Here is a 72,089-nt window from a genome sequence, read left to right on the forward strand (position 1 = left end):
TCTATTCTCTCCCTTTTCTTTTATTTTTGCATGTTATCTTAAACCACTTAGTACTCCAACCTCTACCTGTGAATAATTCTTGTATCTTTTATAATAGTGAATACAATTTTTGACAGTTTCAAATAACATTTCTCCATATAAGAATGTAAACAATTTGACCTTATTCAAGCCCTTGAAAAAAAAGGAAAAATGTCTCTACCTCTCTTTATTTACCTTTTCATATTTCTCTTGATTTTTGTATTTTGATATCAAATTTTCCTTTTACTTCTGGTCTTTTCTTTACAAATACTTGGAAATCTTCTATTTTGTTAACTGCCCATACATTCCCCTGAAACTCCGCCAAGGACAGTCCCAAGCCCGGCTGAAAAAGGAGGAGGGTTGGGCGTGGGGCTAGCAACCCCACCCAAAACCACTGGACCAAACTCCAGCAGACCTGGAAGACCACCTGCGCAGAAGTCCTGAGAAAGAGAGAGAGAAAGCGCAAGGAATGGTTAACACAAGAGACATGGGCCAAGATACAACAGAGAAGAGATTTGAAACAGAAGATCAGCCAGTGCCAAGATCAACAGGAGAAAGAAGAACTTCGAACACAGTACTGGGAAATTAACCATCAAGTCAAGAAGAGCGCAAGATATGACAAGAGATGGTTTATTCACGATATGACCGAAGAAGCAGAAACAGCAGCTGGGCAGGGGAACATGAAGAGGCTATACGAAATAACAAGAACTCTGTCGGGAAAGAATTACAACCCTAGCAAGCCAGTGAAGGACAAGACTGGCAAGACAATAACAAGCGATGCAGGGCAGAGAGCCCGACGGGCAGAGCATTTCGAAGAAATCCTGAACCGACCGCCTCACCAACTGTTCCGGACATACCACCAGCCACCAAAATACTTCAGGTGAACACTGGCCCACCTACCAAAGTTGAGATCATCAAAGCCATCAAGACCATGAAAAATGGTAAGGCTGCTGGTCCAGACGGCATCCCCACTGAGGCACTCAAGGCAGACCCAGAAATGTCAGCAGAGATGCGACAACCCCTCCTGCAGAAGATCTGGGAACAGGAACAAGTCACGACAGACTGGAAACTAGGATACCTGGTGAAGCTACCCAAGAAAAGTGACCTATCCCAATGCAGCAACTGGTGAGGAATCATGCTTCTATCTGCTCCCAGCAAAATCCTGACCAGAGTAATCTTAGAAAGACTGAAGGAGGCCTTGGACAAGAAGCTGAGAATAGAACAAGCAGGGTTTCGTCAGCACAGATTATGCACCGACCATATCGTCACTCTAAGAATCATCATCGAACAGTCCATCGAATGGCAGTCTCCCCTCTATATGACTTTCGTGGATTTCAAGAAGGCATTTGACAGCGTAGACAGGAACATCATCTAGAGATTGATGCAGCATTACAGGATTCCCCCGAAGCTCATCAACATCATCCAGCAGTTATACGAAGACTTTACCTGCCAGGTCATCCATAATGGGAAACTGACGGGTCCCTTCACAGTGAAGACCAGAGTGAAGCAAGGCTGCATGCTTTCTCCCCTTATCTTCTTGATGGTCATAGATTGGACCATGAGAAGAATTACCAAGGACAACAATACGGGCATTCAATGGACTCATACCAAATAGTTTGAGAACCTTGACTTCACGGATGACATCTCTCTCCTTTCTCACAAGCAGCAGGATGCACAAGCCAAACTTGCAAGTCTCTCTGAAGAAGTGGAGAAGACTGGTCTGAAGATCAACAAGAAGAAGACCGAGGTGATCACAGTCAATAGCAGACAGGACCTGCCAATCCAACTATAGGGAGAAAACATCAAGGAGACGGACCACTTCACCTATTTGGGTAGCATAGTCAGTAAAGACAGCAGAGCAGATGAGGACATCAGAAACCGAATCAACAAAGCCAGACAGGCATTTAACATCCTGCGGTCTGTCTGGATCTCCAAAGCACTGTCCCTCGTCACTAAGCTCCGAATCTTCAATACCAACATAAAGGCCGTCCTCCTATATGGATCAGAAAGCTGGAGAGTGACGAGCGCTAACACCAATAAACTCCAAGTCTTTGTTAATAGATGTCTACGCTACATCTTGAACATCAGATGGCCTGAAAAGATCTCCAATGCCAGACTCTGGGAAAGAACAATCCAGTATCCCATTAGTCAGGACATAAAGAAAAGTAAGTGGAGATGGATAGGACATACGCTACGAAAACCTGAAGACAATGTAGCCAGACAAGCATTGTGCTGGAACCCTTCAGGGAGGAGGAAAGTCGGAAGACCAAAACAGACCTGGCGAAGATCTGCCAAAAATGAAACAAAAACAGTCGGAATGACATGGGCCCAGGTGGGGGAAGTTGCCCAGAACAGAGTCTGCTGGCGTGAGATGGTTGCGGCCCTCTGCTCCTAAGGAGTCAACAGGAATAATAATAAATAATAATAACATTCCCCTGGATGTATATAGTCAATTTTGATGGTTAGGTGATCCTTGGTTGTAGACCCAGTTCTCTTGCCTTTCTGAATATCATATTCCAAGTCTTGCAGTCCTTTAGTATGGAGGATTCCAGATCATATGTAATCCTGATATCTTTTATATCTGACTTGTCTCTTTCTTGTTTCTTGTGATATTTTCTCCTTAGTTTTTAAGTTCGTGAATTTGGCAATTACCTACCTAGGGGTTGTCTTTTGAGGATTTATTTTAGAGGGTTATCTCTGGACTCTTTCGATGTCTATTTTGCCCTCTTGTTGAAGAACATCAGGGTAATTTTCTTGGATAATTTCTTGTAGTATGATGTCAAGGTTTCTGTTTATTTCCAGGTTTTCAAGTAGGCTTATGATCCTCAAATTGTCTTTCCTAGGCCTGTTTTCTAAGTCAACCATTTTTTCTATGAGCTATTTCATGTTTCCTTCTAATCTGTCATTCTTTTGACTTTGCTTTATTAATTCTTGCTGTCTTATGAGATCATTGGCTTCTACTTGCACAATTCTAGTTTTTAAAGACTGGTTTTCAGGTAAGATCTTTTGATTTTCCTTTTTGGTTTGGTCTGTCTTGCTTCTCATGGTTTCTTGCAGGACATTTGTGGTCTTCAGTTTGCTTTTGATTTCATTTTATTTCTGGGCTTCTTTTTCTAAGTGGGAGGTTCTGTCTTTTAAACTGTTATTTTCTTTTTAAACTATTTCCCACTCTATTTGCCAAGTTTCTTCTATATTTCTCATAATCTCAAATCTGAGTGCCCCAAAATCTTGTGACCAATTTCCATTTTTTTAAATATTTGGATGTGTTTGCTTGTTTGTCATCTTCTACTCTCTACTCTGTAATCTGGAGTTTTTTGCATAAATATTAGCTAAGGTCAAGGTTTTCTTCTTGGTTATTTTGGTATTTGTGGATTGAAGTTCTTGGGTATTGGTGGCCATTGCTTTGTTCCTTCCCAGTTAGGAGTCTGAGTGCAGAAGGAGGGCAATTTTTGTCTTGAGTTCCAGAGAGGTTTTGCCCTGATGCTATTTTTCGAGTCTCCCACGCAGTGTCTGTTGTGTGCAACCCTGCCCTTTCTCTGCACTCAGGTTCCATGTTCCTCACCTCCAGTGGTACCAAGTCTCTCTGCTCTTGGAGGTAAGTTTGTGGTGGCCTCAGCCAGTCCATCAGAACACAGAGATTACCCCTCAGAGTTCAGAGTGAAGAGTGTAGGCAAATCTTTGTATTGAGCTCCAGAGAGGTTTTTGCCTGAGTCTATTTTTGAGTCTCTGTGGTGGCATTTGCTGTGTGCAGCTCTTTCCTGTCTCTGTGCCCAAACAACATGTTCCTCAGCCTCCTGGGGTCCCAAGTCTCACTGCTCTCAGGGGTAAGTCTGTGGTGTTCTCAGCCAGCTCCCTGAGAACCTAGAGGTTGCCCCACACTTGCTCCAACTCTGGCACCATAGGTGAAGTGGGGTATGGGTGATGAACTTGGCCTTTCGTGGGAGTAATTTTGCCCCCTTTTAGCATAGAAATACCCAAACTTTGTCTACCTTCAATGCTGTGCCCTACAATGGAACCTCTTCACTCATCTGATTTTAGTTTTTACATGTTGAGGCACTTTATATTGATCAATGAAGAGGAGAGGAAGAACCTTGCTTCTACTTTGGAGCCATCTTAACCTGGAAGTCTCCTAAAAATGAGTTTCTGCTAGAAATAAATATTTCCTTCGGTGACTATATTTCTCTCATGGTGAGGATTGAATCTATTCTTTTTCTGGTTGAGGCAATTTTTAAGCACTTTTGAAATATAATCTTTTACATCAGTTGGGTTTTTTAATTAGAAAATATTATTAACCAGTGCCATCCACTCTTTTTTGAATTTATGTGGCAAGAGTCTATTTATATAGACCGTATTGTTATTGGCTTAGTTGCACTGTCTTTCTATTATCCTTTTTTTTGTTCAATTTAGATATTTTAACATATTTTAATAATCAAATCAGTGGTTTCACTATAAAGACAGCTGTTCCTTTTATTAACTGATGATATCCTGTCATTAAAATATTCTCAATTTAATTTTATAAGAATTTATTTTGTGCTTAGCACTGTTAGTCCTCCCCACCCCATCCCACCAAATTTGTTACTAAAGGAAATATTCACAATTATAAGTACAAGAAATTTGGATAGTCTACTAGTTTGTGTATGTATATATTTACCATTTCTTAATCATTTGCTCTATTTCCCCCCCCACACACACACGCACACACACACACACACACATATAGATATATAGATATAGATATAGATATATTTGTCATTCTAAATACTTGACTCTTATTGATGTTCTAATTCAATGCAGAGGGAAAGGAGTGGTTATAGATTTTTACATAAATTAACAGATATAGCAATGGAAAATTTTGCTGAATTAGTTCTTTTTTCTTCTCTTCTTAAAATGAGTTATAAAGCCTGTTGCAATAGGCAAAAGAATGGAAACAGGAGTTTAAAAAGTATCATAGTGTAAATATTAACAAATACCATCAATTTTATAAAAAAGAGAGAAAGAATAGTGACAATATGTGTCAATTAAAGGGAAAGACTGAATTATTTTAAATTATTCTATTGTTCATTGGTAACTCAAACTTTCAACCAATTTAAATTATTTGTATAGTGGTGGTAAATTTCAGTCAATAAGACAGTAGTTTTATTTATTTCTGGATCCAACAAAAAATTTTATTGGATTCATTAATCTCTAACCACTCTGCAGTCGTTGGCATATGGTTCTGATTTTCTAAGTTGCTGAGTCCATCTGGCTAATCCTTTGTTCCTCATATCAATCATTCCAATATTATGGGTAAAAGAAACATTTGAAGTACTATTTTTTTAAACCCTTGTACTTCGGTGTATTGTCTCATAGGTGGAAGAGTAGTAAGGGTGGGCAATGGGGGTCAAGTGACTTGCCCAGGGTCACACAGCTGGGAAGTGGCTGAGGCCGGGTTTGAACCTAGGACCTCCTGTCTCTAGGCCTGACTCTCACTCCACTGAGCTACCAAGCTGCCCTAACATTTGAAGTACTATTGATGAATAGCACATATGAAAAATTTCAAGAACTAGATCTTTAATAGCAACAACAGTGTTTCAAGAAGTACTTGGGGAAGAGGAAGTCGAGGAGATTTGATTAGCATTTCCAGTCAGTAAGATGGGTCCTATGACCTACCAGATGATATTCTCTTCTACCAATGACCTCTCAAAAGTCTTTCCAAAACAAAAATTATCTGCCAAAGATATAGCAACTTCAACTTTCTCCATCACATAGGACACCCAGAATCTAAGAAAAAAATTAATAACAGTAACAGCATTAACTTGTTCTTACTGAGGCCCTATCACTTAGTACCCCTTATCCACTTTCAGTGTTACTGATAGTGAGGCTGAATTAGGAATTCTAAGGGCATGATACAGGCTTACAACAAAACCAAACCCTATATCCTGGTCCTTGTTCCTTTCAAGTGGCATAGCACCAGACTGTGGAAGTTTTCTCAGGCTTCATCAGATATCTTGGTCACAGCGCATCAGAAGCAAAAGTTTTCCAGAGATTGCAACCCAGAAGCACCAGTGGGTAAAGTTCTGAAATTCTAGTGCAAGGTCAGAGAATTGAGTGACAAAGGGAGTGAATCATATCATCAGGAAAAGATACCATATATATGGAGTGTGTTGAAGGTTGTGCAACTCTGCTGAGAGAAAGAACCCAAGGGAAAGTTTGAAGGAAAGAATCCAAGATCCAGCTGGCTAGTTTTGATCACCAAACAGTTAGTTGATGCTAAGACCTAATCTGGTAGGTGTTGAATTATAACATGGAAGGCAGCTAAGACATTTTGAGAACTATCCTCAAAGTAAAACACAGGGGAAGTAGTCAAAAGTGAGTGATAAAAAAATTAAAAGAGAAGGAAGGTGGAAATTACAAAAGATTTTAGGAAGAAGAAAATTCAAGCATCTTGAAAATAAATCAACAGGAAAAAGGTATCAATATAAATAAATATGTCCTCTAGCCTTATTAAAGTTCAGAGATTTATGGATAAATATTGCAAAACAAAGGAAAATGATTCAGTATTTGATGAGGCAGAGGTTTCTATATAATTTCATGATGGTATTCTCCAAAGTTGCCCTGAGCCTTCTTGAATTCTATTTTTCACCAACTCTCACTTGGTGATATGGTTTAATTATGATTTTGTCTATGGTTATTTTGCAAGAATATATATATATATATACTGAGTGGTTTTCCACTGCCTTCTCAAGTCCATTTCAGGATTAGGTGACTTGCCATGGTCACACAGCTAGTAAGTATGCAAATATATATATATTTGCAAAATAACCATATATAGCCTCATTCTGAATCCTAAGTTTCAAGTCAGCATCACTGATTGCTCTTGGACTGGATATCTCAAATTGGATGACCTGTGGCATCTCAAAATTATTATGTTTGAAAAGAATATACTATATTTCCTCTCCCCAAACCTGTCCTTCTCTAAAACTTCTATATTTGTATCTTAGTTATCACCAGGTCACACAGGTCCATAACCTCCAAGTCATTCTTGACTCCTTGCTCTGTCACTCCACATGTAAAATCACTTGCCAGATCTTCTTACTTCTTTTTACAACATTTCCTATATCCATGCCTTACTCACTTGTACTCATACATCCAAAATCCTACTAAGGTCCTCATCTCATTCAATTCTCATGTGGATTATTGAAATAGATTCTTAATTGGCCTAATGCCTCTTGTTATGTTGTCTCTCTTCATTTCTACCTATCCTCCAAATAGCTACCAAAATGATACCTTTTTTTTTAATGAAGCTATGACCATGTCACACCTCTACATACAAAATTTCTATTTTGTGACTTCCTATTCCCTTCTAGGAAGAAATTTAACTTTTAATGCTTATCATTTAAATACTTCACAACATGGCCCCAGATTTATTGCACATTCTTCTTCACTCATTCTATGGTGCAGCCATACTGACCTTTTTGTTCTTTGACCTATACAACTCTATCTTTTATGTCAGCGCCTATGAATTGACTGTCCCAAAGGTGTAAAATGAAAACTTACCTCTCCTCTGCCTCTTAGGATCTCATCTCAAATTTATTTCAAGGCTTGGTTTAGAAACTATTTTATACTGGAACCCTTTCCTGAACTGTCTAAGTATATCACCAAAATGTGGCCTCCTTATCTCTTTGCACATAGCTATGCATAACTAGGTGGTGCAATTGATAAATTTCCAAGCTTGGAATCAGACTAATCTTCCTGAGTTCAAAACTGGTCTTAGATACTTACTAGCTGTGTGACCATGGCAAGTCACCTAATCTTGAAATGGACTTGAGAAGGCAGTGGAAAACCACTCAGTATCTTAGCTAAGTAAAGCCCCCATGGATGATGAACTATTTACAAATACGTGATCTATCCAAGCTACTCTGTAAGCTCCTGGAAGATTGGACATTTTACTTTTGCCTTTTCATACCCAGTTCCTGGCATACTGTATATACATAATAAATACTTATTGATTTATTGAAAATACTGTCCTAGGTACTTATACAAGCATTTATACTTCAGACATATTCAAACCTTAAAAGTCATGTCATGATTTATTTTTTGTTGATTCTTCATCATTTTATAATGATGGATAAAATTCTAATTATGAAAATGAGACTAAAGTATATTAAATATTCCTATTTTAATGTAGCTTATTTTTAAAAATACATGCATACCCCTGTTTGTACCTCATAGTTTTCCAACCCCCAGCTCCTCCCAGATTTGGGGAAAATGTAATCTATGGAAGAAAGAAAATAATGGTTGTAGGTAATAATTTAACTCCAACATCTCCCCACAGACACATATATATTTCACTACCGGAGTACTCATGGGACTGACCACATTCTGATTGCCTTGCTGTCCCCTGAATTTTCAACTATTTGTACTCCAGGATTAAAAAAATACTCTGAAAAGATCTGTGGATTTCTTAGAAGCAAGAGAGCACAGGGACTGAATAGAATGTAGCAAAGAGGCTTGAGGGACATGATAATACTAAAAATGATTTACTAGAGTTTAATAATAACTTTCCTCTCACTTTGTTTTAAAATTTCTCCTAATTGTATGCCACAATGAATGGATCTTTACATAATCTTTCTTAAATAAATAGGATAGCATTTGGTTCTCCCAAATGAGAAACAGGTAGCCACACTATAGTGGATAGAGCTATCATAGTGAATAGATCAAGTCCCCTCTAAAACATGCTGGCTAAATGATCCTAGGCAACTATTCTAAGCCCTCTCAGTTATTCTTGGCTAGTCTCTAAGACTATATTTTGTAGAGAAGTTATCAAAGATAATAGATAAAGTTTCCTTTGTCAAGGCAATCAAAAAAATCCCTTATCTTCTGTCTGAGCATCAATATGTTTATTGGTTCCAAGGCAGAAGAGCATTAAGGGCTAGGCAATGAGGATTAAGTGACTTGTTCAGGGTCACACAGCTGAGAAGTGTTTGAGCCCAGATTTGAATCTAGGACCTCCCATCTCTAGGTCTGGTTCTCAATCCACTGAGCCACCCAGCTGGCCCCTCAAGACAATTTTAAACACTGAATCCCATCCCAGTGTAATAGGTGTGTATCAGCAGTCCATTACCTGCAGATACTTTATACCCAGAGTCCTTCATTTATGGTATCCATTCTTGGAGTATTTGTCTCAAGTGGCATCCAGTTCTTATCATTGTTGGACTTTCTCTCCTAATATAAACTCAATTTGAAAGCATAAAGCCCTAATGGAAACTGAGCTTTAGTGCCTGAATAACTGAGGAGTGTATGTGAAAGTAATATAGACTAGAGATTCATATACTGTTCATTGAGTACTTCCCCCATTTGGGATTAGCAAGGCAGAGACTACAGAGCATATATTAGCTAGAGGCATGACCAGGTTTCCCTCCACAGCCCTAGAGACACCCCAGAGTTCCATAGTTTCTGATTTTTCCTCTTCTGACCCTCCCTTAATCAAAAACAGATGGCATCAGATCATGTGGTATGCTTGCTATGAAAGACAAAGGAGGCTAGGGTGAAACTGCTTAACTCATTTTCACCTTGAATAATCCATTTCCCATTCAGTAGCAGACCTGAGAACTCACACATCACAGACAGTTATCTGAGCCTTATTATAAGACACTTTTTCTCTCCCTGACTCAGTTGTATTCTTTGTATATTGGGTGATAGTTCTACTTCTGAGACATATTGTGATACCATTTACCTGATATGTAACACCTTTAAAAATAGAATTTTCTTTTCCACTTTATGCCCAGAATGCTGCCATATATGCAAAACATCCAGAAATTTCTCTCCTAATAATCTTCTACTCTGTGCTTCACCTCATGTACAAAGGACCTAGCCAGTTCCAGATAATAACTGTACTAAAGCATTGAGGTAGCTTGGGGTGGGGGGGATAAAGCGAATAGTCCATATATCTCAAGAATGCTAAGCTAATTGATCCCATATGAGGGTATGTCAATGGGAATGTCATTTCTAGGGAGCTGATGGAGGTATGCCAGTATTGTCATTCCCCACTCAACCCCCCTCCCTGGCCTAAGTCTTCAGCATATGTTTATGTGATCTTCTTCCTGACTTCTCCCCCCCCCCCCCATTAAGAGAAACTTTCTCTGAGCACCCAACAAGAGTCTAAATCACTTCATTTACTGGGTAACATAAACTCAGCTCCAGGTGCATACAAAATTACACTAGTGTCAAAGAAGGAGAAAAATCACTTCAAGTTTCAAAGAGAAAAATATTGCAATGGAAGTACCAATCAATGAATCAAGCAATTAGCAGAAGTCATCTACCAGTGCCAGGCTCTGTACCAGGCATCAGGTACATTCTAATTATAAATAAGTGAAACAACCCCTTCTTTTAAAGAGTTTCTATTCTCACAGGGGAGACAGCAAAGGCATATAGAGTATATATAGAATAAATATAAAAAGGATAAATTCAAACGAGTTAAATATGAAGTACATTGAGAAGGATGCTACAAATAGTTAAAGGAATCAGTAGGGGCTTCACATAGAAGGTGGTGCTTTAACTGCATATTGAAGGAAGAAAGAAATTCTATGTGTGTGCATGTGTGTGTATATGTATATGTATATACATATATATCTATATCTATATCTATATCTATATATATATATAATTCACACACAGGATGTTTACTTTGATATGATATAATTTCCTTTGGATCAGGAACTACGTATTTATATTTTATTTTATTTTTCATTTTATCCTCACACTCTAGGACAGTGCTTGGTATGTAAAATATTCCTAATAAATAACTATTGATTTACTGATTAATACTGTTAAATTAAATTTACTGTTAACAGTTTAAATACTGTTAAATTAAAAAAAACAATTAAAGAGAATAGGAGTTTCTAGGTTAAGATGGTGGCAGAGTAAAAAGCAGCGCTTAACCTCTCCTGACCGAAACACACAGAACTCCTCAAGGGGATATAAAAACAAGTCCAGACGAATGGAGGGACCCCACTATAGGGTACAGCGTGGAAGGTACGTGGGATCGGGGCATTTCCATGCTATAAAGGGGTGAAACAGCTCTCACTAAATCACGGGCTGAGCAACTAACCCCCCCCCCCCGACCCCTCCACACACACCACCTATAGTGCCAAAGCCAGCTAAAAAGAAATAGAGCAGGGGGCAGCTGAATGGCTCAGTGGATTGAGAGCCAGGCCTAGAGACAGGAGGTCCTAGGTTCAAATCTGGCCTCAGACACTTCCTAGTTGTGTGACCCTGGGCAAGTCACTTAACCCTCATTGCCTGGCCCTGTAACAAATAAAATTAATATAGAAGGATATATATAAAAAATATTAGGGTTTAAAAAAAAGAGAATCTTACAGAAGCAATTTCTTTCTTTAAAAAAAAAGAAATAGAGCAATTTCGGGGCACCCATTGAGTCATTGGCAGATCCAGGGCCTGTTCCTGAGAGCAGCAATACTTAGGATCCCAAAAAGCTAAACAACGCGCACGGACGTTGAGTGCAGACACAGAGCGCAGGCGCGGGCGGAAGGGAGACACAGGCATGAGTGAAGGCTCTGAAACCCTGAGTGGGGAAAAAGTGCAGACGAGTATATGACTGTGAAAGCAGCGCCCTGAGACTTGCAAAGGAACCTCCAGCAGAGGATCAAGCAAGGGGGTCCACCAGGGGGCTTGACCTTGAGAAAAACCAGACCTCAGACCTCAGGACCCAAAAGACCGCAGACAGACCCTGAGCGTGAGGATAAAGCTGAGAAGCTGCTGGGCTAACAATGGCCACCCAGAATCAGAAAGTTAAGAAGAGAAAGATTAATAACAAGAAAAAGAAATCTTTAACACTCGACAACTTTTACACAGAGAAAATTCAGGTAACCAAGCAAACAGAGGAGGAGAACAAACAAGCATCCGGACCCTTCCAAAATAAGGAAAACTGGTCACAAGCTCTTGAAGAGTTCAAAAATGAGATGACGAGAAAGTTGGAAAAGATTTGGTTAGAGAAATGGGAAATAGCTCAAAAGGAAATTAGGCAAGAAAATAACAGTTTAAAAGGCAGAATTTTGCAATTGGAAAGTGAGGCTCAGAAATCAAATGAACTGATAAGCAAATTGAACACCAGAAATGACCAGATTGAAAAGGAAAACCAAAAGATCATAGCTGAAAACCAAAAGATTATAGCCGAAAACCAGTCCCTTAAGGCTAGAATTGACCAATTAGAAGCTAATGGTCTCTCAAGACAGCAAAAACAAATAAAACAAAGTCAAAAGACTGAAAAAATAGAAGGAAACATGAAATATTTCAATGAGAAAGTGACAGAACAAGAAAACCAGTCTAGAAGAGACAATTTGAGAATCATTGGTCTTCCAGAAAAACCAGAAATTAATAGAAACCTGGACTCCATACTAAAAGAAATTATTCAGCAAAATTACCCTGAAGTCCTACAACAAGAGGGCAATATAGACATTGAAAGGATCCATAGATCACCCTCGATATTCGACCCCGAAAACTCAACCCCCAGGAATATAATAACGAAATTCAAGAGCTTCCAAGTAAAAGAAAAAAATCTTACAAGAAGCCAGAAAGAGACAATTCAAATATCAAGGAGCACCAATCAGGATCACACAGGATCTGGCAGCCTCCACTCTAAAAGACCGCAAGGCTTAGAATATGATATTCAGAAAGGCAAGAGAGCTGGGCCTGAAACCATGGATCAACTACACACCAAAAATTGACTTTCAAGGGAAAAGTATGGGCATTCAACAAAATTGAAGATTTCCAAGTATTTGCACAGAAAAGACCAGGGCTAAATGGAAAGTTTGATATCCAACCACAAAAATCGAGAGAAACATGAAAAGGTAAATAAGAAACAGAGGGGAAAGAAAGAAAACTCATAATTTTTAAATTTGCATTTTTAAGGGCCTCAGTAAGATCTAATTACCTGTATTCCTATGTGGAGAAATGCTATGTATAATTCTCTGTAGTAAACTCTATTCACTATTATAATATTCACTATTATAGTAATCAGAAGAATAATTCACAGGGAGAGGGTGGAATACTAAATGGTCTAAGATGATATGGAGGGTGGGAAAGAGTGGGGTGAATAGTAGGGGACACCAAGAGAAACTTGAGTGATATGATATGATATTACACACAAAGGGGGCATGGGAAGGAGAGGGGACAAATACTATTATAAGAAGGAGAGGAAGAGAGCCTTAAGAGGTAATACTTAATCCTTACTCTCAGTGTAATCAACCCAGAGAGGGAAGAGAAGCTATACTATACTTTGGGATCAGAAGGGATAAACCAAGGAGAGCAGGGGACTGGGGAGATCAAAAAAGAGAGGGAAGAAGAAGGGGGAGCGAATTCATTATGCCTTTAAAAACAAAAAGAGGGGAATAATAAGGGAGGGGTTAAAAAGGGAAGTTAATCAAGGGAGGGGATAAGGGATACTGGCTTAAATGCAAACCACTGGTTTAAAAAGGAATAGTTTAAGGAGAAGGGGTAGGAATAGGGGAGGATACAAAAATGTCAGCAAATGCACAACTTATAATTATAACTCTGAATGTGAATGGGATGAACTCGCTCATAAAACAGAAGCAAATAGCAGAGTGGATTAGAAACCAAAATCCTGCCATATGTTGTCTACAAGAAACACACATGAGGCAAGTGGACATAAACAAGTTTAAGGTTCAGGGCTTGAGCAAAATCTTTTGGGCATCAAATGAGAAAAAGAAGACAGGAGTGACTATTATGATCTCTGACAAAGCCAAAGTAAAAATAGATATGATTAAAAAAGACAGGGAAGTTCATTACATCCTGATTAAAGGCAGTATAAACAATGAGGAAATAACACTGCTCAATATGTATGCACCAAGTGGCATAGCATCCAAATTCATAAAGGAAAAACTGGCAGAGCTCAAGAAGGAAATAGATAGTAAAATCATACTAGTGGGAGATCTAAATATTCCTCTTTCAGATCTAGATAAATCAAACCAAAAAATAAATAAGAAAAAGGTAAGAGAGGTGAATGAAGTCCTAGAAAAATTAGATTTAATGGATATGTGAAGAAAAATAAATAGGGACAAAAAGGAATACACTTTCTTTTCAGCTGCACATGGCACATTCTCAAAGACTGACCATGTAATAGGACATAGAAATATTGCAAACAAAGGCAAAAGAGCAGAAATAATAAATGTAACCTTCTCAGATCATAATGCAATAAAGATAATAATTAATAAGGGCACCCGGACAGGAAAATCAAAAACTAATTGGAAATTAAATAATATGATTCTCCTAAAGCAATTAGTAAAAGAAGAAATCATAGAAACAATTAACAGTTTCATTGAAGAGAATGACAATATTGAGACATCCTACGAAACTCTGTGGGATACAGCCAAGGCAGTACTCAGGGGGAAATTTATATTCTTGAGTGCATATATTAACAAACTAAGGAGGGCAGAGATTGATGAATTGGGCATGCAACAAAAAAAATTAGAAATCTTGCAAATTAAAAATCCCCAGATGAAAACTAAATTAGAAATACTAAAAATCACAGGAGAAATTAATAAAATCTAAAGTAAAAGAACTATTGAATTAATAAATAAGACTAGAATATTTTGAAAGAACAGACAAAATAGACAAAGTACTGGTCAATCTAATAAAAAAAGGAAAGAAGAAAACCAAATTGACAGTATCAAAGATGAAATGGTAGACCTTACCTCTAATGAAGGGGAATTAAGGCAATCATTAAGAACTATTTCACCCAATTATATGGCAACAAATATAACAATTTAGGAGAAATGGATGAATATCTACGAAAATATAAATTGCCTAGATTAACAGCAGAAGAAATAGAATACCTAAATAATCCCATATCAGAAAAAGAAATTGAACAAGCCATCAAAGAACTCCCTAAGAAAAAATCGCCAGGGCCTGATGGATTCACAAGTGAATTCTATCAGACATTCAAAGAGCAACTAATCCCAATACTATATAAATTATTTGATATAATAAGCAAAGAAGGAGTCCTACCAAATTCCTTTTATGGCACAAATATGGTACTGATTCCAAAGCCAGGGAGATCAAAAATAGAGAAAGAAAACTACAGATGAATCTCCCTAATGAATATAGATGCAAAAATCTTAAATAGAATATTAGCAAAGAGACTCCAGCAAGTAATTAAGAAGATCATCCACCATGATCAGGTGGGATTTATACCAGGAATGCAAGGATGGTTCAACATTAGGAAAACCATCCACATTATTGACCATATCAACAGTCTAACAAACAAAAATCACATTAGATGCAGAAAAAGCCTTTGACAAAATACAGCATGCATTCCTATTGAAAACACTGAAAAGTAAAGGAATAGAAGGAACTTTCCTAAAAATAATAAACAGTATATACCTAAAACTATCAACAAACATCATATGCAAGGGGCAACATCTCATACCATACACCAAGATAAATTCAGAATGGGTGAATGACTTGAGTATAAAGAGGGAAACTATAAATAAGTTAAGTGAACACAGAATAGTATATTAGTCAGATCTCTAGGAAAGGAAAGACTTTAGAACCAAGCAAGAGTTAGAGAAAATTACAAAATGTAAATTAAATGGTTTTGATTATATTAAACTAAAAAGCTTTTGTACAAACAAAAACAATGTAGTCAAAATCAGAAGGGAAACAACAAATTGGGAAAAAATCTTTATAACAAAAAACTCTGACAGGGGTCTAATTACTCAAATATATACGGAGTTAAAGCAATTGTATAAAAAATCAAGCCAATCCCCAGTTGAAAAATGGGCAAGAGACATGAATAGGCAATTTTCAGGTAAAGAAATCAAAAGTATCAATAAGCACATGAGAAAGTGTTGTAAATCTCTAATAATTAAAGAAATGCAAATCAAAGCATCTCTGAGGTATCACCTCACAACGAGCAGATTGGCTAAAATGAAAGAAGGGGAGAGTAATGAATGTTGGAGGGGATGTGGCAAAATTGGGACCTTGATGCATTGCTGGTGGAGTTGTGAACTGAGCCAACCATTCTGGTTGGCAATTCGGAATCATGCTCAACGGGCTATAAAAAAATGCCTTTGATCCAGCCATACCATTGTTGGGTTTGTACCCCAAAGAAATCATAGATAAACAGACTTGTATGAAAATATTTATAGCTGTGCTTTTTGTGGTGGCAAAAAACTGGAAAAGGAAGGTATGTCCTTCATTTGGGGAATGGCTGAACAAACTGTGGTATATGCTGGTGTTGGAATACTATTGTGCTAAAAGGAATAATAAACTATAGGAGTTCCAGGTGAACTGGAAAGACCTCCAGGAACTGATACAGAGTGAAAGGAGCAGAGCCAGAAGAACATTGTACACAGAGACTGATATACTATGGTAAAATCGAATGTAATGGACTTCTGTATCAGCAGCAATACCATGACACAAGACAGCTCTGAGGGATTTATGGTAAAGACGCTACCCACATTCAGAGGAAGGACTGCAAGAGAGGAAACATATAAGAAAAACAACTGCTTGAATGCATGGGTTGGGGTGGACATGATTGGGGAGCCTCGAAACTACCACACCAATGCAACTATCAACAATTTGAAAATAGGTCTTGATGAAGGACACATGACAAAACCAGTGGAAATGTGCATTGGCCATGGGTGGGGGGAGTGAGGCGGATGAAGGGGAAAGTAGGAGCATGAATCATGTAACTATGTTAAAAATGAATATTAATAAATGTTTAAATTTTAAAAAAAGTAAAAAAAAACAATTAAAGAAGAGATAAATCAGTACTTTCAAGTCTTGAGAGGCTGGAAGGTCAAAGTAGGCTGTCAGTAGCAAAGAATTAATTTTCTAGGTTTTGGTAGAGGTTGGACAAGAAACAGCCATCCCAGTAAAGCTAACTTAAGAGATGTACTTAACTAGGTTAAGGGTAATGAACAGGCTTCAGAACTGTCAGGGATTTAGGGAGATGTCTACCTAAAGAATACAATGCTTTCTCCCAGTGGGATGGGTAGATGAAAACAGTTGGTCCCAAAGATCATGACAGCAGCTGAAGCAGGTGCTGTGGAGTGCTTAGAACTTGGTCAGACATAGAAGACTCTAAGGTCATCCAATACATAAAAGACTATCAATAGTCATTCTGACTTTTGCCTTGCTACTGGACTTTGATGACTCTGGAAAAGAGAGTGAGGTTAATGACTGTGCAACTCTGCCTCAATTCAATTCAATTCATGCACAAGTCAAGACATCACCCCATGACATCATTGTTCCTTTTCAAAAAATGAAAGACAAACAACAAGCAAACCTCAGGCAGTTGGATATTTGAAAGCCTGAGATGAGAAGATAAGCATGTTTTAGGAACATTAAGATTTCCTATGAAAAGTATAAGGAAATATGAGGCCAGCAAGACCTATTTCAAAAGAGAGGAAGTGCTTTCATCTACCTTCTAAAATAAATAAAAAGATAAGAAACAACATGTTTAAGGTCAATAAGCATTTATTAGCTGCTTGCTGTGTGCCATTCACCATCTTAAGTGTTGAGGATAAAATGAAAGGCAAGACAGTCCCTGTGCAGAAGCTTTCAATCTAATGGAAGGAGACAACAGCCACACAAATATATCCAAAGTGAATTATATGTTTAAAGAGAGACAGATCTTTGATTAAAAGGGTTTCAGAAAGGCTTCCCCCAAAAGAATGGATTTTAGGTGAGATTTGAAGCAAGTCCAAGAAGCCATGAAGTGGAGATGAGGAATGAAAGCATTTGAGACCTGGGAGACAGTCATTGAAAATATTCAAAAGGTGGCTCAGTGGATTGAGAGCCAGGCCTAAAGAGAGGAGGTCCTAGGTTCAAATCTGGCTTCAGATACTTTCTAGCTCTGTGACATTGAGCAAGTCACTTAACCCCCATTGCCTAGACCTGACCACTCCTTCTGCCTTCAAACAAATACACAGTATTGATTCAAAGATGGAAAGCAAGAATTTTTAAAAAAAGAAAGTATTTAGAACTTGTTGAAGAAACAGAAAAGAAGCCAGTATGATTCAATAGCAGAGGGAGCAGAGAAATATAAAGTGTAATGAGACTGGAAAGATGTAGTGTGGTGGGTTATAAAGAGCTTTGAATGCCAAATAGAGGATTTTGTATTTGATATTGAGGTAAGAGGGATAGAAGGACCGACAGGGGATGGAAATCCATATGTACAGCAAATAGAAGAGGCATTCTGCCTCAAGATGGATTTTACATGGCAAAACCTGAAATTTTGAAGGCTGTATGCAAAGGCACCTTCTAGTGATACAGGCCATCCATCATCATGACTATAATTTGGAACAGGACTTCCCAAATCAGAGGTTTCTCCCTCCTTGTCTTACTCAAAGGTTTAATATTTCAGGTAAATGTGAAGAAACGTGAGTGACATCTAACAACTTCTGCTTTTAAAAAAAGGCTGAATAACAACATTGGAATCTATAGTACCTCCCTGAAGGCTGGTGTTTATGAGAAATGTCCAGAGGACAAAAATGTGGTGAGGAATTGGACAATCCCTGTTGGTAACTTACTTTCTGAAACAAGAGATTTGATTACCCTTATCATTATCTGAGCTTGCTGAGCATAGCTCCCAAAGCTATTAGTGGTCGTAAAATTGCCCAGCTGGTTTTAAAATCCTACCATAGTATTTGACTCAGTGACCTCTTCGGTCAATGAATTTCACAGGTTCCTATACATATGCATAAGGCATTATTTACCTCAATTTGTTCTGAAATTACTGCCCTTCATGTTTATAAAGTATCTTCTTGTCCTTATCCTATTATGGGACAAGGTTAAAAAAATAGATTGGCCAGATTTGACTGTGTCCTTTGTAATACTTAAAGTCTCAATCAAGGACTCTTCTAAAGAACTGTAGCTTTAACATCTTTTCTTGAGGAAAACACAATACTAACGGGATTTTATCTAAAGTCCAGTTTTTGATTCTCATCAGAATTATTAAGGGAAATGTAGATGAGGATACATTCTCTTCAACTTAATATTATAACTCAGTGTATTCCAATTTAAATGCATCTAATTATTATATATCTTTAATATCTTAAAGAGCTATTATCAGCCAATAAGGATAATTCAAGTTCATAACCATTCATTCATTCATTGAACATATATGTTAAAACCCTTGTTTAAAGGCACTGTGAAAACATAGATGACCCCTATCCCCACCCCAACAAAGCATCTCTTCACTTAAGGAGTCTACATTTAACATAGGATAAGATTTACATTTTTCCCTAATCAATGGCTTTAATTAAAATACTTTGGCACTTCCAGAGGAGAGATCACCATATTAAAAATTGCTATATTGGAAACAATGCATTCACCTGAAGGGATAGGTTCAGGTTTATTCAAACAAACTAGTCTTGTGTCCATTTCAGTTCAATGCCTCAGAAAAATGAGGTTTTTTTTCTGCTGGATTGGTCTAGGATGACTTAGTCCCTCCAAAGGCAGAAGAAGGGAATTGATGACCTTCTGGTGTTTTACTTTTTTTCTGTTTGGCCTTGGACTCTATTAGAAAAGAGATTAACTCCTCATGTACTCAACAAACCTTATTGTGTGTTTATGCATTCACACACACACATGTATGAGCTCTACCTTCTGTCACTTTCCTCTAACTATCCACATCTTAGGTAGCAGTTAAATTCTGTATAGGAATGGACATTTTATTCCATATTTTCAAAGTATTGGTTTGATTCATAAGTAGACATATTAGATCAATATATATATATATATATGTGTGTGTGTGTGTGTGTGTGTGTGTGTGTGTGTGTGTTGTGTGTGTATTTTTTTAATTTGTAGAGAACAAATTCATTGAATAGTATGTCTTACTACTCCTATATTCAGAGACTCTAGATGGCCAGAATAACTTTCAGCTAACTACTGGATAGCTCCACCTGGATATTCCACCAGCATTTTACAATCAATATGTCAAAAGCCAGTCAACTGGAGCAGCTAGGGTGGCTCAGTGCATAGAGAGTCAGGCATAGAAATGGAAGGTCATGTATTCAAATCTGGTTCCAGATACTTCTTAGCTTTGTGACCCTGGGCAAGTCATGACCCCAGTTGCCTAGCCTTTACCACTCTTTTGCTTTGGAACCAATATTTAGCATAATTATAAGTCAGAAAGTAAAGGTTTAAAAAAAGCCAGTCATCTTTCTTTCAACCTCTGTTCCTCTTCTTGCTGCTTTTTTTTGGTTGTTAATGACCAGACCATGATTCTCCCAGAAATCAAGTCCAAAGTATTAGTATCCTTAGTTCAGTTCAACATTTATTAAGCATTTGTTATAATGGAAGTTAAAAAAATAGTGTGTCAAAATGTAAATGAAATTGGCCTTAACAGGTAGAAGACTTGGGTTCATGTTCTTCAAATATGTGGTCATATGCAAGGAAACTAATTATAAGTTGCAGAACAGTCACTGATATATTTTGGCAGAGGGAATGACATTGTCCAGAATTATCAACACTGAGGAAATCATAGATATGGACTGAACAAATTAATAATAGCACCTTAGAAGACATTGAGGGTAAAGAAACACAAAAATAAAAACAAATTCTATCCTTAGAAAGCAAACATTCTACTTGTAAGAAATTGTAGACACAGATGACCTCTGAGATTCCTTCTAGTTCTAAAGTAATAATCCTGTGGGAAGTAAACCCAAAGTATATAATAAACAATATAGCAAAGGGAGCATCACCATTTGGGAAGATGGAGGAATGCTTTGTGGAATATGTGGCATCTGAGCTCAGCCACGAAGGAACATAAAGATTCTATGGAGGGAAGATTTTGTGGCATTCTCTCCATCATGCCTTTTTCAGGCATTAGCAAGGAGATAAAAATCTTCTAGATGTCTAGAATTGTCTAGAGGCATCTTCACTCAGTTCTGGAAGGGAGCACAGTCCCAGTTCCAAAGTTAAAACATGCTCAGATCTTGAGTTGCAAGGCACCATTATTTCTCAGGACTTCCCCTGCCCACTTGGCTTGCTGTGGGCAGGGGAAGCCCTTAGAAATAATGGTGTCTTGCAACTCTACATACAACTCTAGGTCCAGGATCCCCTAGGCTGTAACCTCAAGTAAGGTGAGTATGGTCACCGGCAGCAGAAACTGAGGACAAAGGGAAACAGAACAAGACACATGACACACAACACTCTCAGACACACCAATGAGGAAGTGGTCTAAAAAGAAGAGTAAGCAGAGAGATGTATCTCACTCCTTTTTATCTACAGCTTCAGCTCATGACTATCTCTTTTTCTTGGTGTGGTCTGGGATTGAAGATTTCTTTCAACCCATGTAATACCAAGGAAAAGAAATCAAGTAAACATATCTTAAGAGATAAAATTTGTTAGGTTAAGATTCTTCTTTGATTTGTCAGCAGCAAAGTAACCACAACATAGTGATTATGTCTCTGAAATCTAGGCTGTATTCATATCCCACATCCATTGTTGAGTGACATCTCAAAATGGGAGCAATGAACCACAATCATAAAATGACTTTTACATCAGGAAATAGACTAATAATCTTAGTCTAAGTCTTCAGAAGCAAAGCCCTACCTTCTTCTAAACTCCATGATATCTCCACTTGTCTTGGATGAAGAGAGGTAATATGATGTGGTGAGAAGAGGCCTAGATTTGGAGATCAAATTTTGGTGGTTTGGCTTTTTACCTGTCATTAGTTACTTACATAATTTGGGTCACTGAACCACTCTGAGCTTGGTGTTCTCACTTGTATAGTTAATGAAGGAATGATATTAAAAGTGCTGTCCAGGTATAAAATTATTCATTTTTATCCACATTTGGCAGGAGAACAACATGTAGATAAGAGGAATAATGAGAAATATGGCTGAAAAGTTATACAGAGACCTGACTTTAGAGGTATTTCATTATCAGCCAAGTGATTTGAGACTCAATTTAACAGGTGATAGGGAGATGTGGAAGACTTCTGAGTGTGAGTAGAATGTAGAAAAAGCTGTCTTCCTGACACCAACCTAATAGCTATGAGCAGAATGATTTAGAGAAGCATCAACTTGTTCTTGAGGAACAACTAGGAGAGTCTGCAATAATCTAGACAACAGATTAATAAAACAAATGGGAAGCAAGGAACAGATAGGAAACATTGTAAAAGAAGATTCAAAAGAGTTTGACCTCTGAATGTTAGCTAGGGGTATGTGATAGAAAGGAAGGGACAAGAAGTTCCAGATAACCCTAGGTTCTCTGCCATCAAAAGTTGAGACATTTGTGATGATACTGCTAGATAAAGGGAATCAAAAGGAAAAATTCATCTTGGAGATGGGAGGTAACAAATAGGCTAATAAGACATGTCCCATATCTTCAGTTGTGTCAAGAGAGGTCAATTTTCATTTAGTACAAGTCAATGTAGCAAGAAAACATAAAGAGAGAGGGAGTGGGAAATTCCATTTAGGGTGATTGTTGTAATTTAAAGTCTGATATGTTTTGGAAAGAAGCCAGAGTTTCACTGAGATAACCCAAATGTCAGTGCTAGAGAGGCTGTCTAGATTTCTGGAATAAAAAAAATGGTTCAATTTCAGTGTAACAGGAGGTCTCCAGTAGAGTATCCCAGGAATTTTTCCTTGATTATGAGGTTTATTATTTTTAATCAGTGACTTAGTCAGAGACAGATATACTAGATTCATCAAATTTTCAGGTGACAAACATTGGAGAGAAAACTAGCACACTGGATGACATACAGGACAAAACATTATTGGGCTGTCTCAAGATGAAATCAAATCAGAAAGCATGTAAAGAAAGCACTTGGAAACAAAATTTCTCATAAACATAATATATAGGAGTCACACATAGAAACCAATTCTGAAAAAGAAAGTTCGGGTGTGACCATATTGCTCTTTTATTCAACAAACTGTATTGGTTCCCTACGGTCATTAGGAAATGATGTATAAATATTTCTGTTTAGTATTCAAAGCCAATCATTCCCTACCCACTCCTACCTCTGTAGTGTTCTTAAACCATGGGAAGAGTCCTCAAATCTAATGCTATCCTGGACTGAATTAGGAGGTTCGTAGCTTCTAGAAAAAGGGGGATGTCAATGTTCTTTGCTATTTCAGAACAAATCTGAAGCACTGGGTTCAGTTCCACTCAATACAGTTCAGCAAGAATATTAAAAAGGTAGCGTTCAGAGATGGGCAAATTGTTCTATGAATATCCTTTGAAGGAGTCTTTAACCTGGACATAAAATGACTTTCTAGAGACATGATACTACATTCATAAGTATTAGACTTGTAGGGATTATAAATGTTTTGTTTGGTTCCAGTGGGTAGGACTAGGGTCAACTGTAGGAAGTTGCAAAGAGTAACATTTACACTTGTTACCAGGAAAGAAAGAAAAAAACTTTTAAAAATAATTAAAGTAATTCAAAAGTGTAATAACCTAGCTTCAGAAATAGTAGGTTCACTTTCACTGGTTGTCTTCAGATAGATGTTGGACAGCCACTTTTCCAGAATGTTACAGTGGGGATTCCTTTTAGATAGAAGTTTCATTAGGTTGTCATTTTGGTGACTTCTAGCTCAAACCCTGTGATTTTTTAATGCAGAGTAGGCTTAATTCTCCATCACTGGAAAATTGTAATATTCCTTTTCCCACAGGATAGAACATAGTTCAACTTCTCAGCAGAAAGTCCTCAGCTAAATTTGTTAGGAGAATTTTTTTTAACAAAAATTAATTCCTGTTTTTTTTAGATCATGGAAAAAAGTCAATCATTCTAGAATATTGTCTTTCTATAAAATTTATCAGGATTGTGCAGTGTGTCAAAGATGGCAGTAGTACTCTAGCACTATCAGTAGAGAAAGTACTTTGAATTATTTTAAATTTGCCTAAATTACTTCTATCTGACTTTCCAGATCTTTAGCTCTACAAATTGATGTATCTCACAACACCCAGTCTTTGTCTAGAGGACTTTAATCTTCTCTATCTATACTCTTTTGGTTTGAAATATTATCAGCACTTGTGTTTCCAACTCTTATCTCTATAAAAATGCTTCACAAACCTCAGAAATCCAGCCCTCATTTCTTTCATGAATTCTGATAAGACATCATAGGACATATAAATTGGAAATTTAGTAGACATTTCAAATTCAACATGTTCAAAAAAGAACTTATTACTTTTCTCTTACAAAATTTTTTTATTTACTCTTAACTTCCCTATTTCCATTGAAGGTACCACCATTATTCCAGCTATGCAGGTTAACAATCCAGAAACCATCTTCACTGAATATATGAACATTCTGGAATATATGAATAAGTGGAAGTTATTAACTTCCACATTCAAACAGTTGCCAAGTCTTTAATTTTGTCTCTACAGCACCTCTTGTATCTATATCTATCCTTTTGCTCAGAGAAACAGCAATATGATTACAAAAACTTCCTAATTAGCTTCATTGCCCCCTAGTTTCTCCCATCTACCTTCTACAGTGTGTATCATCTACGTAGCTTCCAGATTAATTTTCCTAAAACACATATTTTAACATGTCACTCCTGTGCTCAAGATGCTTCATGGGCTTCACATTGCTTCTTACATAACATAAAACACTTGTGTTGACATTTAACACCATTTTCAATCTACATCCATTGCCTTTCCAGGTTGAAGACTTATTCCTTCCATGTACTTTAAATTTCATCCAAAGCAATTTACCTTCACATTACCTTCCATCACCCACCACCCTACCATTGTTCAGACTGTACAACATCACCTTCCCACCCCCTCTTCAAATCATCTCTTTTCTCATTTTTTTCTAGATCCCCTATTTTTTGTTCAAAATTCAAAATTCAATTCAAGTTATTGAGACAAAGAAGATCAAGGCACAAATTCAGAAGGCGAGAGTGAGATCCAAAGAGCTTCATCCAAAACTTTAAAGAAAAGTGGGAATTAGTCTCAGGTTCTGGGAGAACTCAAAAAGTATTTCAAAAATCAAATAAGAGAGGCAGAAGAAAAATAGGGAAGAGAATTGGCCAAGTAGAAAAAAGTACAAAAATGCAATGAAGAAAGTAGAATTGGCCAAATGGAAAAGGAAGTTCAGAAGCTCAATGAAGAAGATAACTTCAAATTTTAAACTGAGCAAGTAGAAGTTAATGACTTCATGAGATATCAAGAAACAATATAACAAAGTTAAAATAATGAAAAAAATATATAATATCTCATTGGAAAAACAACTGAGCTGGACAAAAATCCAAGATAGAAAATCTAAGAAAGGATTACATGAAAGTCATGATAAGAAAAAAGACATCATATTACAAGAAATTATGAAATAAAACTCCCCTGTTGTTCTTGAACAAGAAGGTAACATGAAAATGAAAATAATATGCCAATCAACTTATGAAATAAATTCCAAAATGACAACTCCTGCGAATATTACAGCCAGATTCCAGAGTTCCCATGTCAAGGGTTATGATTAAAAGCAAAACACTTGTATGAAGGGATAGAGTGAAAGGAGAGAAAAAGAGGAGGATCAATAGGAGAAAAAAAGGTAGAATGGAATACCCAATTAGTAACCACACTGCAAGCAACCAGAAAGAATGTCAGTGCCAGATCTACAACTGTACTATAAAGCAGTAATAATAAAAATAATCTGGTCCTGGTTAAGAAATAGAATACTGTCTGTATCTTGAAGATATACAAAAATGAGAAAGGACACATTTGTACAAAAATATTCATACTAGCTTTTTTTAGGCTGACAAGGAATTGGAAATTGAGGGGATGTCCATCAATTGAGCAATGGCTGAACAAAATGTGATACATGATGGTGATGGAATACTACTATGTTATAAGAAATGATGAGCAGGATGATTTGAGAAAAAATCTGGAAAGATCTACATGAAGTGATGTAGAATGAAATAAGCAGAACCAGGAGAACATTATACACAATAATAGCAATATTGTATGATGATCAACTGTGAAATATCTAGCTACTCCTAGAAATACAATGATCCAGGGCAATTTTGAAGGACCTATAAGAAAGAATGCAACCACTTTCCAAAGAAAGAACTGTTGGAGTTGGAATGCAGAGTAGTCTCTCAGAAGCAAAGCATACTATTTTCCACTTTAATTTATTTGAGTCTTTATTTAGAGGTTTTGGTTTTATATGAGCATTCTCTTACAACAATGATCACTAGGGAAGTAAGTCTTGCATGATAAAACATATAACCCAGATAAAATTTCTTACTGTCTCTGTTAGAGTGGAGGGAAGTGAAGGAGAGAGATGGTTTGGATCTTATAATTTCTGAAAATGTTTGCTGAAAATTATTACATGGAATTGAAAAAATAAAATGTAAAAAGAGAAAATTGAAGTAGTTCACAGTCCAAAACATAACATGTTCAAGGGATTTCAGAGTACAATTATTGTAACATCTTCATTTTACCACTGATAAAATTCAGGTTATGTTAATTGGTTTGACCAAACTCGACCAAAGTAACTGAAGAATATTAATTTGAGACTAGTTTTATCTGACTCTAGAGCCAATCACTAGTACTACTACTACTGCTGCTGCTGCTGCTGCTGCTGCTGCTGCTGCTGCTGCTGCTGCTGCTGCTGCTGCTGCTGCTGCTGCTGCTACTACTACTATTAATACTACTACTACTAGTAAGTATAAAGTCTTATTCCAGTGTCTCATCCTGGTATGAAGGAGAAAGTAATTTATTGATGACTCTGTTAAACTGGTGTAAAAGAGAGACTCTTACAGATCATGTTAAAATGGAAAGACTAAAAATTAGCTTGGTAATGAATTGCCCTATGAAGAAAAATTTGAGAAACATTTTAACAAAAAGTAGATGACCAAGCAATTATCATTATTATTTATTTATTGGACCACAACAACTCATGAAGTCATGTGCTAAGTAAGGTTTGCCACAGATTTCTAGTCAATAGAATTCCACAATAATTACATCATATCTCTTTTGAAATACTATGAAAACTATATAGCATTTTCCTCAACAAACCAACAAGGAAATTCATTTAAATATTATTTCCATCTTATATATTAGAAAACTGAGGCATTGAGAAGTAAGATGACTTAACAGTGTTTAATTTATTTCAGAGGTCAGAATGGAAGTCTTTATTACGTCCAAGTCAAGTACTTTTGCCACACAACTCCGATTCTATAAAGTTGACTGATCTTGTGTGCACATGTGTATGTGTATATTTGTGTGCATGTCTTGTGTGTGTGTGTGTGTGTGCATTTGTGAGAGAGAGAGAAAGAGAGAGACTGGGGAGAGAGAGAGAGAGAGAGAGAGAGAGAGAGAGAGAGAGAGAGAGAGAGAGAGAGAGAGAGAGAAGGGCACAGAGAGACAGAGAGAGACAGGGACAGAGAGATAGGGACAGAGAGACAGAAAGAGAGACAGGGAAAGAGAAAGAAAGAGAGAAAGAGACAGGGACAGACAGAGAGAGAGAGAGAGAGAGAGAGAGAGAGAGAGAGAGAGAGAGAGAGAGGGAGGGCAGGCCTGGTACAAATTCCATTCCTAGCTTTTCTGAGGTCCCAGAAAAGCTTGTTGTATTTAGGTTAGAGAGGGAGAAGTGGTATTGTCCTCCATAATAGGAACATAACTTAGAATTCTGATCATTTGAGAAGAAAGTTTGGGTGCATCATTGTGGGGCAGGATAATGTACATTGGTTCCATTCAGTTACACCTAGAAAAAGATTGTCTATCCACCAGAGAGTGCAGCTTTATTCTTTGTAGAATAACTAATCCCTTCCCCTCCAAATAAATCTAAGGAAGATGTAAAAGAGAGAAGCTATCCCCAGAAGAGGAATGATACCCTTGGAGAGGGAAGATGAGCGTGATAAACATAGCAAAGGACCACAACATGTAGCAGTTGCTGGTCAGAGGCTGATCTAGGGGAGAAAGTATGGCTCTCGGATCTTGGCACTGATTCAAAACTCCAATCATTCCACTTTACTTATGACCCTCTAATCTTAATAGTCAAACATGCTGGTTTAAACATAGAGGTAACGGAGGTGAAGGATGGGATGAAAGGGCAGTGAGAAAAGAGCCAATGCAGAGGGAAAATAAAACTACAGAGAAAAAGCAATTCAAACATGTGGATAGCATTCTAATAAGCCTTCCTATAGTGAGATGAAATTAGAGCCCTCCAAAAGAAGAATTAGAATACTGCTCTATCACACCTCAAGTCCCACAATTACTTAAAGCCTCTGCTGTAGATTTTGCTTTTCAAACCTTTAATAATCTTCATTACTAACCCATTTATTATCCCCAATTTCTCTGCCTCCTTCTTCATTTATGAAGCTCATTCTATACCATGCTACCCTTCTTTTTTAACCAAGCTCTTTCTTTTGGTTGCCTAGCCTGATCATATTCAAACTGCCTCTTTCTCATTAAAGTTGTGGCATGTCTCTGCTCCCAATCTTAGTTCTTTCCTGATTGTTGTCTATTTCTTTATCCATTCTTGGTGATTGAATAGCTTCCATAGTTCCCCTTAATTTGCTTTCTCTTTCCTACCTTTGTGTCTTTTTAATGGCCTCCACCATGGCTGAAAGAATTCCTACCATCCATTATTGAACTATGCACATTTGAATTTTTTTTCAAAAAAGGATCAGTGGTGGCAGTGGAAGGAGGGCTGAACATGGAGTGGTAGCAGACCCAACTCTATTACTTAGAAAAATCATATAGCTATTGTGCACCTAAGTTTCCTCATTGGTATAATTAAGTGGTTATAGTAGATAAGCTGTATAATCACTTCCAAAGCTAGAATGCATTTATATACACATTTCTTAAATTTCTTTCCAAAGAAATGGCTTGATAGCAAACTCCAAATAAAAATAAAGATCATTAACCAAACAGCAAAAATGTCTAAGCTTCTCTTCTATGATATTCTGCTACTCCTACCTTAAAAACTACTATTTTTGACCCCCCAGCTAAAATCCTCCCTTCTGTAGGATACTTTTCCTGATCCATTGCAATTCTAATTTATTTATTGTACCCAATTTACCCTATAGTTTCCTTATTATTTGCACATATTTATTTACATGCTATCTCCACTATTGGATTGTTAGCTCCTTGATAGCAAGCATTGCCTTTTAAAAACTTTTCTTTTATTTGCTTAGCTCTTAATACAAAACTTGACATATTCTAAGTATTTAATAATTATGAAAAGACTGATTCATGATCAATCTGGGTATTGTATTATTTAGATGGAAAGGCAGTGTCAAGCCACAACCAAATGAAGTAGAAGATGATTATTTGGTCAATAGGATAACATAACCACAGGGATGATGATTCATTAGCATAGGAACTTCTTTTTCAGGAAGAGCATTTTTCTAGTTCAGATCTATGCTGCTGTACATTTTATGGATTTAGAGTACCCAAGGGCAGCAAAAAAAGTTAGATGGCTTCCTGAGGTCAACACAACTGATAGGTATTATAAATTGGACTTAAATATTGCCTTACCCACTCAAGGAACAAGTCTTTATTCACTATGCTTCACTGTCTTTCCATCAGTTGATATTGAAAATTATTAGCCAGGAACAGTACTTGCTTACAGAGCCCAAATATCCTGATTAATTTTTTGTGCCATGTAGTCTTAGCCCAAGCTTCCTGTATGGGGATGCACTTGAGGCTATTAAATAGTACCCTGTTGTGGCTTTTTTTTTCCCTGGCATGTAATTTAGTTGCTTGTGCTATGGCTCTTTCCACATCTTCAAAGCATATTCTGGCAGCATGCTGCTTCCCCATCACCTTGGGCATGAATTGCTCTTTCCCCTTTTTCACAGAGCTGGGAATGGGCCAGGTGCTAATTGCATTGTAATGACCAGTAGGGCAGAACCTCACTAATGAGTTCTGACATCTCCTCGCCTTGGGTTCAATAGGAAAATGATACCTACATTTGTGATTGTTTCCTCCTTCTGATAAACAAGATGTTTAACATTATCTATTTTATCTGCAACTGAGGTTGTTCATTTATGTTATTATATGAATATTTGCGGACAGAATAAACAATCCTCTTCTTAGTAATCAAGCACCAAAAGCAGACAATTAATGGATGTTAAAAAATACAAATGAAAAGTTAGAGAACATCCAAGCCTTTCATTTTTCCACATTTAAAGAAATACAGTAAATAAAGCTGTCTTCACTTTTTTGACATCTTGCTAACAGTGAGGCTGTTAAACTACTCTTAACACAGAAAGAGTTTTCCTTTGCGGATTCTATTTTATTTATCATCAAGATGCTTAAGAGACAGTGCCTGTGGGGTGGAGGCAGAAAAGCATATTGCCTAGGTGCTAGAGAATGCTTCTTCCTTATAATAGATTTTTTTTCTTTTTTCAGAGTGTCTCCAAATCCTAAGAGCATCTCCAGTTAGTTCCTCTCACCCGTTTTTCCCTTCCCTTCATTTTACTTAATGTAGTCCTCCACTCCTTTTTGCTTTTATAAATATAATATAGAATGATTTCAGAATCTTGCAGATTAAAAACAATGGGAAACATCATTAGGATTTTATGCTTTCTTTGGAGTACACACACACACACAGAGAGAGAGAGAAAGAGAGAGAGAGAGAGAGAGTGAGAAAGAGAGAGAGAGAGAGACAGAGAGAGAGACAGAGAGAGAGAGAGATTTCCTCCCTTTTGGATGAAATGTCATGAAAGTAAAGTATGAAGCTTTGACAGATGTGAAAATGGAAGAATGTTTGCCATTTGTCTTAATGTTATTTCTGAACATTTTGATGATTCCTTTTCCCTTTCCCACTCTCCACTAAAAAAAAAAAATATAAAAAAGGAAAAGAAGTCTCTTTGGGCATGTGACTATTTTTTGAAAGTCAAACAAGAGGCACAGCAAGACAAACAGGTGACTTTCGGGTTAAGATGGTGGCAGAGTAGAGGCAGGGTGACTTTCTCTCCTTACTAATGGATATAGAGTACATCCAAAGGACAAGAAAACAAAATCCAGATGAAATAAGGGACCCCACAATAGGGCGCATATGGAAGGTACATAGGATTTGGGCACTTCCATGCTGTAAGAGGGGCAAATAGCTCCCATCAAAATGCAAAGGGATCACCCCTCCCCAACCCCACCCACAGTACCAGAGTCAGAGGCTGTGTTCCACAGTTAGAGCCAGTGGGGGCAAAATATCTAGCCCCTAGGCAGGTAGCTGGCACTACTAGGAGCTTGCCCCTGAGAGCAGCAAGACCTGAGATCTCAGGTGGCTGGAAAACTCAGACCTAGGACACAGGAGTGGGGCTGAGAGAGACAGAAGCAACACCCAGCAAGCTCAGACTCAGGGGAAAATCTCAGGGGGAGGAACAAGCATGGGCAAAGTCCCAAGCTCTGGGCAGCTAGCTAGGAACATGGGGTCTTCACCCTAAAAACAGCTAGACCAGAGACTCCAGGAGGGTCCCCAGAGAAGCCAAGAGACTCACAAATTAGCCTCAGGCAAAAAAACTGCTCCCTAACTCCATAAAAAGAGAATCAGATTGCCTTCCTCAGCCTTCTGGCAGATAAAACATAATGATGCCAATCAAGGCCAATCAAGAAATAAACAAGAAGGGGCAGCTGGGTAGCTCAGTGGATTGAGAGCCAGGCCTAGAGACGGGAGGTCCTAGGTTCAAATCTGGCCTCAGACACTTCCCAGCTGTGTGACCCTGGGCAAGTCACTTGACCCCCATTGCCTACCCTTACCACTNCCTATAAGTCAATGCACAGAAATTAAGGGTTTAAAATAAAAAAAAAAATTAAAAAAAAAAGAAAGAAACAAGAAGACTAAGAAAAAAAGCTCAAACACTTGATAACTTCTGCACAGAAAAAAACCCAGAAAACGGAGGAGGACAAGCAATTAAAGACATCCAAACCTTCCCCCCCAAAATGAAAATGGGTCACAAGATCTTGAAGAGTTCAAATCTGAGATCATGAGAAAGATGGAAGAGATCTCACAAGAAAATAACAGTTTAAAAGGCAGAATTTTGCCATTGGAAAGTGAGGCTCAGAAATAAGATGAATTGATAAGCAAACTGAAGACCAGAAATGACCAACTGGAAGCCTTGAAGAACCAAATAGACCAGACTGAAAAGCAAAACAAATCTCTAAAGGATAGAATTGAGCAATTAGAAGCCAATGATCTCTCAAGACAGCAAGAACAAATAAAACAAAGTCAAAAGACTGATAAAATAGAAAGAAACATGAAATACCTCACTGAGAAATTGATATATCAAGAAAACAGGTCTAGAAGAGACAACTTAAGAATCATTGGTCTTCTTGAAAAACCAGAAATTAATAGAAATTTGGACTCCATACTAAAAGAAATTATTCAGCAAAACTGCCCTGAAGTTCTACAAGAGGGAAATATAGACATTGAAAGGATCCATAGATCCCCCTCTATACTAGACTCTGAAAAGACAATCCCCAGGAATATAATAGCCAAATTCAAGAGCTTCCAAGTAAAAGAAAAAATATTACAAGAAGCCAGAAAGAGACAATTCAAATATCAAGGAGCACCAATCAGGACCACACAGGACCTGGCAGCCTCCACACTAAAAGACCGCAAGGCTTGGAATATGATATTGAGAATGGCAAGAGAACTGGGTCTATAACCAAGGATTACCTACCCACGAAAACTGACTATATACTTCCAGGGGAAAGTTTGGGCATTCAACAAGATAGATGATTTCCAAGTATTTGTACAGAAAAGACCAGGACTAAATGGAAATTTTGATATCCAACCACAAAAATCAAGAGAAACATGAAAAAGTTAATAAGAAACAGAGGGGAAAGAAAGAAAACTTGTATTTTTTAAATTTGCCTCTTTAAGAGCTTCAATATGATCTAATTATTGGTATTCCTATGTGGAGAAATGTTATGAATAATTCTCTTTAAGGAATTCTATTCACTGTTATAGTATTCACTATTATAATAATTAGAAGAATTATTCATAGGGAGAGGTTGGAATACTAAATGGTCTAAGATGATATGGGGGTGGGAAAGAGGGAGGTGAATAATAGAGGACACCAAGAGAACCTTGAATGAATAATAAAAATAGGATATTCTATTACACACAAAGAGGGCATGGGAAGGGGAAGGGATGAATACTTTTATAAGAAGGAGAGGAAGAGAGCATTAAGAGGTAATATTTAAATCTTACTCTCAGTGTAATTAATTCTATTTCATATAAAAGACCAGGACTAAATGGAAAGTTCTATATCCAACCACAAAAACCAAGTGAAGTATGAAAATGTAAATAAGAAACAGAGGGGAATGAAAGAAAATTCTTATTCTTAAATTTACCCCTTTAAGGGTCTTAATAAGATCAAATTATTTGTATTCCTATATGGAGAAATGTTATGTGTAATTTTCAAAAACTGTATTCACTATTATAGTAATTAGAAGAATTATTCATAGGGAGAGGTTGGAGCACTAAATGGTCTAAGATGAGATGGGGCAGTGAAAAAAAGAGGGAGGGTGAGATGTAGATGTCATTAAGAGGAACCTGAATGAAAAGAAAAATAGGATATTCTATACTACACAAAGAGAGCATGAGCAGGGGAGGGATCAATACTATTATAAAAAGGAGAGGAAAAGAGCATTAAGAGGTAATATTTAAACTTTACTCTCAGCAGAATTAACCCTGAGAGGGAAGAGTAGCTATATCCATTGGGATATAGAATTCTATCTAACCCTACTGAGAAAGTCAGAAGGGATCAGTCAAAGGGAGCAGGGGAGTGGGGAAGTCAAAAAATGGAGGGGATATCCACAGTTAGGATAACACAGAATCTGGCTGCATCTACATTGAAGGACTGGAAGGCATGGAACACAATATTCAGGAAAGCAAGAGAACTGGGTCTACAACCAAGAATCAACTATCCAGCAAGACTAACTAAATTATTGCAGGGGAAAGTATGGTCATTCAATAAAATTGAGTACTTCCAAATATTCATCAAGAAAAAACCAGACTTAAACAGAGAGTTTGTTGCCCAAACCCAGAACTCAAGAGAATTAACATAAGGTAATTAAGAGAATGGGGGGAGGAGAAAAAAAATCTTTTCTTTATGGGACACAAGTTCAATCAATTTATATCCCAAGAAGAAAAGAAGGTATTGGCAAATATTAAAAATTATTATTACCAACAGGGTATCTAGAAGAAGTTTACATAGAGGGAACAGGGACAAACTGTATAAGATGAAATGTCAAGATATATATATATATATATATATATATATATATATATATGTAAAACTGGGGGAAGAAGATAACAATAAGCAAAAAAGGAAAGCAAACAAAAAGGTATAAATTTATATTCCATAAAGAAGCACGTGGGATCAACAGGGAAAAATAACAATACACTGTAATGGTAAAGAGGTTAGAGAGAGGGAATATTCAATACTTAAGTGCATTGAAATCAATTTAGAGAAGAACAATTAGATCCATAGGGGCAGAAAATTGATTTGCACCCAATAGAGAAGTAAAAGGGTAACAAAGGGACTGGTAGAGAGGGAAGCAATACTAGGGAGGGAGAGGGCTTGGGGGGAGAGCACTGCGTGGCTTTAAAGAGCAATGAGGGGAATAAGAAGGGAGGGGGAGAAAGGGAAGTACAACAAGGGAGGGGATTATAGGAACTGATTAAAAACAAAACACTGGTATAGAAGGAAACAGTGAAAGAAGAAAGGACAGGACTAGGAGAGAGAATCAAAATGTCTGGGAATGCAGAGTTGATAATTATAACTCTGAATGTGAATGGGATGAACTCACCCATAAAACAGAAGAAAATAGCAGAGTGGATTAGAAACTAAAACCCAACCATATGTTGTTTACAAGAACCACACATCAGACAGAGACAGAAAGTAGTATGAAAATGAGAGGATGGAGCAAAGTCTTTTGGGCTTCAAATGAGAAAAAGAAGGCAGGGGTGGCTATCATGATCTCTGACAAAGCCAAAGTAAAAATAGATAAGGTTAAAAGAGATAGGGAAGGTTACTACATCCTAATAAAAGGCAGTATAAACAATGAATATTCAATATGTCTGCACCGAACTGATAATTTCCAAATCTCTAAAGGAGAAGCTAGTGGAGTTCAAGGATGAAATAGATAGTAAAACCATAATAGTGGGGGACCTGAACCTTCCCCTATCAGATCTAGATAAGTCAAACCAAAAAATAAATAAGAAAGAGATAAGAGAGGTGAATGAAACCCTAGAAAAATTCGAGTTAATACATATTTGGAGAAAAATAATTAGAGACAAAAAGGAATACACCTTCTTTTCAGCAGCACATGGAACATTCACAAAGACCATGTAATAGGGCTCAGAAACATGGCAAACAAATGCAAAAAGCAGAAATAATAAAGGTAACCTTCTCAGATCATAATGCAATAAAAATAGTTATTATTATTAGTAAGAATACATGGAGAGGCAAACCAAAAATTAATTGGAAATTAAATAATATGATTCTCCAAAATAATTTATTGAAAGAACCAATCAGAGAAACCATTAATAATTTCATTCAAGACAATGACAATGATGAGACATCTTACCCAAACTTATGGGATGCAGCCAAAGAAGTTCTAAGGGGGAAATTGATATCACTGAGTGTATATATTAACAAATTAGGGGGGCAGAAGTTAATGAATAGGGCATGCAACTTAAAAAAACTAGAAAATGAACAAATTAAAAATCCTCAGATGAAAACTAAATTAGAAATACTAAAAATCAAAGGAGAAATTAATAAAATCAAAAGTAAAAGAACTATTGAATTAATAAATAAGAGTAGAACCTGGTATTTTGAAAAAACAGATAAAATAGACAAAGTACAGGTTAATCTAATTTGAAAAAGGAAAGAAGAAAACCAAATTAATAGTATCAAAGATGAAAAAGGAGACCTCACCTCTAATGAAGAGGAAATTAAGGCAATCATTAAAAACTATTTTGCCCAATTATATGGCAACAAATTTAGTAATCTAGGTGATGTGGATGAATATTTACAAAAATATAAATTGCCTAGATTAACAGCAGAAGAAATAAAATACTTAAACAATCCAATATCAGAAAAAGCAATTGAACAGGCCATTAAAGAACTCCCTAAGAAAAAATCTCCAGGGCCTGATGGATTCACAAGTGAATTCTATCAAACATTCAAAGAACAACTAATCCCAATACTATACAAATTATTTGATATTATAAGCAAAGAAGGAGTCTTACCAAACTCCTTTTATGACACAAATATGGTACTGATTCCAAAGCCAGGCAGATCAAAAACAGAGAAAGAAAATTACAGACCAATCTCCTTAATGAACATAGATGCAAAAATCTTAAATAGAATACTAGCAAAAAGACTCCAGCGAGTGATCAAGAGAGTTATTCATCATGATCAGGTGGGATTTATACCAGGAATGCAAGGATGTTTCAATATTAGGAAAACCACCCACATAATTGACCATATCAACAGTCTAACAAACAAAAATCACATGATTATCTCAATAGATGCTGGAAAAGCCTTTGACAAAATACTGAAAATAGTAGAAAGTATAGGAAAAAAGGACCTTTCCTAAAATTAATAAACAGTATATATTTAAACCATCAACAAACATCATATGCAATGGGGATAAATTAGAAGCGTTTCCAATAAGATCAGGTGCGAAACAAGGATGCCCATTATCACCTCTATTATTTAACATTGTACTAGAAACACTAACAGTAGCAATTAGAGAAGAAAAAGAAATTGAAGGTATTAAAATAGGCAAGGAGGAGACTAAGCTATCACTCTTTGCAGATGATATGACGGTCTACTTAAAAAATCCTAGAGAATCAAATAAGAAGCTGGTAGAAATAATCAACAACTTTAGCAAAGTTGCAGGATACAAAATAAATGCACATAAACCATTAGCATTTCTATATATTTCCAACACAACACAGCAGCAAGAGGTAGAAAGAGAAATACCATTTAAAATTACCGTAGACAATATAAAATACTTAGGAATCTATCTACAAAAACAAATACAGGAATTATATGAACATAACTACAAAACACTTTCCAAAAAAGTAAAACTAGATCTAAACAATTGGAAAAACATTGATTGCTCATGGGTAGGATGAGCTAACATAATAAAAATGACCATTCTACCCAAATTAATTTACTTATTTAGTGTCATACCTATCAAACTACCAAAAATATTTTTTACTACTTTAGAAAAAACTATAACAAAGTTTATTGGAAGATCAAAAGATCAAGAATATCAAGGGAAATCATGAAAAAAAAACGTGAAGGAAAGTAGTTTAGCAGTACCAGATATTAAGCTATTCTATAAAGTAGCGGTCATCAAAACAGTATGGTACTGGTTAAGAGATAGAAGGGAAGATCAGTGGAATAGACTTGGGGTAAGTGATGTCAGCAAGACAGTGTATGATAAACCCAAAGAGCCCAAAGTGGGACAAAAATCCACTATTTGACAAAAATTGCTGGGAAAATTGGAAAACAATATGGGAGAGATTAGGTTTAGATCAACATCTCACACCATACACAAGATAAATTCAGAATAGGTGAAAGACTTAAATATAAAGAAGGAAACTGTAAGTAAATTAGGTGAACACAGAATAGTATACTTGTCAGACCTCTGGGAAAGGAAAGATTTTAAAACCAAACAAGAGTTAGAGAAAATTACAAAATGTAAAATAAATAATTTTGATTAAATTAAAAAGTTTTTGTACAAAGAAAAACAATGCAACCAAAATCAGAAGGGAAACAACAAATTGGGAAAAAATCTTTATAACAAAAAATTCTGACAGAGGTCTAATTACTCAAATATACAAGGAGCTAAATCAATTGTATAAAAAATCAAGCCATTCGCCAATTAATAAATGGGCAAGGGACATGACTAGGCAATTTTCAGGTAAAGAAATAGAAAGTATCAATAAGCACATGAGAAAGTGTTCTAAATCTCCAATAATTAAAAAAATGCAAATCAAAACAACTCTGAGATACCACCTCACACCTAGAGGAATGGCTAAAATGAAAGCAGGGAGAGTAATGAATGTTGGAGGGCATGTGGCAAAATTGGGACATTAATGCACTGCTGGTGGAGTTTTAAACTGATCCAACCATTCTGGATGGCAATTTGGAACTGTGCCCAAAGAGTGATAAAAGAATGCCTGCCCTTTGACCCTGCCTTACCATTGCTGGGATTGTACCCCAAAGAGATTAAAGATAAACAGACTTGCACAAAAATATTTATAGCAGCACTCTTTGTGGTGGGAAAGAACTGGAAAGCAAAGGTATGCCCTTCAATTGGGGAATGGCTGAACAAATTGTGGTATATGTTGGTGATGGAATACTATTGTGCTCAAAGGAATAATAAAGTGGAGAAATTCCATGTGAACTGGAAAGACCTCCAGGAACTGATGCAGAACGAAAGGAGCAGAGCCATAAGAACACTATATACAGAGACTGATATACTGTGGTAAAATCGAATGCAATGGACTTCCATACCAGCAGCAATGCAATGACCCAATTCTAAGGGATTTATGGAAAGGAACACTACCTACATTCAGAGGAAGAATTGCAGGAGTAGAAGCACAGAAGAAAAACAACTGCTTGGACACTTGGGTTAATGAGGACATGATTGGGGATGTAGACCTGAAAAGACCACACTCATGTAACTTTCAATAATGTGTAAATAATCCTTACTGACCACAAATAATAAAACCAGTGGGAATGTGAATTGGCTACAGAGGAGGGGTGTGGGGGGTTGAGGGAGTGGAGGGAAAAGTAAAAACATGATTTATGTAACCATGGAAAATTTTTCTAAAAATAAAAAAAATTATTTAAAAAAAGTAAACATAATGGAGGGGAGGAGAGAAGGGAGGGAATTCATTAGGCCTTAAGAATGAAAAGAGGGGAATAATAAGGGAGGGGTGAAAAAGGAAATAAATCAAGGGAGGGGACAAAGGGGACTGTTCTAAAACAAACCACTGGTTTAAAAAGAAATTGAGTAAGAAGGAGGGGTTGGATTAGGAGAAGATACCAAAATGTGGGGGAATACACAAATGATAATTATAACTCTGAATGTGAATGGGATGAACTCGCCCATAAAATGGAAGCAAATAACAGAGTGGATTAGAAACCAGAATCCTACCATTTGTTGTTTACAAAAAACACATATGAGGCGGGTGGACATACACAAGTTTAAGGCAAAGGGTTGGAGAAAAATCTTTGAGGCTTCAAATGAGAAAAAGAAGGCAGAAGTGGCAATCATGATTTCTGACATGAATATTCCTCTTTCAGATCTAGATAAATCAAACCAAAAAATAAATAAGAGATAAGAGAGGTAAAGGAAGCCCTAGAAAAATTAGATTTAATAGATATGTGGAGAAAAAAATAAATAGGGACAAAAAGGAATACACCTTCTTTTCAGCTGCACATGGTACATTCACAAAGATTGACCATGTAATAGGGCATAGAGACATTGTAAACAAATGCAAAAGAGCAGAAATAATACATGTAACCTTCTCAGATCATAAAGCAATAAAAATAATAATTAGTAAGGGCACCTAGACAGGCAAATAAAAAACTAATTGGCAATTAAATAATACAATTCTCCAAAACCAGTTAGTTAAAGAAGAAATCATAGAAACAATCAATAATTTCATTGAAGAGAATGATAATGATGAAACATCCTATAAAACTCTGTAGGATACAGCTAAGGCGGTACTCAAGGGGAAATTTATATCCTTGAATGCATACATTAACAAATTAGAGAAGGCTAAGATCAATGAACTGAACATGCAAATTAAAAAACTAGAAAGTGAGCAAATTAAATATCCCCAGATGAAAACTAAATTAGAAATTCTAAAAATCAAAGGAGAAATTAGTAAAATCGAAAGTAAAACAACTATTGAATTAATAAATAAGACTAGAAGCTGCTACTTTGAAAAAACAGATAAAATAGACAAAATACTGCTCAATCTAATTAAAAAAAGGAAAGAAGAAAACCAAATCATCAGTATTAAAGATGAAAAGGGAGACCTCACTTCTAATGAAGAGGAAATTAAGACAATCATTAAAAACTATTTTGCCCAATTATATGGCAATAAATATACTAATCTAGGTGAGATGGATGAATATTTACAAAAATACAAATTGCCTAGATTAACAGCAGAAGAAATAGAATACTTAAGTAATCCCACATCAGAAAAAGAAATTGAACAAGCCGTCAAAGAACTGCCTAAGAAAAATCCCCAGGACCAAATGGATTCACAAGTGAATTCTATCGAACCTTTAAAGAACAACTAATTCAAATACTATACAAACTATTTGACATAATAAGTAAAGAAGGAGTTCTACCAAACTCCTTTTATGATCCAAATATGGTACTGATCCCAAAGTCAGGTAGATCAAAAACAGAGAAAAAAAACTACAGAACAATTTCCTTAATGAACATAGATACAGAAATCTTAAACTGAATACTAGCAAAGAGACTCTAGCAAGTATCTATTGTGCTCAGAGGAATAATAAACTGGAGGAATTCCATGTGAACTGGAAAGACCTCCAGGAATTGATGCAGAGTGAAAGGAGCAAAGCCAGAAGAACATTGTACACAGAGACCAATATAATATGGTAAAATCAAATGTAGTGGACTTCTGAATTGGCAGCAATGCAATGACCCAGGACAATTCTGAGGGATTTATCGAAAAGAACGCTACCCACATTCAGAGGAAGAATTGCAGGAGTGGAAACACAGAAGAAAAACAACCACTTGAAGACATGGGTCGATGTAGGCACGGTTGGGGATGTAGACTGGAAAGAGCACACAAATGCAGCTATCAATAATATGGAAATAAGTCTTGATTGATCACACATGTTAAAACCAGTGGGAATGTGCGTTGGATATGGGGGGTGGTGTTGCAGAGGGGTAAAGGGGAAAGTAAAAACAAGAATCATGTAACCATGGAAAATGTTTCTAAGAAAATAAAATATTAAGAAATTCTAAAAAAAAAAAAAAGATATGCAGGCGCTGGGATCTTGTTCTCTTGGCAAGTATAAGAAAAACTCACTTATTTCAATTAAAGGCCAGATCCAAACTTAAATCAAATACAAACTTATCCGCAATTTGGATGGTTGCTTCCCTCCACTGATATAAGAAACTGTGGATCTTAGTTTCAGTAAAAGAGATAAGAGAGAAATATTGTTAGTAAGGTTGAAGCTAGAAATGTATAACTCAAGCCAATCTCTGCTAAAAATGCTATGGGGAAAACTTGCTTTTAAACATTTTCTTTATTGCAGACCAAAACTTAATGTATTTTGCTTGCTTTTTTTCCTTTGAGATCTCTTCCACAAAATTATTAATATAGAAAAATGTTTTACATTATTGCACTTTTAAAATCCATGTCAGACTACTTACTGTCTCATGGAAGAGAGAATGATGGGAGGAAGAAAAGGGCAGAGAATGGGAATGAGGGAGAGAATTTGGAATTCAAAATTAAAAGTAAATGAGTGTTTAAAAGGAAAAGAACTATGCACCATTTCTTCTGCCCAGCCTGCTCTACACTATAGCTAGCTTTCCTTAAAGTCAGGTAAATACTACCTTCTGGTTGCAACATCTCTATAATGGTTTCATTTTTAAAGCACGGGTCTTTCCTGTCATATAGGTATTCAGCTATAGAGTTATCAATCAACAGATGAATTTGAATAGGAAATGGAGATTATTGTACCTTGGACAAATACTGTTATCAGTGTAAATAGGCCTTCGGGGAATTAGGGGGAGGAGTATCCGAGTTTATGAAGAGGCCAAAAGTAATGACATCTTCTCCTGGAAGGAGCTTAGGGTATGGATCTTGAAACATAAAGTTGATAAGAAAACAATTTGGAATTCTTGGTAAGTTAATGGAAAGATTAATAAATGTAATTAAAATATATAATAGTAAATTAACAAAAGTGTACAAGGAAATTCAGCACCAGGGCAGAAATCAAATTTGTCTGTTTTACCTTCTGAGATTCACTCTATCCAATGTTTGGACATCATCTCTTTCCCTACTTTTAGGACTATAGATCTAAAAGGCTATTCCTTCCTTGTTTCTCCAATTAATTTATGATGTCACCCTTTATGTTTAAATCATGTGTCTGGAGATTTTTATGGTATATGATGTAAAAAATAAATAAATAAACCTCTTTTGATGTGAAACTTAAAATCATTTGAATTTAGTCCTTCATGTCTTTCAGGTCCTTTCCTTACTACAAAATGGGAAGTGCTGAATCACAAGGGACAGAGGGCATTTAAAAAAACCAAACAAACTAGGTTTAAATCCTGCCACTAATACATCTTGGTGTTATGACTTTGGGCAAGTTCTTAGCAATTATTGAGCCTTTGAAGAACTTTAAAAAATTCATTTGAAACATTTTAATTTTCATATTCCAGTATGCTATAAAAATAGCCAAACATAAGCAGTGGGAAAAGCAGGTCAGTTTAGATTCTGTTTATAAAACATGTACAGTTTTCCCAAATTGAAGCTCTTAATTCAGTTCCCATTATATCACTTGGTCATAATGAGGTCAAAAGGAGTTTTGAATGGGTTGATCTGAATTTGTAATAGAATAAGCTGACACTTTCCTCTTCTTGTGGAATACCAAAGAAGAGGAGGGAACAGTCACCGAATAAAATTTCAATAATAAATGCTCAGGGGAATTTGTAGGATCTTGTTTCATTAAATGAGATTTGGGAGGACACAACAGCTGGAATATGGGCTGAATCCATGATATTGATGCATTGCAAACTTGGAAGTTGAGTTTTGTATAGTTTTGCCTCTTATAATGCCTTGATGCTTCTCAGAGAATCTATTCATCTATCTATTTATTCATATTTGGAGGATAGAGAGCAGAACATTTTGGCTTAGGGTAGGTTTAGATTTGAGTCATAATTTTTTAAACTTGTGAATAGTATTATTATAGCCATATTTTATGATGATTAAATAAAAGCATAAGCTTTTAAGTTTTAACCTCCTGAAGGGCAAAGACCATGTCTTAGACATAGTCTGTTCCCCATCACAGTACTACATTATTTTGAACATGCTAAATACAAATTCATAAAATGACAATGAATAAGCTGAAGCCAGGGAACCCCATTGGAAGGCTCTGGCAATTACCTAGACATGAATGAATGAACAAATGAAGTGTTAATTACTTTGTGTAAATCTTGTGCTAAGCACTAGGAAATACAAATTGAAAACTCACAAGGATCTCATCTGTATCTATTATATGAGGTAATGAGATTTCCAAAATAGGAGGTGCAATGGTGGAAATGAGGATAGAATAGATGTGAAAGGTATCATAAAGGATCAACTAACAAGATTTTTTGAGTGATTGAATATGGTGGTCAAGGGAAAAGATGACTTAAAGTTGAAGGGAAATTGTGAATTTGGATTTACACTAACTAGTCCAATAAGCATCTAGATGCTTAAAAATATATCTACACTTATGATGTCCTTATGGATGCTACTATTCAACCTAAATCAGAAGTATCGGAAAAGCTCCTTCTAAATCAAACTAGGAAAGTCAAGTACAAAAGATATTATATAGACTAGAGGTCAAGTTTGGACCTAATACCCTTTAAAACAACTATAGAGGAAAAAAATGTTTGTGACTATAAAAGGAAATTCAGAATATTAAGAAGAAGCCACTGCTATGAGGCTTGTTGTGAGAAGAGAGAGAGAGAGGAGAGAGAGGGGAGAGAAAGAGAGAGAGAAAGAGAGAGAGAGAGAGAGAGAGAGAGAGAGAGAGAGAGAGAGAGAGAGAGAGAGAGAGAGAGAGAGTTTTTCTGGGTGTGTAGGATGATTAAACTCAAACAAGTCTACTATCTGTTAACTTCTGATTTTACTTATTCTTGCTTCGTATGTCATATGACTGGTTATTACCATACTCTTGAAAGGCTGCAATTTTGCTAACCATGCTTTATTTGATACTCTCCAAAATTGTTATCTGGGGCAAAGCCCACATCTCCCAACCCTAATTATAGATCTAGTCAGACATATAAAAATATATATCATGTCAGTTGAACACTTTCACCCTGTGGTCACAAATGGTCTGAGTTCCGTATAAAGAAAAGAGTGTAGCAGCTCTATTCTTTTTCAATAAAGTGAAATGTCAATGTAGAGCTTTAGGTAACAAGAAATCATTTGTAAATTGAAATGTAAGAATAACTAATTTGCCATTTTTTTGAGGAATAGATTTTTAGCATTTTTAGCATAGTTTTCAGGGGCACTTAAAGGATTGTCTTACATGTTTAATTCAGTTCACTTTATATTATACTTTCTTGGCTATAAAGTGTAATGAGGATAATTTGAGGAAAGGTGTGTGGTAAAAGGGGATTTTGAAAGGAGGTTGCCAGAGACTTGCTAGGTAGGTAATCTAGGTTACAGGTAGGCTGGAATAAGGAGATTCAGGATATAATATGGGCTGAAATCAGGGAGTATAACACTGAAGGGGACAAGATCTTCAGGGAGAGGGAGAATTAATCTAAACAGGCAAAGACAGCAGGGCTTATAGACTTGGACTTAGACTTAAACACAAACTGAGGGAAATAGATTGAACTGAAATTAACTACAGGCTTTAGTTAATTTCACAGGAAGGGACTTGTTTTGAAGTTACACCTTCCTTCAAGATGGATACCCGGCTTCCCTTCAAGCCCAGAGTATGTTGTTTCTTTCCCTCTTCTTCCCTCTCTTAATAACTAACTGACAAATTAACTAACAGGTTTGTTGAAACACAAAAGGGTTTATTATCTTTAAGGAGGATTTGTCAGGAAAGTGGATTGAGGAAGCCCTAACAGTTGTTTACAAGAACCTCAGGTGGGGGAAGGGAGGCAGAGATGGAGTCTGAGCAAGGTCCTGCCTTAGCTCAGCTCTCAAAGTGCTCTTGATGTCTAAAGGGAATAAAATGATGACTAACCAATTTCTTTAGATAAAATACTACCAAATTATAGTTAAACCCCTCACAGATTTGAACTACTCTCTAATTTACTCTCCTTATTAACTCCACAGACATTTAAGGTAAAGGAAGGAAGGTAGGAAATAAGGTAGGGAATAAAGATCCAAAGGGTTTATCTAATCTAACAATTCTTAAATAAATATTCCAAAGCTAGGCTAAATTTCACTTCTTCAGATAGGCAAGGAAGCAGCTCAGCTGGTCTGAAACTCTCTCCACGAGATTCCCCAAACCAACTGCCTTCTCTTCCTCAAGATTCCAAACCCCTAACTGATTCCAGAACTCAGCCAAAGCTTGAAAAAACTATCATGACCCCCTCTCTCTGTACTACAAAAGTAGTAAATTTAAGGAATTTCTTATTGGGAGCAAAAAAAATTTCATGGGATTTCAAATTAGAAAATAATAGGAATTATGTTCCTGTCTTGACTTCATTAAGTATTTAAAGGAGAGGATGACAGTGATTTTTATAGAATTTAAATATTGCCCCAAACTTTTTCATTACTTTTCAAGAAGAAAAATTATCATCTAACTCCTGCTTGAAACCTTCCATTGACAGTGCTCACTGCTTTGTGAGGCATACCATTACTCCACTGCACTCCCTAATTGTAATAGAGTTCTTATATGACACTGAAATTTACCACCCAATGACTTCTACACATTTGGTCATGCTTCATGTCTGAACGCCCTTCAATAGTATGACTACATTGAGTTTGTTTTTTTTTCTCTCTCAGAAGAAGCATTTCTAACTTTTTTTAACTCATGTCACTATTTCTCCTTGCCCTTCTGATGTCTTTCCTGATTCACTATCATTTGACAAGACCTAACTCAAAATATGGTCTCCGAATTTATTTTAATGGTATACATTGTGTCTAATCAATTCAGGATGCAGTAGTGAAATAAATTCCTACTTGAGTAAGGAGAAGGAGATGTATGTTCTAGGATCATGACTGGAATGAATTAGTAGTGTGACCTTCAACAAGTCATTTATACTTTCTGGTGCTCTACTTTCTGAGGATAAACAATATTCATCTCTTGTGGATAGCAAACTCTCTTACTTTCCCCAAACCAGTGACACTGAATCCCCAGCTGCCTAAGAGTATAAATGAATCCTTCATGAGTAATCCTTGTTTCCTATACCCTATCCCTATTTACTTCAAACTTAACTGTCCAATGTCCCACTTCATTTCTACTCCTCCAAACACATTTCTACTACATTCTCTTTTTTATTATTTTTAATAATTCTTTTATTTTTTAATTTTAATTCTCTTCTTCCCTTATCCCCCCATTCATCTATTGAGAAGTCAATATGATAATGAGTATTTATGTGCAATTATTTGAAATATATTTCCATATAAGCTATATCAAAAAAACAAGAAAAATAAATTGAAAATCATATACTTCAATTTGCATTCAAAGTTCTCCAGTTTTCTCTCTAGAAGTGGATAGAAATTTTCATAATGACTCCTTCAGAATTTTATTGGACCATTTTATTGATCACAGTAGTTAAGTCCTTCACAGTTGATCATCCTTAAAATACTGTATAACAATCTCTTGGTTCTTCTTACTTCACTCTGCATCAATTCATCTAGGACTTCACAGGATTTTCTGAAACCAGCCTGTTCATCATTTCTTATACCACAGTAGTACTGCACCCCAATTATATAGCACAACTTATTCAGTCATTCCATAATTGATAGGCATCCCCTCTTCTACTTATTTGACACCATAAAAAAGAAATATTATAAATATTTTTGTACATTTAGGTTCTTTCATTTGGGGTATGCACAATTTTATGACCTTTTAGGCATAGTTCCAAATTGTTTTCTACTATGATTGGACCAGTTCACAGCTCTATCAAAAGAGCATTAGTGTGGGGGCAGCTGGGTAGCTCAGTGGATTGAGAGTCAGGCCAAAGATGGGAGGTCTTAGGTTCAAATTTGGCCTCAGACACATCCCAGCTGTGTGACCCTGGGCAAGTCACTTGACCCCTACTGTCCACCCTTACCACTTTTCCACCTATGGGCCAATCCACAGAAGTTAAGGGTTTAAAAAAAAGAAAAGAGCATTAGTGATCCTATTTTTCCACATCCTCTCCAGCATTTGTCATTTTTCTTTTCTGTCATGTTAGACCATTTGATACATGTGAGGTGATATTTCTGACTGGTTTAATCTGCACTTCTCCAATTGAGTGATTTATAGCATTTTTTCACATAACTATAATTAGCTTTGATTTCTTCTTCTAAAAACTGTCTGTTGATATCCTTTAGTCATTTATTGATTAAGGAATGGCTTATTTTTTTGCAAATTTCAATTAATTTACAATATATTTGAGAAATGAGGCCTTTATGGGAGAAACCTGATATACATTACTTTGCTATTACTATATTTTATATGGAAGCTTCTTGTAAAACATACTTCCCCTTTTTTATCTTTTTTTAATTAGGTCTAAATTTTACTATTGCTGTATGTGAGATGATAATTGCTACCTTTGCCTTTTATAATTTAGTTTAATTATAATACATTCTGTTCCAGCCCCATATTTTAACCCTATGTGTCAATTTCTGTTGCAAATGTTTTATTTTGTAAACATGTTGGGTTCTGATTTCTAATCCATTCTGTTATTTATGTTCACTTTATGAGTGAGTTCATCCCATTTACATTCATATTTATAATTATTTTGTATTTCCCTCCATATTTTCTTCCTTTTATCCTTCTCTTTTTCTTTTTGCTTACCCTATCCCTCTCCAAAATTCTATTTATATTTGACCACTATTTCCTTAAATCCATTATCCTTTTTTATCACTTCCCCTTTTTCTTCTACTCTTAGTACCTTCTTAAGTAAAATATTCTTTCCCCTTTGAACCAATTCCAATAAAAATGAGGTTCGAACATTGCCAGGCACACCTAATATTTCCCCTCCATTATGGAAACTCTTTCCTATATTTTTTATGAAATAATTTTCCCTATTCTTCCTCTCCCTTTCCTCATTTTCCTGGTGCATCCCTCTTTCCCACCTCCTCAATTTTTTAGATCACCATAGAATAATCAATTCACATTTTTGCCCTTTGTTTTTGTAGATCCTTGCTAATTGCTTTAAAAATAATAACATTCTTAGGAATTACATGTACTATCTTCCCTTGTAGGTATATGAAAAGTTTAACCTTATTGAGTCCCTTATGGTTTCCCTTTCATGTTTACCTTTTTATGCTTGTCTTGAGACATGTTCAAATGTTATATTTCCTAGGAATTTCTATTCTTTCCATTAAAAATTCTTGAAAGTCCTTTATTTTCTTAAATATCATTTTTATTGCATTTTGTTTTGTTAGGTAGGTTATTTTTATTTTTAGTCCTAATTTTGTTGCCTTCCAGAATGTCATATTTCATGCCTTCTTCTTTTTTAACATGGAAACTATAATGGGGAAAAACCAGGGAAGGTGCCTTAAATATCACTTGTGGGCTCACTGGGGTGGATAGAAGACAGGAAGGGAGAATGGGTGAGACTTTACAAGTCAGGGAACCAGATTTAACTACAAGGGAAAGACCATTGACTGAAAAGACAGTTAAGCCTGACCTTCACTCAGCTCCACCCATCCTGGAATAAATACAGATTAATACATACACACAATGAAGACCTAAAATTACTAAAAACACACAGGAAATCAGTTTAATAATAATATGAGGGGATTAGAAAGGGGGTTAAGTAAACTATGGCTAACAACCCAGGACTGGAGTCAAAAAGGGTAAGATCCCTAGCCAACCTGACTTAGGCCAGGCTTTGTCAGCTTGGCTAAGGACCTGGGGAAGAGGGCTTTTAACTTGGGATCTCATAACTCTTCCAGGGATGTTACAGGATACCAGGAACCAAGTCCTCCAGAACTGATGTAGCCAAGTAGGGATTGAAGACTACAAGCTGTCCACCAGATCACAGGCCACTTTCCTACTCTGTGCTGTCTTGCAGGATTGATGTCCTCTGCTTTCAATCTTCACCACTCTCCAGGATCCCAGGGAATCAGGGAGCTCCACTAGCTCTGAGGTCTCCCAGGGTCAGTTGCAACTTGTCCAAGCCACCATGGAGTCTTTCTCAGAGAGAGAGAGAGAGCAAGCCACTTCCTGCTTCCCCAATCAATGTAGAATTCTCCAGTCCTTCCTGCTAAGTCTCCTACATAACAACTGAATAATCTTCCTCACAACAAACCTGCTTATTCCTGTGTGTCCTTTTTTTAGTTTTTATTTAAAGATTTTATTTTTCTCAGTTACCTGTAAAAATAATGTTAACAGTTGTTTATTTATTTAATAATTTTTATTTTTTAGAAAAGTTAACATGGTTACATGATTAATGCTCTTACTTTCCCCTTCACCCCCCAACTTCATCCTCCCCCCATAACTGATGCACATTTCCACTGGTTTTAACAGATGTCATTGATCAAGACCTATTTCCAAATTGTTGATAGTTGCATTGGAGTGTTACTTTTGAGTCTACATCCTCAATCATGTCCCCCTCAACACATGTGTTCAATGAGTTGTTTTTCTTCTGTTTCCACTCCTGTAGTTCTTCCTCTGAATGTGGGTAGTGTTCTTTACCATAAGTTCCTCAGAACTGTCCTGGGTCATTGCACTGCTGCTAGTACAGAAGTCCATTACAATCGATTTTACAACAGTGTAATCTTTACTTATGGTAAAGAACGCTATCCACATTCAGAAGAAGAACTTCAGGAGAGGAAACATAGAAGAAAAACAACTGCTTTAACGCATGGGTTGAGGTGGACATGATTGGGGATGTAGACTCAAAATGACCACACCAATGCAACTAACAAACAATTTGGAAATAGGTCTTGATCAATGACACATGTTAAAACCAGTGGAAATGTGAATTGGCTATGGGGGGTGAAGGGGAAAGTAAGAGCATGAATCATGTACCCATCTTAAAAATGAATATTAATAAATGTTTAAAAACCATCACCATTAAAAAACATTTAAATAAATAAATGCATTAAAACTGTTTTCAAAACCACAAACTTCACATTACTGTCATTTTAAAAATACGTAAATTATATATGTGTGCTAATATAAACATCCACTGCTTTTGAGTTCCTTTTGGATTCATTTTACTTAGATTCATTTTTCCCTTGATTTTGTGGCTGTTCTTGTAAATGTAATCATAATATGCATTATCCTTATTCTTCTTCATCTCTTTATATAGTTCCCATATTTTCTTGATAGTTCCAATATTTGTTATTTCTAATAGCATTATGCAATCCATTACATTCAAATATTGCAATCTATTCAACCATTCCTTCTAATCATTGTATTTGTGTTGTTTCCAGTTATTTTGACGTTAAAAACAAAGCTTCCATGAGTATTTTCATATATACATTTTTTACCCTCTTAATGCCCTTAGAGTGCAATCCTAGTAATGGAATCCATAGGTCCATGAGTATGAACACCTTTTTAGCTCTTAATGTCTATTCCCATCTTGTTTTCTGCCTGTTTTTACATGTTACTAACAACATTAATTAAATGACCTTACTCCATCTGGTTTTCATTTAATATACATTATGAGGGCCATTATTAGCTAGTCCTTAGGTAGCAGATACAATCTTATCAAGACCATACTCTTTCCAAAACCAAGTCTTTCAAGCTTGATCATGTCCAGTGGGACATTTCTTCTAATACCTCAACCCCTCCAGAATGCAAGATTGAAATATATCTAGGCTCTTAGATTATCATCATAATATGATGAGTATTAAAATAAGACTTTAGCAGCATATTTATGTTCTTTAAAACATTGTATCCCACAAGAAACTATATTTGGATTATATGTATACTGAGGCTTAGATCTACTCTTAGACTCATGAAGATGTTTGTTATCTATCATATTTAACTTATCTAAAGTTCTGTTCATCTCCTTAACATCTTTCTCATTTATTTTTTCCTTTAGATTTATTTAGTTCTGAGAAGGGAAAATTAAAGTCTCCCACTATTATTATTTTGTAATCTTTTTCCATCTGCATCTTGTTTAGATTTGTTTTGTTTTTTATCCATCTGGATGCTATAACTCTTGATTCATAAAGGTCCAATATTAATGATGCTTCATTATATACAGTACCCCTCAATTTAATTGTTACCCTGCTTATCCCTTTTGATTATATCAATTTTATTCAAAGCACTGTCAGATATCATGGTTACTACTCCTGCATTCTCTGGGTTAGCTGAGGCATAGTATAATATGCTCCAGCCCCCCCACCTTGAATCAATGTGTCTCTCATTTTCAGTGTGTTTCTTATAAATATCACATTATCAGATGCTGGTGTTTTATCCTTTCTGCTATCCATTTTCTTTTCATGGGTGAATTTGTTCCATTTATACTCATTGTCTTTGTAACAACTGTGAATTTCCATCTACTACATTCTCCCTCTCTGTTTGTTCCCATCTTCTTTCTTTACAAAGTATCCCTTCTCAGATGTCCAATTTCTTTTGACCAATACCTCTCCAATTGACACTCCTCAAAACTCCATTATTCTCTCTCCTTGCACTCCTACTTATTAACTGGCCCACTTTTCCAAAAAGCCTTCCCTTATCCCTTCTCTTTTAATTCTTATTTTATCCATCTTTCCAAAAATACCTTCTTTCTCCCCCTAACTCTTCCCTCCTACTTCTTGATAAGAGTTTGATTTTAAAAAATCTTTCCTATCTCATCCTAAAAGTCCTCCCCCACCTTACCCTACAATTTCACCTCATTTCATTACATTCACCTCAACTTCAAGTCTTCCATCCATAAGCATCCCTTCAAAATATCCAGGCAATGATGCTATTCCCAAGTACCATAGAGGATATTTTCCCATATAGGAATAAAACATTTTGACCTTTAGGATTAGTCTTTTATTATCTTTGTTTTTTATAGAACCAATTTTCTGCTGAGTTGTGAGTTTTTCCCTAGAAATAGTTGAAACTACTTTAGTTCATTGAATCTTCATTTTTTAACCCTTTATAATTATGCTCATCTTAGCTTGATATATTATTCTTAGTTATAAACACAGTTCTTTTTGCTCTAGAAAATGCTTTTCTTTTAATATCGTGGCTACTAAGTCTTGTGTTATTCCAACTATAGTTCATTTGTATTAATTTATTAATTTGCTTTTTAAAAATTAATTGGCCAACCCAATACACATATCATTGGATTTTTGCTAGAGCTGCAGGGTACCTAGTGTGTTGTAATATGTTACCTCAGGTTTCCAGAAGTGTGTGTGTGTGTGTGTGTGTGTGTGTGTGTGTGTGTTACTAGATTCCTTTTAGTTATTCCAGTTTTGTAGTTCAGGGTTGGATGTACTTTTTTGTTCCCAACTGAAACCCCAATTTGTGATTAACCTCAAGTTCTCCAACCAGTGCCAATGGGTAGCTCTGACATTGCAACTACAAGAAGCCAGACTGTCTCTCCCTGTGGCAGCCAGCAGGAACCTCATATTCTTTTTTAAACAATTAATTAATTTATTATTTAGAATATTTTCCATGGTTACATGATTTATGACTTTTCACACCCCTCTTCCCTCCCCCTTCTTGGAGCTGACAAGCAATTCTACTGCTTTATAAATGTATCATTGTTCAAAATCTATTTCCATATTATTCATATTTGTAGTAGAGTGATCCTTGAACATCAAAACCCTAATCACATCCCCATCGAAGTACATGATCAATCATACATTTTTCTTCTGTGTTTCTGTTCATGCAGTTCTTTCTCTGGATGTGGAAGTGTTCTTTTCCATAGGTTCCTCTGGATTGCCCTACATCAGTGATAGGCAAACTTTTTAAAGAGGGGGCCAAAGGAAAGGAAATGCTCATCTGTCAGTCTGTTTCTAAGGCAACACTTTTGAAGTTTCATTGTATTGTATCCTACTCATTGTTTTCATCAGATGAGGAATAATGTCTCATGCCAGATAGAACATTTCAGGGTCCATATCTGGCCCACAGGCCATAGTTTGCCCATCACTGTCCTAGATCATTGAATTGGTACTAGTAGAGAAGGTCATTATATTTTATTATACCATAACATATCAGTTTCTGTTTACAGTGTTCTGGTTCTGTTCCTTTCACTCTGCATCTATTCTTAGAGGTCTTTCCAGGACTTCACTTTCCTGGGAGGGATCCAGTTCCTCAGCAAAGATGCTTACTTGTGTGCACTTCTTCCTCACTCTTCCACTCCTACTGTCATATCCTTGGATACAGCAGGCATCTATTCCATGTTCTCCAGGCCTCTAAAGCCCCTCATTCATTACCAATAAAGTTTAAGTTCCTGCTCTTAGGGCCTAGTGCCCAGAGGCTCCATAGTGTTCACGCCTTCAGTCCCCAACTGTAGGTCAGTGGGGTATCCAATACTGAAGCTGCAGCAGATATAGCTGTTCCCAAGGCCTTCTGCCTTTGGATTCCAGCAATATCCTAGGAAATACAAGCTCTTAATGTGAGCAAACAAGGCCAATTCTGCCCCTGGGGCCTACACTGGTGATTCCTCTCTTGTTCTCTCTGTTCCCGAACCCAGAACTTGTGGTTCTAGAACTGAGGCCAGGGAATTTGGAAATATTCCTACTTGTTTATTCCTGGTTGTTCAGTTTTATTACTGCCTTCTGTCTATTTTTTTTTTTTGCTACTTATAACATTGATTCTGTGATGGTGTTTTTGGTTGTTTGTAAGATATATTAGGAGAGTGAGGAAGCTTCACACTGTTTTTATTTCATTAATCATGAATTTTTAGGTAATTAAATAATTCTCAAATTATCTCTCAATCTATTTTGAGTACAATCATTTTTTCTGACGAGATATTTCACAACTTTTATTTTTTCATTCTATTTTCTTATTTCTTGATGTCTCATGAAATTATTAGTTTCCACTTTATAAATTGTACTATTTAAGGATTTATTTTATTCAGTAAGCTTTTGTAATTCTTTTTGTAATTCTTTTTGCATTTGGTCAAGTCTACTTTTTAAGAAATTCTTTTTCAATGAACTTTTGTGCCTCTTTTACTATTTGGCAGATTATATTTTTTAATATCTTATATTCTTCAGTATTTTTGTACCTTTTAAAAAAACAAGCTGTTATTTCACATTTCATAATTCTTTTATATCACTCTCATTTATTTTCCTAATTTTTTCCTGTAATACTCATTTTTTTTTCTACTCTTCCAGGAATCTTTCTTGAACTCACGCCCAATTCACATTTTTCTTTGAGCCTTTGCTTGTCACTATTTTGGTAGTGTTGTCTTCTAGGTTTGTGTCTTGATTTTCCCTACAACCATAGTAGCTCTTTATCATCAGGTTCATTTTTCCAGACTATGTTTTATAATAGTATTCCTCCCCTCCCCTTCTCATGCCCTCTTTGTGTGGTATAGATTATCCTATTTTTCTTATTCCTTCAAGTTACTCTTGGTGCCATCTTCTATTCCCCCTACACACTTTCCCCCCGTATCATCTTAGACCATTTAGTACTCCAAGCTCTCCTTATTATTAATTCTTCTAATTACTATAAGTACAATTTTTTAGAATTACACATAATATTTCTCCATAGAGAAGTATAAATAATTTGATCTTATTGAAGCTCTTGAAGCTCTTGAAGAAAATGATTTAAAGGTAAGAGTGTTCTTTCTTTCCCCTCTCTTTCTTATTTAATTTTTCATGTTTCTCTTGGTTTTTGTGGTTGGATATCAAACTTTCCATTTAGTCCTTGTCTTTTCTGTGTAAATGCTTGGAATTCTTCTATCTTGTTGAATTCCCATTCTTTCCCCTGGAAGTATATAGTCAGTTTTAATGGGTAGGTAATCCTTGGTTGTAGACCCAATTCTCTTGCCTTTCTGAATATCATGTTCCAAGCCTTACAGTCTTGTAGTGTGGAGGCTGCCAGGTCATGTGTAATCCTGACTGGTGTTCCTTGATATCTGAATTATCTCTTTCTGTCTTCTTGTAATATTTTCTCCTTAACTTGGAGGCTTTTGAATTTGGCTATTACATTACTGGGGGTGGTCTTCTGAGGATTTAGTGTAGAGGGTGATCTATGGATACTTTCAATTTCTCTTTTGCCCTCTTATTCCAGGACATTGGGGCAGTTTTGTTGGATAATTTCTTGTAATATGTTATCTAGGTTTCTATTTGTCTCTGATTTTTCTGGAAGACCAATAATTTTCAAGTTGTCTCTTCTAGACCTGTTTTCTTGATCTATTAACTTCTCATCGAGATATTTCATGTTTCCTTCTATTTTGTCATTCTTTTGACTTTGCTTTATTAATTCTTGTTGTCTTGTGAGATTATTGGCTCCTAATTATCCAATTCTAGCCTTTAGAGGCTGGTTTTTGGCTATTATCTTTTGGTTTTCCTTTTAAATCTGGTTTATCTGGCTATTCAAGTCTTCCAGCTGGTCATTTCTGGTCTTCGATTTGTTTATAAATTCATTTGATTTCTGAGCCTCACTTTCCAATTGCTAAATTCTGCCTTTTAAACTATTATTTTCTTTTTTTTAATTAATCTTTTTTTATTTTTAGAAAAAATTTTTCATGGTTACATAATTTATATTATTACTTTACCTTTCACCCCCTCAAACTCCCTCCTCCCATAGCTAACTCACATTTCCACTGGTTTTAACATTTGTGGTCTAAACTGTTATTTTCTTGCCAGATCTCTTCCATCTTTCACATAATCTCAGATTTGAACTCTTCAAGATCTTGTGACCCATTTTCATTTTTTTTGGGAAGGTTTGGATGTTTTTAATTGTTTGTCCTCCTCTGTTTTCTGGGCTTTTTTCTGTGCAGAGGTAATCAAGTGTTAGAGGGTTTTTCTTTTTGTTTTTTTTTTTGGGGGGGGGGTCTTCTTGTTTATTGCTTGGGACTTGCTTTATTATCATTATGCTTTATCCACCAGAAGTCTGAGTAAGGCAATCTGATTCTCTTTGTATGGAGTTAGGGAGCAGTTTTTGACTGAGGCTACTTTGTGAGTCTCCTGGCTTCTCTGGAGACCCTCCTGAGGTCTCTGGTATAGCTGTTTTCAGTTCAAGTCCCTGTGGTCATAGCCGACTGCCCGGAGACCAGAAATTGACCCACGCTTGCTCCTCCACCTGAGGTTTTCCCCTGAGTCTCAGTGTGCTGCTCGCTGCTACTGCCTCTCTCAGCCCTACTCCTGTGCCCAAGGTCTGAGTTCTCCTTCCTCCTGGGCTCTCAGGTCTTAATGCTCTCAGGGGCAAGCTCCTAGTGGTGCCAGTTAGCTGCCAAGGAGCTAGATTATGTGCCCCTGCTCACTCTAACTCTGGAGCGCAGCCTCTGACTCTGGTACTTTGGGTGGGGGAGGGATGATCCACTCGCATTTTGATGGAAACTATTTCCCTCCCCCTCTTATAGCGTGGAAGTGCCCAAATCCCATGTACCTTCCATACTTCGCCCTACTGTGGGGTCCCTTCTTTCATCTGGATTTGGTTTTTTGTCCTTTGGAGGTTCACTATATCAGTTGGTAAGGAGAGAAAGTTGCCCTGCTTCTAATCTGCAGCCATCTTAACCTGGAAGTCTCCAGACTATGTTTTGAAATTGAACTTCATGTTAAAGATGAACTTTGCTTACCTGAAGATGTGGAAGCACTGTCCCAAGCTTCAAAATTTTTCCTGCTACTATTTTCAGAATTAGTTCTGTAAGTTTTCCATGCTTCTAAGATAGTGTTATTCTGGGAGATGCTTTGTCACTGCTCTCCTGGCCTACACTCTTGTCTTTACCTAAGAAGTGCTTCTGCTCCCCTGTAGCTAAAAGCATTAGGGTACTCTATGCTGGAACCAGAATTGAATGTGGGCAATAGAGTTGCCAATCAAAATCTGGTCCTAGACCCAGTGTCAGCACAGGATTACCTGAAATCCCTTTTTTACCAAGTAATTTATTTCCTACCATCTCAGAGGTAATAGGTCGAAAGCTTCTGTAACTATTGCAGCCACCTCCAAAATCTTGGGTTGTTATTGCTGCTATGGCACAGATCTCTTCTGTTGACTTCCCAAATTATCTTGGGTTGAGAAAAATGTCTCAATTTGACCTTTTGTTTGCTATGGCACTCCAGATTCAATTTGTAACATTATATTTGAGTTATTCTGAGGAGGATGTTCAGAAAATCCATCTGTTTTGTGATGTACTCTGCCAACTTGATTCCACCCTTCACTATTCTTTCTGAAATTCCCATTTAATAATTAATGCATTTAAAGTCCATCTACAATCCTTCTTCTCTAATGTCTTCCATTGTCTGTCAGTCAGAGAGATTTAGATTCCTTCCTCTTATATATTCCCAAAGAATGTTTGCACCTTTTCTCATACCCCCAATATTGTTTCCACAGAGGAAACCAATACACTTAGTGAATCACATTTGCTACTTCTAAACTCTCCCTCTGCTGTCATCATTAAATAATCCCTTCTCTTTCCACTCAATCCATATTCTAATGAATTGTCTAACACACCTGAGTTGATTTTTCCTCTTTTATGAATGAGCTCAGGTCTTGGCTCACTGAGCTCCTCTCCTTTCATTTCTTATAATGAGATAGTTCTCATTTTTAATTAGATCAACCTTTTGACACATATTCTTGATTCTATCCTTTCCCTTCTCCTTTTTTGTCTATCATCTACCCTTTCTCAATAGTATTCACTGCTATAAGGAATGATGATCTGGAGAATATCTATATGAACTGGAAGAACTTCAATGACCTGATGCAGTGAAATGAGAAGAACCAGGACAACATAGTAGACAGAAAGTAAAACATCGTAGAATGTTTTGGACTTTGTATGTCCAAATGTAATAGACTTTTATACTAGTAGCAATGCAATGAGCCAGGGCACTCCTGAAGTGGGAAAGAATGCTAACCACATTGAGAGAAAGAACTATTAGATGAGAAATGCAAAAGAAAAACATAGGACATTATTTATCACATGTATTTATGGGTATGTGATCTGGGGTTTAGGCTTTAAAAGGTTTCTCTATATCAAAAATTAATAACATGGAAATAGGGATCAAGTGATAACATTTGTACCATGCAGTGGAATTGCTCATCAGCTTTGGGAGGGAGGAGGGAAGAAGCGAAGGAAAGAAAATGAATCATGGAAACATGGAAAATATTTAAAAATTAAAAGAAAAAAGAAAATAAAAATAATATTCATTGGTTCCTTCCCTGATTCCTTCAAACATGTCTATGTATTTCTATTCTTTGCTAGCATCACCTTGAACTGTAATTTTATATCTCCTCTTTTTTTTTTCAGTAAAGCTCAGTGAAAAATCCCTCTACACTCAATAATACTTCTTCCTCTTTTCTCATTGACTCTTCAACCTTTTACACTCTGGCTTCTAACCTCATCACACAACTGAAGCTGCTTACTTCAAAGTTACCAATTATCTGTTAGTTGCCGGATCTGATGAACTTCTCTAAGTTTTTATCCTTCTTCACCTCTCTGCAGGATTTGATGCTATTGACCAAACTCTCTTCCTGGATAATCTTTCATCTTTTGGTTTTCAGAACTGCTTATTCTTCATTTTCTTCTTACTTAACAAACTTTCTTTCTTAGTTTCCTTTGCCATCCTATGTTATACCTAATCATTGTGGGTGACTCCAGGGATGTGCTGGTAAATATTTAACAAGTGGTTCTTTTAAAATGAAGAATATACTTTAAAGTTTAATATTCATTTTTTGTCAGTATCTTAAATATAGATAATAATGACAATAAACAATAAATCAAGCTAATGTGCTGATTTCCTAGGTGTAGATGTTTACATTGAAAACTTAACAATTTCTCTCAAACTAATCCTAGCTATCTCCAGTATGTCCCTGCATAACCTTAATAAATGTGATAATAATAATAACAACAATTTATTCATTTTATCTTATTTTATTCTTAAAATGACTCTCATATAGGCAGTTTTTATGTCAGTTTTTGGATGAGGGCGTTGAAGTGAATAGAGTTAAAGTAATTTGCTCAGTTTTACATAACTGGTAAATGACTAATGTGGGATCTGAACTCTTAAGATTCCAAATCTTGTACTCTTACCTAGTGCAAGATGGAGCTCCCTGCCTACCCTTCTTCTGTCACTTGGTGACTGTGACTCATACATCCCATAATGCATCTACAATTTTATCAATCTGGAGATTCCTGGTTAAGATTACATTAACTTTTCTGTTTTGTTTTTATTTGTTTTTAAAGCAACTCAGTCACATTCTTGGTTTATCCCAGTAACACTGACCTCCTCACTGCTCCATAAATAATGCAATCCATCTCTAAGCTCTGATCATTTTTTCTGGCATAAATCTATGCCTGTCTTTTTCTTCCACTCTGTCTGCTGATCTTCCTAGGTTCTTCTAAGTCCCAACTACAATCTCTTCTTTTGTTCTTCCTTCTTTATTTTATTTCTCTTTCCTAATATTTCAGGAAGCATAGACACTCAGGTATTTCTGACTCTCTCCACTATATCATTGTATCTGTATAAGTTACTGATAGAAATGTATAATACAAGGGAAATTGATTTAAATATTGACTCTGCATTTATCACAATTTCTCTGAACCATAATTTCTTGAATTTTGTACCCATTGTTCTACAACTTTGCAATGAAGTAAAGAAAGTTGTACATTTAAAAAATACCTGTCCCATTTCTACATTGACACAATTTTTTTAAAATTAAGGGGATGATATAGATTATTTTTATAGTTACTTCCTACACTAGATCCCCATGATTGTATAATGGAAATTAATTAAAGCTACAATGATAATTATGCATAGAATTTCAAATTAGGGATTAACTAGCACAGACCCATCATCTTAAATATTTTTAATTAGGTAGAAAGAAGTGAATTTTGAGGTAGCTAGATGGCTCAGTGGATAGAGAGGCAGCCTTAGAGACAGGAGGTCTTGAGTTCAAAAGTGGTCTCAGACACTTCTGAGATGTGTGACCATGGGCAAGTCACAACCTCAATTACCTAGCCCTTACTATCTTTCTGCCTTGGAATCAATACTTAGTATTGATTTAAAAACAGAAGCTAAAGGTTTTAAAAGAGAGGTGAGTTGGCTTTCTTTAGGTCACAAAGCTAGCTAATGGCAAACCCATTTAAAACACAGTTTCCCTGGTTCCTTGATTTGTGTTCATTCCATGATGCTAACATGAAGGGCAGATATTTTGAAATCATGAGCACTCACTGATCTCTTAGATTTATGAAAAATATGCATATAGTAGACTGTCAATAGGCAAGGCACAACTGATAACAATTTGTATTGTGATTATTATCATATCAAATATTATACCACAGGGAAATTGTGCACACTTTAAAATAGCTTATTTTATTGCTGCCTCTTGTTGTTCATATTCATTTTTAAATTCATGATTTTCCGTAATTAGTGAGTCATCCTTTGAAAAAAAGGTTTAAAAATCAGATAGTGAAATAAAAGCTTCAAGAAAACTAACCAACACAATGTAATATTGCCTACCCAAAGATCCCATCTCTTCAATGAAGAGACATTTTTAAAAGCCATGTAAAGACACAAGGCTATTACTACTTGAATTTACCAAAGAATCCATTTCAAGGAAACAGTTGTTGCCCTTTACCTGCATTACTTCCATATCTACACAGAATCTGATGCCACAATGTGAAGTAACTTGTTTCAGACAGGAAAACCATCACATTTATATAGATTGTGGAGTGTTACAAAGTACTTTCCATACGACAGTACTATAAGGTGGAGAATGCAAGTACGCCTTCCTCCAATTCATCAATTCAGAAATTGAGATTCAGAAAAGTTGGGTTTCTTGCTCAGGGTCACACAGTGTCAGAGCCAGAACTCAGAGCCAATTCTCCTCACATCAAGGCAAATATTCTTTTACTATTCTGTCTAGCCTCTCTTACACATTATGCTATTTCTTAGCTAACCAATCCTAATTTTTTTCAACATTGAACTTTTGAAGAAAAAAAAGGAAAAAGATGAATGGCAAGAAAACAAGACCACATCATGAATTTAAAAAAATAATTAATTGAGCTTTATTAGATATACTGGCATCAGTACAAGTTGATTGTCATTTCATAACCATTCTTTATCTACATCTACTTGGGAGTAAAAACTGAGAACAAACCATCTAGAAATTATCCTTAAACAATACTAGATCCTGAATAATTAACCTGAGAAGAGTATCAAGACCACTGAACTTGAAGTCAGAAGCTATCATATTTCATACCAATTTCTTCGTGTATAAAGCAGGTTTGAAAAAGATTTGGTGCACTTAATCTAAACTTTTAAAAAGATTTATAATTTTGTTTCAAAATAATTGGTTTCTTTTTTCATGCTATATATTTGTTTTATATATTTGCATACATTTTTCTGAGAAGGAGATAATTAATTTCACCAGACTGCCAAAAGGGTCCACAATACAAAAAAAAAAGTTAAGAGCCATTGTTCTAAATGATCTCTAAGATTCTGATAGGTTGGATTAAAAATCAGTCATTTCCTGATAACCAACCCTATTCTTATTAAGGCTTTAATGTCTATTAACACGTTTTAGAAAGAGTATAAGAAGTATTAAAAAGAAAAAAAAGGTGTAGTTCAAATTTCAGGTCAACAAAACATTTGATTATCCAGATCACTCCATTCTAAAGGATTCTGGTTGAGATTTTATCTTAGCTTACTAAAATGAAAAATCCAAGATCCAGAAAGAGAATTTGGAATTTCAGATTCATTAATAGTATAAGAATGAAATAACTCAGGAAAAGATGAGAGAAAAATCTATAAGCATGCATATCATATATGGTCAGAATTTTAAAATGCTCTGATTTCTATCAAACCATTCTACACTGCTTCATGTTGATTTCTGCTTACATATCTGTCATTTACAGACTGGCATCCTAATTTGGAGGTTATGATCTTTTTTATTTATATTACACTATAGGATATGTGTGCCTGCATTAGTATGAAACATTAGTAAAGAAACATTTTTCCCATGTCTACAGAGTACAAAGGAAAGACAACCCTTATGAAAACAAGATGAAAAGGAAAGAATTTTTCCTCCTAACATGCTAATGAAAGGAACTCAGTAGTTTTGTTGGTGCAGTGATGTGAAAAATGGAAAATCTGTACTATCTGACCTCATAGATCTTCTTTACATAGGATGAGTTGCAAGCAAAAGAACATATTGGAAATGGCAAACATATGCTGGTTGAGATGGAGAGATTTATATTTATTGTTGTTTATATTATTTTTAAAAATAGTATTCTGAGTGCAAGCATTAAGGAACAGGAAATATTACAGAGGAAGCTACCTGCAATAACACTGCATTTAGTGGAAAGGAAAAACCTGGGAGCCTCTCCTAGTAAGCCATTTTTACATGTGCTGATTTCCATCTTAAAGCTAATACTGAAGAATACATCACAAGTAGCAATATGCATTTTCTGTTTAGTAAAGTCTTCCTTATTTCCAAAACAGTGGAGAATTTCTTTCTTGATTTAATTTCTTAGCTTACAAAAGTGAGCTTCCAATTGGTTTGACCACACAAAGTAACAAAGAAATGGAAAATAGCTAAAAAAAATAGGAGGGGATGGTGTTGTTAGCTAAGTGAAGTAGTCAAGAAGAAACAGTAACGTGAGATTTGGCATTTACACAGGGCCTTGTGCAAATATTGACTCTGGCTCTCAGCAAACATGGCCCCCTGGGCACAGGGTCTACATTCACGCTTGACTGTACTGATCAAACACATAGCATGCCTTGCCTACATCCCGCACAATGCTGTCTCCTTTGGCTCTTCTTTAGCATTAAGCTATTGCATTTATAACAGGTAAGTTTCGACTAAGATTGTCCCCAGAAAATATACATTAAATAATTCATTCACTCAGATCAAGATGCATTTGTCAATTACCTAAATCACAATTTAAAAATTCATGTAATATCCAGGGGAAAGTATGGGCATTCAACAAAATTGAAGATTTCCAAGTTTTTGCACAAAAGAGACCAGGACTAAATGTAAAGTTTAATACCCAACCACAAAAATCAAGAGAAACATGAAAAGGTAAATAAGAAACAGAGGGAAAAGAAAGAAAACTCATAATTTTTTAAATTTGACTCTTTAAGGGCTTAAATAAGATCTAATTATCTGTATTACTATGTGGAGAAATGCTATGTATAATTCTATGTAGTAAACTCTATTCAATATTGTAATATTCACTATTATAGCAACCAGAAGAATAATTCATAGGGAGAGGATAGGATACTAAATGGTCTAAGATGACATGGGGGATAGGAAAGAGGGGGGGAATAGTAGGGGACACCAAGAAAAATCTGAGTAAATAAGAAAAATAGGATATTCTATTACACACAAAGAGGGCATGGGAAGGGGAGGAGATAAACACTATCATAAGAAGGAGAGGAAGAGAGCATTAAGAGGTAATAATCAAATCTTACTCTCAGTGTAATCAACCCAGAGAGGGAAGAGTAGCTTCATTATCCATTCAGATAAAAAAACTCTATCTAACCCTACTGAGAAAGTCATAAGGGATAAACCAAAGGGAGCAGGGGAGTGGGGAAGTCAAAAAAGGGAGGGGAGAAGAAGGGGGAGGGAATTCATTAGGCCTTTAAAAAACAAAAAGAGGGGAATAAGAAGGTAGAGGACAGAAAGGGAAGTCAATCAAGGGAGGGGATAAGGGATACCGGCTCAAAGCAAACCACTGGTTTAAAAGAAAATAGTGTTAGAAGAAGGGGTGGGTCTAGAGGAGGATACAAAAATGTCAGTGAATGCACACCTGATAATTGTAACTCTGAATGTGAATGGGATGAACTCGCTCATAAAATGGAAGCAAATAGCAGACTGGATCAGAAACCAAAATCCTACCATATGTTGTCTACAAGAAACACATATGAGGCGGGTAGACACACACAAGTTTAAGGTTAAGGGCTTGAGCAAAATCTTTTGGACTTCAAATGAGAAAAAGAAGGCAGGAATGCTTATTATGGTCTCTGACAAAGCCAAAGTAAAAATAGATATGATTAAAAAAGACAGGGAAGGTCATTACATCCTGATTAAAGGCAGTATAAACAATGAGGAAATAACACTGCTCAATATATATGCAACAAGTGGTATAGCATCCAAATTCATAAAAGAGAAACTGGCAGAGGTCAAGAAGGAAATAGATAGTAAAACCATAATAGTGGGAGATCTACATATTCCTCTTTCAGATCTAGATAAATCAAACCAAAAAATAAATAAGAAAGAGGTAGGAGAGATGAATAAAGTCCTAGAAAAATTAGATTTAATTGATATGTGGAGAAAAATAAATAGGAACAAAAAGGAATACACCTTCTTTTCAGCTGCACATGGTACATTCACAAAGATTGACCATGTAATAGGACATAGAATCATTGCAAACAAATGCAAAAGAGCAGATATAATAAATGTAACCTTCTCAGATCATAATGCAATAAAAATAATAATTAGTAAGGGCACCTGGAAAAGCAAATCAAAAACCAATTGGAAATTAAACAATATGATTCTCCAAAACCAATTTGTCAAAGAAGAAATCATAGAAACAATCAACAATTTCATTGAAGAGAATGACAATGATGCGACATCTGGGAAAGGAAAGATTTTAAAACCAAGCAAGAGTTAGAGAAAATTACAAAATGTAAATTAAATGGTTTTGATTATATTAAGCTAAAAAGCTTTTGTACAAACAAAAATAATGTAGTCAAAATCAGAAGGGAAACAACAAATTGGGAAAAAATCTTTATAACAAAAACTCTGACAGAGGTCTAATTAATCAAATATACAAGGACTTAAATCAATTGTATAAAAAAATCAAGCCATTCCCCAATTGAAAAATGGGCAAGAGACATGAATAGGCAATTCTCAGGTAAAGAAATCAAGAGTATCAATAAGCACATGAGAAAGTGTTCTAAATCTCTAATAATTAGAGAAATGCAAATCAAAACAACTCTGAGGTATCACCTCATACCTAGCAGATTGGCTAAAATGAAAGAAGGGGAGAGTAATGAATGCTGGAGGGGATGTGGCAAAATTGGTACATTAATACATTGCTGGTGGAGTTGTGAAATGCTACAACCATTCTGGCTGGCAATATGGAACTATGCTCAAAGGGCTATAAGAGGATGCCTGCCCTTTGATTCAGCCATACCATTATTGGGTTTCTACTCCAAAGAGATCATAGATAAACAGACTTGTATGAAAATATTTATAGGTGCGCTTTTTGTGGTGGCAAAAAACTGCAAAAGTTGGGTATGTCCTTCAATTGGGGAATGGCTGAACAAATTGTGGTATATGCTGGTGATGGAATACTATTGCGCTCAAAGAATAATAAACTGGAGGAATTCCTTTAATCAGGATGTAATGACCTTCCCTGTCTTTTTTAATCATATCTATTTTTACTTTGGCTTTGTCAGAGACCATAATAAGCATTCCTGCCTTCTTTTTCTCATTTGAAGTCCAAAAGATTTTGCTCAAGCCCTTAACCTTAAACTTGTGTGTGTCTACCCACCTCATATGTGTTTCTTGTAGACAACATATGGTAGGATTTTGGTTTCTGATCCAGTCTGCTATTTGCTTCCATTTTATGAGCGAGTTCATCCCATTCACATTCAGAGTTACAATTATCAGGTATGCATTCACTGACATTTTTGTATCCTCCTCTAGACCCACCCCTTCTTCTAACACTATTTTCTTTTAAACCAGTGGTTTGCTTTGAGCCAGCATCCCTTATCCCCTCCCTTGATTGACTTCCCTTTCTGCCCCCTACCTTCTTATTCCCCTCTTTTTATTTTCAAGGGCCTAATGAATTCACTCCCCCTTCTTCTCCCCTCCCTTTTTTGACTTCCCCACTACCCTGTTCCCTTTGGTTTGTTCCTTCTGAGTTTCTCAGTAGGGTTAGATTGAGTTTTTTTATCTGAATGGATAATAAAGCTACTCTTCCCTCTCCGGGTTGATTATACTGAGAGTAAGGTTTGATTATTCCCTCTTAATGCTCTCTTCCTCTCCTTCTTATAAACGTATTTATCTCCTCCCCTTCCCATGTCCTCTTTGTGTGTAATAGAATATCCTATTTTTCTTATTTACTCAGATTTTTCTTGGTGTTCCCTATTATTCCCTCCCTCTTTCCCACCCCCCCCCCCATGTCATCTTAGACCATTTAGTATCCTATCCTCTCCCTATGAATTATTCTTCTGGTTGCTATAATAGTGAATATTATAATAGTGAATGGAGTTCACTACATAGAATTATACATAGCATTTCTCCACATAGTAATACAGATAATTAGATCTTATTTAAGCCCTTAAAGAGTCAAATTTTAAAAATTTTAAGTTTTTTTTTCTTTTCCCTCTGTTTCTTATTTACCTTTTCATGTTTCTCTTGATTTTTGTGGTTGGGGATCAAACTTTCCATTTAGTCATGAGACCATACTTTTGTGCAAAACTTGGAATTCTTCAATTTTGTTTAATGCCCAGACTTTCCCCTGGAAGTATATAGTCAGTTTCGATGGGTAGTTTATCCGTGGCTGAAGACCCATCTCTCTTGCCTTTCTGAATATTGTGTTCCAATCCTTGAGGTCTTTTAGCGTGGAGGCTGCCAGATCCTGTGTGATCCTGATTGGTTCTCCTTGATATTTGAATTGTCTCTTTCTGGCTTCTTGTAAGATTTTTTCTTTTACTTGGAAGCTCTTAAATTTTGCTATTATATTCCTAGGTGTTGACTTTTCCGGGTCCAGTGTAGAGGGTGATCTATGGATCCTTTCAATGTCTATATTGCCCTCTTGTTGTAGAGCTTCAGGGCAATTTTGCTGAATAATTTCTTTTAGTATGGAGTCCAAGTTTCTATTAATTTCTGCCTTTTCTGGAAGACCAATTATTCTCAAAATGTCTCTTCTCAACCCGTTTTCTTGGTCTGTCACTTTCTCATTAAGATATTTCATGTTTCCTTCTATTTTATCATCTTTCGGCTTTGTTTTATTTGTTCTTGTTGTCTTGAGAGATCATTATGTTCTAATTGCTCAATTCTAGCCCTTTAAGGACTGGTTTTCAGCTATAATCTTTTGGTTTTCGGCTATAATCTTTTGGTTTTCTTTTTTCAATCTGGTTATTTCTGGTGTTCAATTTGCTTATCAGTTCATTTGATTTCTGAGCCTCACTTTCTAATTGCAAAATTCTGCCTTTTAAGCTGTTATTTTCTTGCCAGATCTCTTCCATCTTCTTCAATATCTCATTTTTGAACTCTTCAATAGCTTGTGACCAGCTTTCATTTTTTTGGTAAGGTTTGTATATGATTACTTGTTTGTCCTCCTCTGTTGTCTGGATTTTCTCTGTGTAATAGTTGTTGAGTGGTCCAGAGTTTTTCTTGATAATCTTTTTCTTCTTCTGGAGTTCTTGGCTTGCCATCATTAGCCCCTCCCCTTTTCTGCTTTGTATTCACAATCAGGGTCTGCCTGCGCTTTCTAAGCTCCCAGTGGTCTCCTTGTCCTCTGGGTCAGGCCTCCTGGTAGACTCCGGTCTGCCCCTCTGCCCGAGGCTCCTTCAGCAGTCTTTGGGGCTGCTTCCACAGCCTCACTCCAGTCCACACCGGGTTCTCACTGGAGGTCCAAGCCTGGGCTGGAGATCTTTATTCAAGCCTAGGGCACTGCCTTTGCAGGCACAGAAGCTCTTAGGGCACTGCCTTCACCCAAGCAGAAGCTAGGGAAAGTCCGTGGGCTGGAGATCTTTATTCACACCTGAGGCGATGCCTTCACCGGCTTGGGAAAGTGTTAGAGATCTTTGTGCTGGCCCAAGGCAGTGCCTTCACCCATGTGGATGCTTGGGGAAATGTCCGTGCACGCCCCCCAGCCACTTTGGGTCCCTTGTCTTGCAGCACACAGGTACAAGCCCTGGGGCTGCCAGTGATTAACTGGTTGCCCCAATCCTGTTTTCACTCTTGTGCGTTGGCCTTGGTGTTGTGCCAAGGTGTGGTGTGGGGGGTGGGGAGGGGCTTCTTCCTCTCACGTTTTAGTGAGAGCTGTTTCACCCCTTTATAGCGTGGAGATGCCCCGATTCTGCATACCTGCTTGTGGGGTTCCTTCATTCATCTGGGTTCGCTTTTATTTCCCCTTGAGGAGTCCTGTATGCTTTGGTCAGGAGAGATCGAGCAGCTGCTCTTTACTCTGCCGTCATCTTAACCAGAAGTCCAAGATTCATTCTTTCTTTTAAAACTACAGTCTTTGTGATCACAATTGTTATTTTGGTTGAAGATAAAGTGACAATGCAATAACAGAAAAATAGACTACATCTCCTTGGTTTTATTTCATGGATTTTAGTTTTCAGAGAAAAAAATAAAAGCTTTTTACAAAACATAAGCCTTCTAAATCCAGTGTTGAAAGACTCAGAAGAGCTTCTTGCAGTCATAGTTTTAAAATGTACAGTGACTTCCAATAAAAATAGGCCAATAGGCCAGGCAAACCTTTCCGAAATAGACCAAGCTTTTATAAGAGATAATTCACTAATTACTATTCTCCATGTCAAAAATATTCCTCTTTTTCCCTTAGTTTGTAATGATTTTTTAACGTTCATTTAATCAATTAATTTAGAATACTTTTCCATAGTGTAATATAGAAAATGGCAGCATGGAATTCCTGCAAAATACAGTGTCAAGCCTCACCTGGAATTCCAGGGGACCCCCCCCCAGAGAACTTTTGGTGAGGGGGCAGTTGGTAAGGAGTTGAACAGTTGTTTTCTGGGAGTTGAGGGGAGCAGATCTCTCTGCTTGCTGTTCCTGATTTGGGGTTCACCTGGGAGGCCATAGTGGCAAAATCCATTGTGGTTTCTACTCAGGAGTTTACCTGTCTAGTAGGATTAGACCTTTCCAGCATCAATATAATAATTATTTAGTTATTTAGACATTAGAAATAATAACTATTAGCTTGGAGGGCAAGTTAGCTAAAGTTCTGCCACTCCCTCCTGGGGGGGAGGGGCAGCTTCTACCTGACAGTTCAAGGCTTCCCAGTTCTTATCCAAATCCTAATTACCCCTCTTGCCTTCCCCTTCCTTCTTTTATCAATATAACTTTATCTTTAATAGCTGTGCCTGGGTATTATTTGAGGATACTTACTGCAGACATTAAGCTTGATTCCTGTCAGTTGCCAGCCTAAGAAGTCAGATCCTTCTCAGTCCTTAACAACAAGATATCTAGCTTCTACTCAGTCCTCAATCAGACATGTGGGAATGTAAGTTAGAGAAAGGGAACATCATTAAAGATTTGCCTTTGCTGAATCTTGCTTGAAGACGCACTGCCCTCTCTCCATCTTCATCTGAAAACCAATTGCTTGGGGGGAGGGGTTTGAGAGCAAGGAGTACCTTACTCCCTCCCTACTCACTCAAGCCTGTCTGTGTGGGAGGAAACTGTTTTGCAGGCATCTGGCTCTGGCCAGCCCATCAGCTTCCCAATATCCCTGTTATTACAAACATAACAATAGTTACATGAATCACGTTCTTTCCCTCCCTTCCTCCCAACTCCCTCCTGTTGCCAATGAGTAATTCCACTGAGTTTTACATATGTCATTGATCAAGACCTATTTCCATATTATTAGTATTTGCACTAGAGTGATCATTTAAAGTCTACATCCCCAATCACATCACTATCGACCCATGTAATCAAGCAATTGTTTTTCTTCTGTGTTTCTACTCCCACCTTTCTTTCTCTGGATGTAGATAGCGTTCTTTCTCATAAGTCCCTCAGAATTGTCCTGGATCCTTGCATTGCTGCTAGTAGATAAGTTCATTACATTCTATTTTACCACAGTGTATCCATCTCTGTGTACAATGTTCTTCTGGCTCTGCTCCTTTCACTCTGCATCAATTCCTAGAGGTTGTTCCAGTTCACATGGAATTCATCCAGTTCATTATTCCTTTGAGCACAATAGTATTCCATCACCAATGGATACCACAATTTGTTCAGCCATTTCCAATCAAAGGGTATCCCCTCATTTTCCAGTTTTTTACCACCACAAAGAGTGCAGCTATAAATATTTTCATAGAATTCATTTTCCTTATGATCTTTTTGGGGTATAAACCCAGCAGTGGCATAGCTGGATGAAAGGACAGGCAATCTTTTAACAAAGTTAAATACAATAATAATAAATAATAAATATAATAAAAATAATTTGGGCATAGTTCCAAATAGCCTTCCAGAATGGTTGGGTCAATTCACAACTCCACCAGCAGTGCACTAATATTCGAATTTTGCCACATCCCCTCCAACATTTATTACTTTCCTTTGCTGTCTTATTAGCCAATTTGCTAGGTGTGAGGTGGTATCTCAGAAATGCTTTGATTTGCATTTCTCTAATTATAAGAGATTTAGAACACTTTCTCATGTGCTTCTTGATAGTTTTGATTTCTTTATCTGAAAATTGTCTATTCATGTCCCTGGCCAATTTATCAATTTGAGAATGGCTTGATTTTTTTTTGTACAACTGATTTAGCTCCTTATAAATTTGAGTAATTAGATCTTTGTCAGAAGTTTTTGTTATAAAGATTTTTGGCCAATGTATTGCTTCCCTTCTAATTTTGGTTATATTAGTTTTGATTGTACAAAATCTTTTTAATTTAATGTAATCAAGATTATTTATTTTACATTTTGGAATATTTGCTTTCTCTTGCTTAGTCTTAAAATCTTTCCTTTCCCAGAGATCTGACAGGTTGAGATAATCATGGGATTTCTGTTGGTTTGGTTGTTGATGTGGTCAATTATGTGGATGGTTTTCCTAACATTGAACCATGTTATGTGGAAATACAAAGCATGGAATACCTGCAAAGGTACAGGGATAGCCTCACCCAGAATTCCAGGGGACCCTCCTGGAGAACTTTGGGTGAGGGGGCATTTGAGAGGAACTGGCAGTTATTTTGTGGAGGTTGAGGTGAGCAGATACCCTGCTTACTACTCCAGACTTGGGGGTTCACCTGAGGTGACCATTGTAGCATAAGCCAGTGGTTTCTACTCATAGGATTAGCCTGTTTGTTAATATTATTCTTCATTAATATCAATATATAATTACCTAGTGATTTAATGATTAGATATATAAATTATCCAGCAAGTTCAGTTAGGTGCCTTCACCCCTCCAGTGAGAGGGGAAGGGCAGCTTCAATCTTAATAGTTCAGGATTACCTTCCTTATTCAAATACCTTCATTAATCTCTCTAGTTTCCTTGTTATTTTCTAATATAACCTTAATCTTCAAATCTGTGCCTGGAAAATTATTTGGGGAATACTCACAACTCAGTCTGGACATCTAGTTTGAATCCTGTCTGTCTGCTGCCAGTTTAAGAAGATCTTCTCTGTTCTCAACAGTTAGATAACTAGCTTCTTTTTACTCATCTATCAGATCTGTGAGGAATATAAATTAAAGAAAAGGAACATCATTGGGGTTTCAGCCATAACAGAAACTTACCAGAAGAATCTCATTCCTGCTTTCATTACCAACTGAAACCAGCAACTGTTTAAGGGGGAGGGGTTTGAGATACAGGAGTGTTTTACCCCCTCCTTTCCTCACTGAAGCCTGTCAATCTGTGGCTCTTGACTTGAAGCTCTATTTGGCCCTGACACATTTATCTGCTTCTCCAAATTATCTGTTATTATCATCATAACAACCATCCTTGCATTCCTGGTATAAATCCCACCTGTTTATAGTGAATAATCCTCCTGATCACTTATCACTTGCTGGAGTCTTTTTGCTAGTATTCTATTTAAGATTTTTGCATCTATGTTCATTAAAGAGATTCATCTGTAGTTTTCTTTCTCTGTTTTTGATCTGCCTAGCTTTGGGATCAATACCCATATTTGTTTGATAAAGGAATTTGGTAGAACTCCTTCTTTGCTCATTTTGGAAAGTAGTTTGTATAGTATTAGGATTAGTTGATCTTCAAATGTTTAATAGAATTCACTTATGAATTCATCTAGCCCTGGGGATTTTTTCTTAGGAAGTTCTTTGATGGATTGTTCAATTTCTTTTTCTGATATGGGATTGTTTAAGTATTCTGTTTCTTCTTCTGTTAATCTAGTCAATTTATATTTTTGTAAATACTCATCCATATCAACTATATTGCTATATTTATCACCATATAACTGGGCAAAA

The sequence above is a fragment of the Gracilinanus agilis genome, chromosome 6 (genome assembly GCF_016433145.1).
Source record: "Gracilinanus agilis isolate LMUSP501 chromosome 6, AgileGrace, whole genome shotgun sequence".
Lineage (NCBI taxonomy): Eukaryota > Metazoa > Chordata > Mammalia > Didelphimorphia > Didelphidae > Gracilinanus > Gracilinanus agilis.